This window comes from Peromyscus maniculatus, chromosome 15, assembly GCF_049852395.1.
Source record: "Peromyscus maniculatus bairdii isolate BWxNUB_F1_BW_parent chromosome 15, HU_Pman_BW_mat_3.1, whole genome shotgun sequence".
Lineage (NCBI taxonomy): Eukaryota > Metazoa > Chordata > Mammalia > Rodentia > Cricetidae > Peromyscus > Peromyscus maniculatus.
In genome coordinates, this window is record NC_134866.1 from 49,466,039 (window position 1) to 49,538,127 (window position 72,089).

Below are 72,089 nucleotides of genomic sequence, written 5' to 3' on the forward strand. Positions count from 1 at the left end.
TTTTTATTTCTTCCCTCACTCCCTTCCACCCTCCTTCCTTCCCACCCCCTTTTCTCCTTTCTTTGTATTGAGCTTCTTCATTTCCAAAACAAATTATACTTTCACACATCAGGATAAAATATTGTAAAGACAAGTGGCAAAGAAAATATTAAAATATTGAAAGAAGCCAGGCATTGTGGAACGTGCCTGTAATCACAGTTCTTAGGAACAACACAGGCTTGAAGGAGGTACCAGGGATTGGGAAGTAAGGGAACACCAGGACATGACATAGACATACAGAGGCACAGTGCCAGGGTCTGCCATACCCTAAGCAAAGGTCCAGAAGGGGCAGGGAAGGACCCTGTTTGCAGTAGAGAAGGTAGAGGAGCAGAGCCAGGGATGGCAGGTAGAGAGACAGCGCTGGAGGCCTAGGGACAGCTTGTATGGGACTCCTACTTTGAGGCAGCAAGCAGAAGGTAAGTGGGGTGGACAAGCATGGGAATAGACTCCATGCTGTCCTGGTTTGAGGACTGGTCTCAAAACAGCAGGGCACAACACTGATAAGCAACAATGGGATTGCTCACAGATGTGGATTTTTTCTTCTTTTGTGCAAAACCTTGCAGCCCTCTCTGCTTGGGAATCTACCTTGTCCATTTAATTTGCCCTACAATTTGTATAAACATTTCTGCTTTAATTCAATTTATATGTTACACGTTAGGCCATATTTCTATTTTATTTTTTACTTACATTTGTTTTATATTTAAAATGTGTTTTTAGTGCATGCGTGCACAAACACACACACACACACACACACACACACACACACACACACACACACACACAACTTGACATTAAGACATTCTGCCAGTCTGTTTTTAACTGCTGCGTTTAGACCACTTGCATTTTTAAATAATTAAAATTGTATAGAATTTTCAATATACTTGAATTATACAATTTGTTTCTAAGATTTATGTTATGGTTTTTACTGTATGTGTATAGTTTTCTTCCTCTTTTTTAAACGCTTTCTTTAGGGTTAATTGAACATTTTTTTAAAGGTTCTGTTAAATTTCTAGGACTTGGCTTAATATTTTTGAATATTTTGCTTCATTATAATTACTCTAAAAGTAGACGTTAACTGTTTATTTTTAAAAGAGCAGTCTTAAATAATAAAAAATTTAAATAAAAAGATACATTGTACATCTCAGTGTATTTATTATTGCCATACTTCATTCTTCTGTGTAGTTGAATATAACCTGTCACCCATGTATGTAAATTGTTTCCCTGTCTGCTAATTTCATCCTCTCTGTGACTCCTAGCATTATTGCTAATATTATTTTTAAGAGGAGTAACACAGGTATTAGAGTTTTTATATTTATGTTTTTCCTTTTATTTAATATGGGAGAAAGGAGGGGATGAGAGGAGTGGAGGGAGAAGAGGTAAGGTATGAAAGAAGAATAAATTTAAAAAAAAAAAGAAAATAGATTTTATCTCATGCAGTGCATCCTGATTATGGTTTCCCCATCCTCTACTCCTCCTAGTTCATCTTCCCCTCCCCTTCTATCTGATCCACCCCTTTCTGTCTTTCATTAGAAAACAAACAGGCTTCTAAGCGATAATAACAAAATAAAAATTAAATAAAAAGATAAAACAAAAACTAGCACACAGAATAGGACAAACAGAAGGAAAAGAGCCCAAGAAAAGGCATAAGAAACAGACACAGACTTATATTTCTGCACTGTAAAGAATCCCATAAAAACACTAAACTAGAAGCCATAATATATATGCAAAGGACCCATAGGGTAAAAAGAGAGAGAAAAGCTGTGTAAATAAAATAAAATAAAGTAAGACAAATCATGAAAAAGAAAAAGTTCTGACACATTGTTAGGAGACAAGAAACCTCCAAAGATGCCATTGACTTTGTTTCCTGTTGGCCATCTCCTGTTGGACAAGCAGCCTACCCGTAACAGTAGTTTGTTTCCCCAGTGAGACTTTTTGGAGGAAACTAAATTTTCATTTGCAAGTGGTTATCAATTGGAGATAGCTTCTAGGTTAGGGATAGGAACATGTGTCCACTTCTTTCAGCACTAGGACCCCATCTAGTGCAGATCATGAAGGCCTCGTGCATGCTTCCCCGATCTCCATGAGTTCATATGTGCATTGATTCTGTTGATTTAGAGGGCCTTATTTCCCTAGTATTCTCCACTCCCCCTGTCTCTTAAACTCTCCCTGCCTCCTCTTCCTCCACAGGCTTTCCTGAGTTCTTAGGGAAGGCATTTGGTGAAGACATCCCCTTTAGGGTTGGTTACTCATTTTCTGCAAAATATCTGGCTGTGGGTCTCTGTAATTGTTCCCATCTGCTGCAGGAGGAGGCTTCCCTAATGATAACCGAGCAAGGCACTGATCTGTGATTATAGCAAAATGTCATCAGTAATGTTTTATTCTCTTCCTGGGAATGATTACATATTTTTCTTTTGGGGGTTGTGTATCTAATAATTATTGATTAGGTTGCAGACATAAATATTCTGGCACCAGTGATTAGAGTGTGCTATATTCTTACTATTTTTTATTTTTTTTTTTAGTTTTTGAAGTATTATTTAACAATCTTGATTTTTTTTTTGTTTGGATGCTGGGCATTTACATGAACACTTCCAGTGTAATTCGAGCCTCGAAGTTTTATTATCTAATTGTCTATACAATATTTACCATTGTTTCTGGAAGATGTTCAACAAAGAGGTAAGACACCAACAAAATCAGAGATTGGGCTTCATTTTTTTTTTTTTTGTGCACATTGATCTTTTTCTTGGTTTCTTTCCATGGCATGGGGTCAAGGTAGAATTTTTATATCTCTAGCTCAATGAATTTTAGAAGGCTCTTCTTGCTTCCTCAGCAATTCTTCAGAGGCTCTTACAGCTGTAAGAAACAAACGAGCTATACATCTGGACTGCAGTAGGTTTTATTTGTTTTCTCTTTTGATATTTCATTCACCCACACTCTTGTTGCCATGCTAGCTGTTCATGTGCTTATACAGATGTTTATAAATTTTGCCCTAGCATTTTAGTTTCTCTCTACTGGAGGTTTAGCTTGAAAGAAGATTGTAGATTCCAGAGCATCCATTGGGATTTCGATTTTATTGTGAAGTTTTTCTTTTGCATGTAAGTATATTTGTGTGTGGTACATGAGAGTGTTACCAAGTCAGACTTTGTAGCTTTGTACACATCTTTCTGCCAAACTTTTTAAAAGAATTCATTGATGTGCCCATTTTTAGATTCTCTATGTGCTGATGTTGAAATCTGGTGCCGGGATTTACACCTTTTCTACATTCTCATTTATGATGACTTTTTTTTTTCTTTTTTGTATTTTAAAATTGTGAGCTAGTTTGAGCTTTGAGCAGTTTAATCTATGCTAATCCACTGAGTCTTATTTTGGGAAATTTCATCGTGGATATGACTACAAACTCATCTTAGCATACATTTAAGGTGAACAGTGCCTTGAGAAGACGTTATTTTCTATTTTCTTTTATCCCCTTCTGTCCATCATTAGACAACACCGGGACACAGAACTCTGTTTTTAGCATTATATTTCTGGTGTGTCATCCCTCTAGTAGCTCGACATTTACATAAGCATCTCCAGCCATTCTCATTCATGTTATCATTCATTCCCTAAGCTAGACCACAGTGGATCTCAAATGTTCCTAGGGATACCAAAAGCTCAGATTTTTCATGACCCACCATGAACTTCTAAACTGTTACAGTTTATTCTTTTTAAATTTCCCCTTTCCTACTTAAAAGGTTTTTTGCTGTACTTTATGTTTCTGTTTATTTTTATGCTCATGATAGTATTTTTTCTTCATGAATACTGAAATATTTCTAAATACATGCATTTTAGTACTGCCAAATTAATTCTCATAAATTTCAAGTTGAATTACTAGGTGTATTTCTTGAACAGGAGACGTGCTCTCATGGACAATTATCTAAAAACAGCATACTCTTCATCTTGGCAAGTAAATTGAGCATATAAAATAAAGTATGTGGGGTGTATATTTAGCTAGAGTGTATCAACATTAAGGATTGAGGGGTCGAGAGAGGTAATCCAGATTCAAATTGCTTATATAGATTAATCACAAAGGTATTTATAACACTAGCTGAAATATATACAGTGATCCAGCAGATGACAGGTGGGCACTAGAGATATAGAAGGAAGGAAATTTATTCCAAATTCTATAATAAGTAATCACTATAAATTCTCCATTCTGCTTTCGAACTTTATTTGGAGCCTCCAGATCAAACCCCCACTGTCCCTGTGATCTGGTGCTTTGTGTCTATGCCAGTTCTCCGATGGAGTGTGAATACTCAACTGACAAATGATGCAGAAAAAAAAGTAGCTCTAACAGATTTCTGTGACTTAGAAAATTGTTTGGAATAGCCCTGTAATTAATATCTTACCTAATACAAAATGAAATGAGAAAGTGGATTTTTATCCAGAAAACCTGTAAGGCAGAAATCCATCTGTCTTCAGTTTCCTTTAAATCCTCTTTTAAAGCCAGATGCTAATAAATATTAATAAAAAATCCAAGATAAAGCTGTATCCAAAGAGTGTTATGCCCATTGATAGATTTTGATACAACTAATATAATAAAGCATACATTCACAGTTAGCCCCAATACATGAACTGGACCAAAGCAATTTAAGGAAGGAAGATCTTATTTTAGCTTAGAGCTGCAGAGGATACCATTCATCATGGCTGGGGCCTGTGGCAGCGGAGCCAGCAGACTGTGGGTCACATTGTCTTCAGGGAAGAGGAGAGAGAAGAGGAACCTGTTGCTACTTTGCTCCTTCCCTCCCAGCTCACAGGATCTGTGCTGCCTGCATTTAGGGTGGCTTTTCCTACCTCAAATCCTAATCTAGAAAATCCTTCCCAGGTGTGCCCAGTGATCCCAAACTCTAGCAAGTTGATGATTGAGATTAACTATCACAAGGGGGAACAGCATGGACCTCATGGCTGTAATAAGCTGTCACCATGGCAATTGTGATAACCTCTCTAGACCCAATGTCCTTTGAAGTAAAATAGCTGCTGTAGTCCAAATCACACTTGACTTGCATGCTCTCAAATTGCTCCTTTAACAGTACTTTTAAACACAAATATAACGTTTTGAAAAAATCACATGTTTTCAGACAGGAACAGTTTTGCCATTTAGAGTATTAAGGGATATAATTAAGCTGGTTCTTTAATTGTGTTCATCTAGAAAAGTTAACAGTGCTAAGAGCCAAATAATGAGAATAAAAAAAACCCTAAAGCAGAATATATTGATATCCAAAAGTTAAAAAAAACTATGTAAAATCAGCCTGATCAGTGGCAAGTACTGCTCCTTGGTCCTCTATAGGTTATGTCAGAGTTCACCAGTCACCTTATGCACATAGGTTAATTATATGTCACATGGAAAGAGAGTTTCTAAAGGATGACATTTACTGCTGTGAGACAGACTGAACACAAATTTAAATCTCTCTTTTAGTTTAAGACGAACAGGAGCCACTCTTACAAAGACCTCTTTATGTATCAGACATGGCAGCTCTTCAAAAGGGATGATTACCCGTTTCTCTGAAAGTGACTTAAAAACCAGCAGTGCCTGTTTGGAATTGGCCTAATATGTGACCTTAATCCAACTACCCACAGCACTTGCTTCCCACTCTGTGATTTGGTGGAAATAAGTATATAGTGAAGATTTGAAATGAAAGCCTGCTCAAGGTTATGAAGAAATTAAAGAAATTCAGCCTGTGTATAAAAATCGCTCCCTCTTCTCCAATGTCTTCTGTAAAATACTGTAAAGGTTTTTTACAAAGGTTTCAGGGAAAGCCAGTGACATCCTAAGGGCAGCTCTCTAGGAACTGATGGCTTTTTTTTTTTCACAGAGAGAAAGAAAGCTCAAAAGGCTACATATCACGGTGAGCAAACTTTGCTTATGGACAGTCTGAATAATGTCCCCTCTTCATGTACAGTGATTTTTGTAGGTGAGAACTATGAAGAATGTGACCATTTCCTGGAATTATGTACACACAGAAATATTGCAACCAGCAAAATCAAGTTTTTTTTTATTTCATTTTACTTTATATGATTAGTGAAAAAAGTTATTCTAATAAAATGTTAATATGGTAATATAGAGAGGATATATAAAAATACAGTTAATTTATCATTTAGCACCGTGGAATATGTAAAGGGAACATTTTTAAATCACCTGTAGACTGAATTAAATATTTGAGATATTAAAGATGATGCCAAGGGTAAAAGTTCATCATACAGGAACCTAGCTGGATTCACATAGATAATACATAAATTCTAGTGAACAGTCCGAGAATGCATTTCCAGGTAAAACAAAAGAAGCACCTTTCCAGGGATGCATGTCGGCACCTTCTGTTCTTATCCTTAAATATTTCAAAGAGTGTATTTGAATGTTTTGGTATCATTTACTTAGTTTCATTCCTTCCATAAATTCTTTCTCAGCTTTGAAAACAAAATCACACTAGTGATTCTTTGATGTAAAAGAAAATCAGAGGATATGGAAAAAAGACAATTTCAATATTCAGATAACACGAGGAAGACAGACAAAAGGAATGGACTTGAAAGGGGCTAACAGAAATGGGGAAAGGTAATTAGCAGACTCAGTACATCACTGGTGCTCCTCACAGCAAACATAAACATCTTAGAAGAGGAAGGGAGGGAGGGAGGGATGTAGGGGGGAGGGAGGGAGGAATAAAGGGGGGAAGAAGGGAGGGGGAGAGAGGGAGGGAAAGAAAGGAGGGGGAGGGAGGGACAGAGGAAGGGGAAAAGGGAGGGGAGAGAGGGAGGGAGAAGAAAGAGGGAAGGAAGGAAAGAAAGAATGAGGCAAGCCCTGTGGAAGCTCAACACGATTACTTTAGTCAGTGTTCTATTCATCAAATCAAAGCCCTAGGCCACCTGATTAGAGATGGACTGATAAATTCTTTCTCATGGTCAGGGTTTCCACAATATGCAGTAATGGACTAGATACAGAAAAGAGCGAGGAAATGGATCACACTGTCTGGCTGAGTAATACCGATTCAATAGTGTATAATGAATTGAATCTGGGACGGGGGTCATAGGGTTACTGTCTGGATGCTTGTTCAGTTCTGATGCTATTTTGGGGGATACGGCAGCTCTAGGAGGCTATGTCTAGCTGAGGGAAGTAGGTCTTGAGGTGGGAATTTGAAAGTGAGACCTAGCCCCTGTTCCTTCCATATTCTTGCTTCCTCCTCCTCTGCTCCACCCATACTTACACACCACAATGAACTAAAACTCTCTCAAACTACGAGCTAGCACAAACCTCCATTTTGTTTCTGTCAGGTATTGTAGTCATGACAATGTGCAAGTAACAAATACAGCAGCTGTCTTTTAAAAATTACTGCTCAGTAGCTGTATGTTTTCAACTGCTCACAAGTTCAAGAGATTGTTTTGTCTCTAAAGTACCTGTCCTTTTTTTGTGTGTGTGTGTTGGGAATAACACATCTTTCTTCTTGTACAAATCCTACTCAGCTCACACTGAACATCTTGAATAGTTGGCAGTAATTATTTTGTCATTTCTGTAATTGTTTTGAGATAGTCCTGTTAACATTCTCTTACAACTGTTTCATTTTCTGCATAGATTACTCTTTGTACTGATAAATTACTTTTTGTTTTGCTCTGAAATTACAAACTTGTTTGCTTTTTGATGATCATCACTTGTTTTCCAGTTGCATATCTGTCTTCTTAGCATGGTTTATACACGAATGTGACCGCTTATTCTTCATTGTTGTTATTTTCTATTTCTTTTAATTATAAAAAAATGAGAGCTAACATTGATCAGACTAACTACTTGACTCAATAAGCTAAAATATATTATAAATATCAGTATTTTACAAAGTAATATATGTTTCTTTGTTAAGTCCTTTCCAGATGTTACTGGATTCTGATACATTGCTATGCCATATAAGAGGTAAAAATAGAAACAGCAGAAGGTGGACTTCTATACTGAGGCCTGTGGATTCTAAATAACCCCTCAGAAGTCAGCTGAGAGTCAAAGAAATGAAATGAGATTGTTCTCCGGGGGAGGAAATTGGCCACTCTTCTTCATACTTAAGAAGCCACTGCTGCAAAGCTCAGATGCTACCTCAGGTTGGCTTGAAGTTTTCTAGTTATGTACAAGTGTGAGAACATCCTCAGAAAGCAGAGTTCTCAGCACCGCAAAAGACCCATGCCAACAGACAACAGAAACAGCATGGCTGAAGAGGACTACTTCGAGAATGAAAATTTCATCACCAGATAAAATCTACATGCCACCCACAGCACACAAATGACAGATTTAAATTAGGACATTCGAAAATATACTGTGTATGGGAGACCAGTTTCTCAAACTAGACCCAGGGTAGGCTCACTATGTAAGCAAATATCAACAGTCCATTTATGATATCTTCAATTTCTAGGTCTGAGAATAGCTGTGTACATGAATGTCTTTACCATTCAAGTTGAACTCACTGTACTGAAATTTACTTCTTGCTAAGAGACTTTTAGTTGGCTTCAAAAGCACAATTATGGATTCTGAAAAAGGGATACAGATTGATTGGCATCCCAGGAAACCAAAGCCCATATTATTCTCTGTTAACCTGTCCCACTGAAAAGTCAGTGTTTCTGTGATGATCTAGTAACAATACTGGCATCTTCTGGACATACTCCCAAGACAACGTCTTTTAATGGCAAGGAAGGTTTTCACTGTGGTGAGTGGAGCTCAGTACCTCAGTCATGTTTATGAATACTTGAACTCTTGGGATCCTGAAAGTCTGATAGAAAACCACTGTAATTAAGAGCTGACTATAGTTGGAGTTTTCTAGTCCTGCCCAGCCCCAGAGACCCCACAACTGCTTATAAAATAATCATTCAGAAGCTCATATTAATTAAAATGCTCAGCCATTAGCTCAGGCCTACCACTGTCTAGCTCTTACACTTAAACTCAGTCCATTTCTGTTAATCTATATGTCACCACGTGTTCTGTGGCTTTACCTGCTGCCTTTATATGCTGCTCCCTGGATGGGAGGCTGGCATTTCCTGATTCAGCTTTCCACTTCCCAGAATCCTCTTCTGTGTTTGTCCCACCTATCCTATACTTCCTGCCTGACTACTAGCCAATCAGCATTTTATTTATCAATCAATCATAGCAACATATATTTACAGCATACAGGACATCCCACAGCACCTGACCTTCAGAAGTTAGGTAAATATATACATATCAGTGAGAGTCAGCTCAGGGCACTGTTTTTTGAAGAACACTAAGAATTATTCTAAAATGTGATTAGCATATGAAGTTTGGGAGGAATAATTTTGAACTTTAACTTTTTATAATTTCAAATTTTATGAGAAAATTTGTTTTGTTTTGTACTATATCTCAAAAGCAGATTTAATTTTTGAACTTTAATTTCTGGGAATATGATGGGGGAGAAATACATGCAGCCTCAGGACTGATATTTTGACATTTTAAAATTTGAGTTTATTGATATTGAAATTTCATCCTTTTGGTGGCTCTATTGAAAAAACATGGCTAGATATAGATTGAATGTGAAGAAAGAGTACTAGCCTCTAATTAAGAATGACTCAGGGTTGATATAACCAATGTTTTGTAACTTACAATAACAAAATATGTACTGTCAGCTAGTGGTTCTTGAAGAATATAACTAAAGGGCTATGGCAGATATTGCTGGTGTGACATCAGAAAGTGTGTGTGTGTGTGTGTGTGTGTGTGTGTGTGTGTGTGTGTGTGTGTAGATACTTAATCATTTCATGTAAAACAGATGTATCTCTGATTGAGTGAAATGTAGCACAAATTAAATTTTGAAAACCTGAGGACACAAAGTTGGGTGAGTGAGAGGTGCTGGGAGACAGTGAATATAATCACAATACATTGTATGAAATTTTCAAAGAATTAATAAAATATTTTTTGTTATCTTATTGACAATTAGTTTTTTTCATACAATATATTCTGATTACAGTTTACTTCCCTCTACCTCTTCCAAGAGGTCACCCTCATTTGAATTCACAGTCTTTCTGTCTCTGTTTAGAAAACAGACATCTAAATAATAATAATAATAATATTAAATAAGATAAAGCAAAATAAACAAATCAGAATAAGACAAACCAAAAAAGAAGAAGAAAAAGAGCCAAAGAAAACACATAAGAAATACATTTAGACATAGAGATACATATGTTTATACACACAGAAATTTCATAAAAATGCAAAACTGGAAGCCATAATATATACTCAAAGGACCTGTAAAGTAAAAATAAATGATAAATAAATAAATGCCCTTACTAAACATTATGAGACAACCTGCAAAGATGCTATTGAGTTTGTTCTGTGTTAGCCATCTACTGCTGGACATAAATATACTTTTAAGAGTTTAGTTAAATCCAACATATTATTAGAATAAAAGCTGGAGGAATGTTTTGCAGGAATTTGCCAACTAGTTCATATTTTCTCCTTCGAAGGAGAGCCCCAGTTTGTATAACACTTTGATCATTACCCTGCCACTCACTTGTGCCCTTGATTAGAGGGAGCAGAGGCATGCTGGGTAATGCTGGAAAGAAAAGAGAGAGTTGCATGGTCAGAATTCCTCCTCCTTTGGGATGCAGTGTGGTTGCAGAGAATGAGTGTTCCTCTTTTTCTCTGAACCTGGAATGTCTATGTCTTCAGAGACATTTTTTCGCCCTTTCCTTTCTGCATCCTACTTTCTGCTCTAGGTGGATGAGCTGTTGTAGGCCAACATTTGAGGCTAATGTCCAGGTGGATCTGGCCAAAGTGAGAGGCTACTCCACAGGAACTATCCAGAAAAATCTAGGAGAATGAGGTCAATGAAATTATTCTTTCAGATCAGTTCTCATTAGGCTACAATGAACCATGTGATCCTCTTGAGCAAAATCTTCACAAAGGAGCTGTCTGAGCAGGTGGCTTTCTTACCTGTGGTGCTGATCAACTACTTCCTGCCTCCTTCTGGTCCCAGGGTGATTTAGATATATTCTTCCTTGCTCCAGGTTGTGGTCTTATTTCTTGTTGGTATCCCAATATAGTAACCACACTGACAGACATCTCACAGGACCTTGTTTGATAAATTTTACTTTTTAAAATTGTGAAATTCAGAGAAAGTCTGTTTGGTTATAGTTTATGTTATTTATTCTAAATTAAGCTTTTTAAAAAGAAATCACTGTTATATTGACTTATTTACTTATACAGGTGTGAAGAGTGAAGCTAAACGTCCTAGGTTAAGAAACAAAGCATTTGGCATTGAAACTCACATTTTAGTCACTGAGAAAAGTAAGAAATATATGAGGAACATTTGGAGCATTTTCATATACACTTTACACTATTCTTTTGTGTTACCTGGATGCCCCAACCCCTTTTCATGGAAGGAGTGCAGGACAGTCTGTACTGTCCTGCTGTGAATGCTAACTGCATGCATTCATGTACTTCACAGGTGAAGATGTGAGTGCAAGGTAACACCAGCAGGTGTGTGGGTCCTTCAGGCTACTCTTTTAAGAGAAGTGTGCATTTGATGCAGTTAAAGAGTATCCCCTTTATCTTTCAGAAACATGTCCACTAATTAAAAGTGAATAATGAGACAGCGACAAACTAAAGGGGCCAACTTTAATTAGAACAAATTAACTCACTAATCATTTACTCATTTTTAATAAAATACCTAACATGTACACAAATTTAATTGTTATAGATGACTAGCTACTAACCTGTTTAAATAGGTTGTAATAATAGCCTTTGAGGACTAGAAATTTACATTTCATTTTAAAATGAGTCACATAGGTACAATACATTAAATAAGAGTAGAAACATTTATATAGTATGTTAAAAGAAAAATAACCTTAAATTTATATCAAAATACAAAAACACCTTAAACAAGAGTAGAAACATATTTACACTATAACAAAAATAATCTTAAATTTGTATCAATATACAAAAATCCATACCAATGTAAAATATTTAAGATTAGTAGCTGCTTTTTTAGTTTGAAAGTAGATTCAATAATCTACCCTTTTATCCTGTCATTCATATATCTCAAATTTTCTTTTCAGAATGAATTTCCTGAATCTAATCTCCTTTTCTTTGTTTCTTCCCTGACTATGACCAATGACATCTTGCAACCACCACCCCCTAAATGATAATAAACATCCATAATTCACAGAATAACCAAAAGCCACCCATCCCACCTCTTGGGAATGTGGGCATCATGTTCTTAAAATTACTTACTGTTGTCTGGAGATGATAGCATCTTTAAGGGACTGAGAAAAATTGAGATAATTTAGGTCATGTCCTGGGAGAGTTAGCTATTGTCTGGTCTTGGTGTGATGAGAAATTCAAGGCTTATCTGAAATCCTGGCTGGAGTAGTCATAGCTAGACCATCTCAACTAAATGCCCTGAAATTGTCCTGAGCAGTTTGAAGTCAAAAGTTGATCTTTGGGTGGTGTTTGTCAGCTTAATAGCATTACCACAATCTAGGTGGAATTGTTGTTGTAGGGCCCCATCCTTCTTTTGGAGACTTCAAAGTTACCTGTTAGAAATGGTCACAGTTCACTGCAGAAAACTTAAACATTCTAAATGTCATAGGCAGCAGATCTCAAAGGGATTAGAGGACCACAATCTATTAAATACACCTGGGATAGACAAGTTTAACTCCTAGTTAACCTGATTCAGACTCAAGCTTGAAATCATGGATAGGAAGCTAGATGAAGCCTATTTCTAGAATTAGATAGTACTTTATATAACCATTAAAATCCTATAGATATTATGACAGAATGTTAAAAAATATTTATATAATGTCATGACAGAAAGTTGAGATATATAGATATATATTAATTTATAAATTTTGAAATAATATTAATACATTAAGAAAAGTTTTAAAGAGTCAAAATAAAACAAAGGGATTATGAGATAGTGGCAATAGAATTTTCCCCTAATTTTGGTTTTTCTTCTGTCCCATAACAGGTGGTTCTTCTGACATCAGACAGAGATTTTGGATTTTTCTTTAACAAGTATGCTTGGATTTAGAGAAGGAGAGAGCCATGCTCCAACTCCAAAGTCATCTTTAATTTTTAATTGAATTGGGACTACAAAAAGACCATTTGTCTTATTTGTCTATATAGAACAGTGGAAATGAACATTTGGGAAGATTTGTAAAATTTTATCCTGTTTGAAGTGTGCTATACCATTAGGCCAATTTATTCTTGGGATATTTTCTCTTGATGATTTGTCTTTCTTCTTCAGATGTCTCATTTTTCCAGTGGTCTTCAGATTCCTTAGTTGGATGCTTTAACCCTAACTTTAGGTAGTTTCTCTTTTTGCAGCTTATATCTATCTAATCAAATGAAAGGCATTTGTTAGTCTTAAAAGTTACTTTAGATTGAATGACCATGTTGTTTGATAGACTATTGTCTCTCCTAATGAAGCGGTCTCTTTTGTTCAAACCTAATCTTTATCAATTGTGATAGTATTCATAGCTCTTCTTCTCTTATGAAAACAAAAGCAGTACCTCTACCCCAATGTAACACATATCCTGGCTTCCATTCTGAGGTCAACATATCCTTAAAGTATACATGCTGATTTAATTCAGCAGTTTTTTTCCCCTATGATCCAATGTCTGTCCACAGCTGTCATTCCTTTCTCATTAACATTTAAAAAATGTAAAGTTAATAAAGTACTCTGTAATCTGTAGCTGAAAGTTTTCTCATGCCCCATCCTGTCCTCAGCTGCTCAGACTCAAGTAAACACATAGAGGCTTACATTAATTAAAACTGCTTGGCCATTAGCTCAGGCTAACTATTGATTAGCTCTTACATTTAAACTCAGTCCATTTCTGTTAATCTATATGTTAACACATTTTCCATGGCTTTACCTTTATGCCATTACATGCTGCTCCCTGCACGGCAGGCTGGTGTCTCCTGATTCAGCCTTCCTCTTCCCAGAATTCTCCTTGTCTGCTTATTGTAGCTAGAGTTTTCCTGCCTTGCCCACAGTCAGGACAAATCTTTGTTACCCGCCAGTCTCACAGCCGCTCAGACCCAACCAAGTAAACACAGAGACTTATATTTCTTACAAACTGTATGGCCATGGTAGGCTTCTTGCTAACTGTTCTTATAGCTTAAATTAACCCATTTTTACAAATCTATACCTTGCCACATGGCTAGTGGCTTACCGGCATCTTCACATGCTGTTTGTCCTGGCGGTGGCTGGCAGTGTCTCCTTCTGCCATCCTGTTCCTTTATTTCTCCTCTCTGTTAGTCCCGCCTATACTTCCTGCCTAGCCATGGGCCAATCAGTGTTTTATTTATTGACCAATCAGAGCAACTTGACATACAGACCATCCCACATCACAGCCAAGTGCAGACCATCTCAGACACCTGCACTCAGGCCTGTGGTGCTAATCATCCTCTATGCAGACCTGCTGGGTAAAGCCACAAGGAACCCGAGAACGGGTTCCCACAGGACATAGAGAACATCCCACAGCTTGCCTATACTTCCTGCCTGGCTACTAGCCAATCAGTGTTTTATTATGCCAGTGTACAAAAGCATTATCCCACAGCAGTAATCTATTTCTGGGGCTCTTTATTACCAATTTCTATTTATTAAGCATATAATTTAAAGTGAGATTAGATCTTTCTATAACTGCTTCTCCTGTAGAATTTTGTGGTATACCTGTAATATGCTTTATGTTGTAACATACAAAAAACTGTTTCATTTTACTAGAGACATATGCTGGGGGATTGTCAGTCTTAATTTGTATAGGTTATCCCATAATGGCCATGACTTCTAATAAATATATAATTATAGAATCAGCCTTTACAGAACTTAAAACAGTTTGTCCATTGAAATCTTGAATATATATCTATGATATGGTGTACATACTTTAATTTTCCAAATCTGAAAAATGAAACACATCGATTTGCCAAATTTCATTTCTTTGTGTACCTTTTGGGTTGCTTCCTGCAGGAAATGGAATTTGGTTATATGTAGAACAAGTAAGACATTTCCTTATAATTTACTTGGCTTGTTGCCAAGTGGTAGAAAAATGTTTCTTCAAACCTTTGCTATTAACATGGAGATTTTTAAGAAATTTGGTGGCTTCTATCACATTTCTTAGCAATAGCTGATCAACTTTATCATTTCATTGTGCTAGAGGGCCTGGTAGATCCATATGGGTTCTGACATATGCTATATATAAGGGATAATTTCTATTTCTGATTATTTCTTGTAATTAAATAAACAAAAATGTTAATTCTGAATCATCTGTAATAAGTTCAGAAGTTTCAAAATGTAAAACAACTCTTTCTACATGTTGAGAGTCAGTAATTATATTAAGCTGCTTGTGAGAAATCTAAGCATACCATGAGAATAGCATATAATACTGACTTTTGATCAGAATCATAAGAACTTTGAGCCACTTTAGTTATTTTTCCTGACTTATAACCTGCCTCTCCTGATTTATTTGCATCAATATAGAATGTAGGGTCTCCAGAAATTGGTGGTCCTTGTATAATGTGAGGATGAATCCAATTAGTTCTTTTTAATAAACTGAAGTCTCTTGCTTTTGGGACATTCGTTTCTAATCTCTCCCAATAAATTACTGCAAGCTCATTGACAATGTTCATTTTCTGCCTATAATGAGGCAATTTCAGCATTAGTAAAAGGTACCATGATTTTTGTTGGGTCTATTCTGATAATTGACCAAGTCTCAATTTTCCTTTCAGAATCAGTTCAGAAAACTCTTCTGTATAGGTGTTTAATTTTTTATTCTGTTTGGGTAGTAAAGATATCCATTCTAAGATATTATCTTCTCTATGCATGAGAACTCCTGTAGTGGAATATGCAGAAGTTAGTGTGATCAGGATAGAATCAAGCTCTGGATCCAAGCAATCCACATATGCATCCTGTAATGTCTCTTCTAACAAAGCCAATTCTCTTTTCGCCTCAGCTGATAATTTTCTTGGACTATTTAAGCTTTTATCACCTTGTAAGGTTTGAAATAAATTACTTAGTTCTTGAGTTGCCAATCCAATTGTGGGCCATAGCCAGTTAACATCTCCCATCAAATTTTTAAAATCATTAAGAGTTTGTAATTGATCTCTCCTGATTTGTACTTTTTGTGTTTGAATGTTTTGTAAACCTATCTAATACCATAAGTAATTAATAGAATCCCCTCTTTGTATTTTTTTTCAGGATCAATTTGTAATCCCTCAGAAGGTAAAATTTCTTTACCTCTTCAAACATTTCTTTCTAAGTTATCTGAGTCTGAATCAGCTAGTAAGATATAATCCATATAATGGTAATTTATAGATTGAGGAGACTGTTTACAAATTATTTCCAATGGTTGTTGTACAAAATATTGACACAAGGTAGGGCTGTTTAACATCCCATATGGAAGAACTTTTCACTGATATTTTTTAACAGGCTGGGAATTATAGTTAGGTACTATGAAAGCAGTAATTCCTCTATTCTATTCTTTTAAAGATATAGTGTTTAAAAAGCAGCCTTTTATATCAATCACTATAATAGATCATACTTAGGTAATGAAGAAGGCAAGGGAATTCTAGGCTGTAAAGGGCCCATTAGCTGAGTCACCTTATTAGTAGTTCTTAGAACTGCTATCATTATCCATTTTGCAGATTTCTTTTTTAATGACAAATATAGGAGAATTCCAAGGACTGGTCAATTCTTCAATACGTTGAGCATTTAGCTGCTCCTGTATCAGCTGTTCTAATGCCTGTATTTTTTTTTTAATATCAAAGGCCATTGTTCACCCAGACAGGGTTGCCAGCTAACAATTTTAAAGAGAAGGATGTTGGTACCTTTGAAAGATCAACAGCTATTGTGCCCTGTTTATGTACAACCTGAATGGGTAGTGATTGTTAATGATAATATTTTTTTTTAATTTTTCTCATAAGCATACATAAGTTTATGGTTTGTTTCAGAGATTGGAGGAATGTTAATCTGGATTTTCTATTGTTGTAAAACATTACATCCTCAAAAATTTATTCCTGTGCTGGCCACATATGGCTTTAATTTTCCTATCTGTCATTCTGGCCCTATACACTTGACTTACCTTGTACTTGGTCTTATCTGAGATAAAGTTTCAATCCCTTGAAGCTGAATACTTACCTTCTGAAGAGGTAAATCTGGATGCCAAGATTTTGGTGAAACTATTATTATGTCCATGCTTATGTTTAGTAAACCTTCAATCACAATGCCATTTATTTGTATTTTCAGCTTTGATCTTTGATCATTTATAGAAATTTGACAAAATACTTGCTTTATGATCTTTCCTGAAAATTTTACCTACAGAAGCCATTTTATCATCCAGAGCAGTATGGTTTTTCACAATAGGCATTATATCTTTTAATTGTTCTTTGTAGTTGTTTTCCCAATGCTGACAGGAAGTGGACTGAACCAATTTGACGTGGGGGCCTTCAAGAGGCACTCTAAGGCATTTTCCAATGGCAAAGGGTTATCATGTATGTCCCATGTTTATCTATATTATTAGTCCAATGCAGGCCTTTGCCACACCTCCTGCGTATTCCAGAAGGCTGGGACCTTCTGTTTGGATTATACTCTCCAAAAAAAAAAAAAAATAGATGTTTTTAGGAATGCCTTGCCTACAATCTTTTTTCAGATGACCTGGTTTATCACTATTAAAACATCTAACTGTTTGATTTTTCTTAAATATTTTAGAAATCACTTCTATCCAAGTGTCATCATAAGTGTGAGGTCCAATATCAGCTGTATTTCTAATTCATTCATCCACAACAATTATTATCTGTTCAGGTGCTTCAAGAGGGTACTGTTTTGGAGACCACGGAGAGTCAATGCTGCTACCTGGATTATTTGTAGTGAATAACCCCAATAACCGGATACTGCTTGGGTGATGAAGAACCTGAGACTAGATAATGCAAGGACCTAGGGTAAAACCAAATAATACTGTTATTAAAAAAGTAGTGATAAAATGACTCCTAATGACATTCTACTAAACTCATAGATCAGGGTTTGCTGTGCCATCTTCAGAAGAGCTTCCTCCTATAGCAGATGGGAACAAAGACAGAGATGCCCAGTCGGATATTATGCAAAGAGTAAAGGACCTGGGAATACCCAGCCTAATCTATTTTATGTATCTCCCTATTACAGGAAGTTGAATTATAATAGTCATGTAAACTGTGATTTCTCACATAAATGATAAAACTCCCATTCTTTCAAATAATATTCTATAGTGTGTTGTGCATAGCTAATCATCACAGGCTATATATGGGCATGTAGTTAATTTATATTAATATTTTGCAGTTGTAAACAGTATTACATAATTAACTTTGTTCATGTGTTATGTATTTGGAAGTATATTTACAGGACTGATTCTAGTAACTTGTGGATTGGGATAAAATAAATGAATCTGTAATTTTATTATTAGGTATCATTAAATTTTTACGAGAGTGTACTAAATTGTCTTCCTACTAATAATATTTTAGTGTTTATTTCCCATGGTCTCAGCAAGAGAATGTGTTTCCTGTTTTTTCTAGTTTTCTAGCTTTATGACTTTTCAGTAACTAATTATATAAATTTATGTGTATGTGATGGGATATTTTTTCATATATTTTAAAGTCATATAACTCCCTAAAGAATAAACTGTCCATGTGTTTTTCCTATTGTTCTGTCAAGTTTTTCTATCAGATGTTTGGTTATTTGTTGCTTTGTTTATAAAAATTCCTTAGGTCAAAGTGATATTAATAATTACATGCCATTTTGTGCAGATATTTTCTACTATGTTGTCAAGTTTATACTTTGAAATGAAAATAATTTGTCAACATAAAAATCATACAGTTAAAAATCTATTGATCTTTTTTGGCTTTTTAAATGTACATTCTTGTTAAGAAGCCTTACATATAGTTTAAAGAGGAATTCATGTTTCCTTCTAGAAATCATATGGCTTCAAATTTTTACATTTTTATCACTAATCCATTTTGAGTACATTCTGTGAGATGTGGATCTAATTTTGCATTTTCCAGATGGTTACCGAGTTTCATGAAAATACTTATTAACAGTCCTCTGCCTTGTGGTTTGTGATGCTGCTTCTACTACACGTGAAATTTACACATGAATTTGAGTCTGCTTTTGGTTTCTATTCAGTAGGTTATCTTGTCTATTCATATGTCAGTGCAATGCTAAGTTATTTGGCTTTTTCAGTAGAATGTGCAAGTTTTGATGTGGAAATGTTTTCACAGCTATTCTTGAATATTGAATATTCACTTATGAAATTTAGAATAGCTTCTGTATTCATAACATGATTTTCTTATATTTATATTGAGATGCCATTGACTATAACTTAAGGATGTCTGATACATACATATGCTGCACTAAATTGTCCTCTATAAGAAAGAGAGAGTGTAGATGTAACCAATCGTATTATTATTTTTTTTTTTTTTTGGTTTTTCGAGACAGGGTTTCTCTGTGTAGCTTTGCGCCTTTCCTGGAACTCACTTGGTAGCCCAGGCTGGCCTCGAACTCACAGAGATCCGCCTGGCTCTGCCTCCCGAGTGCTGGGATTAAAGGCGTGCGCCACCACCACCCGGCTTCAATCGTATTATTAAAATAAGAAACACAGAGCCAATGTAAAAGAGAAAACCGAGAGGTCAGAGCTCAGAGATAAAATCTTACCTCCTGCAGTGCTCCTAGCTTCCCCGAGAGAGAGGGAGGTACTTCCTGTGTCTCTGTTTAAATAATCTTTCTGTTCTGCCTTCTCATTGGTTGTAAACCCAACCACATGACTGCCTCATCACTGCCTGTAAGTACCGCCCTCCAGGTCTTAAAGGCGTATGTCTCCAATACTGGCTGTATCCCTGAACACACAGAAATCTACCTAGCTCTTCTAACCACCACGCTCTTACTATGGCTCTAATAGCTCTGACCCCAGGGCAACTTTATTTATTAACATAAAATTAAAATCGCATTTCAGTACAAATAAAATATCACCACATTTCCCCTTTTCTATTTTAATAAAAAGAAAAAAGGCAAAAGGTTATAACTAACAAAAGAAAAACTATATACAAAAGTACAATAACTATATACAATATATACAAGTAACAAATACCTAAACGATGTCTAGTCCATTTGTATTTGACAAATCAGAGAAAATAATTCCCTTATCTATCCTATTTTAGTAAGTTCAAAATGTATCTAATTCACTTTCTATCCTAATTAATCTTCAACTATAACTAACTAATCTTCAACTCCCTCAGAGACACAAGAAGGAAATAATATTAGCTAACAAAAATAAAAACAAGAAGTGCACAAAAGCAGCTTCCAAAAATTTTTTGTGGGTTGACAGAAACAGCCAGCTGCCTGGACAGTCACCCGAGGTTTCTCCACAGTGTTGGGGCATCATCTTCAGCCTATAGACTTATGGTATCTGACAGACTCATTTGTGAAGTAGGTTGTACACAAGGTCAACAGTTCAACCTCACATTGGGTGAGAGCAGTCCATGTACCAGAAACACCTGAATTCCACTAGTGTCATGTCATGATTCAGGATTTTAAATTCTGGAAATTGTTGATGGTTTTTGAATTCAGCTGTCCATTCTTCTTGGCTGTGTATATATGGCTTCATCTCAGCATCCCCTTCTTCTCCACATCCCTCTATTAAATGCCAGTCTACTATTGAGAGGCATGAGCTTTCAGTTGCTGTTCCATTGCACAACAGAAGCCATCGGCCCACTGCCTGTTCAGCTGCCTTCTAAGAAAAGGGTACTGTACCTTTTCCAGATTGTGAAGGCGACTTCAGGGATGGTGCCATATTGTCCTGGCCTCAGAAGATGCCTTTTGATAAAGCCATAACCACACTTGTTTTGGCAGGAATCAGTAGTCCTTTGTTTCGTGTTCTGTCTGTCCATTTTGTCCTGTTGATTTGAGGATACTTTGTTGTCCAGTGGCTAACTTTTGCCACAATGAAAATTAACTCCATATGCAGTTTCTTCAATGCCCATATTTTCTCTGAAGTAGATTGGTACTGCCAGGAGCCGACATGTCTCAAAAAAGAAAAATTTCTAAGTTATTAAAACATTTTAAATGCCATATTCTGTAGATCTCTGAAGGGTTTGAAGATGACCTGTCTAAAATACATCTGCTCAATTTTTTAAAACATATCTAATATGACTACAATTTCTATTGTAATGTCTAACTACTAACTTTCATTTCCTTATATCCTAATAGTTGGTAATAATGTAAAGTATTTAAAATTAGTAACTGTCTTTTTCTTTTCTTTTCTTTCTTTCTTTCTTTTTCTTTTTTTTTTTAAAAAAACAAGAACCTTAAATCTAATCTCCTTTGCTTAGCCTTTTTCCTAACCCTTGACAACTTGTAACCTACCCCCCTAAATAATGAAAATTATCCCAGACCCAAAACCCAGTAAAAGAACCAAAAAAAAAACCACCCGCCCCACACCACCTCTTTGGGAATGTGGGCGTCATTCTTAAAATTGCTTCCTGCTGGGTATGGGTGAAGTTATCTTTATCCTGAAAGAAAAATTTAGGTTAATTGTCAAATTCTAGGAAAGGTAACTATATCCTTCATTATTATCCAGTCTGTGTATAAAGCCAAAGTTCAGGGTTTATCTCAAGTCCTTATTCAAGTAGTCTTTGAGACTGGATCATCTCAGCTAGTCATCTCAAAATTGCTCTGAGCACCTTGTAGTTCAAAGCTGATCTGTAGATGATGTTTGTCAGCTTAGTTATATTATTATTGTCCACGTGGAATTGTTGTTGTTGTTGTTGTTGTGGGGCCCCATCTTCTTTCCGGAGACTTCAGTTGATGTTAGGCCTGGCCGTGATTTCCTGCAGAAAACTGATAAGAGACTCGAACACAAAGACATATATATGCAGCTAATTGAAGCCTTTTTTCTAGAATTAGTTAGTACTCTATATGACCATTCATATCTTAACAAAGTTTAAAATGTATATATATATATATATATATATATATATATATATATATCTTGAAAATTTTGATATAAAATTTATACTTTAAGAAAAGTTTAAAGAATCAGAATAGAATCAAAGAGTTGAGATTAGTAATAGAATAGTCCCTTAATTAATTTGGCTTTTGTCCTGTCCCATAACAGAAAATGGCTCTTTTATTCTGTCATGATACAGGGAGTTTGCATTTTCCTTTTAACAACATGCTTGAGTTTAAAGAAGGAGAGAGCCATTCTCCAACTCCAAAGTCAGCTTTAAATTTTAATTGAACTGGGACTATTAGAAAACCAATAGTGTTAAATCTTTAGAGAAAAGCAGAAACAAACATTTAAGAAGACATAAAATTTTTTAGATAATATATACCCATATGCCATATACTCCCATATACTCTGTTTCCTGGGATAGATGATTTGTCCCTTTTCTTCAGTTGTCTCATTTGTCTTGTGTCCTTCAGATTCCTTAACCTTCATTCTCCTAAAAGACAAAAACAAAAACCTTCCCCCAAGACTAATTTTGGGGATGTTCCTTTTTGGCAAGTTATTATCTGATTAAATGAAAAGACATGTGTTATAGGTACAAGTTAGTTTAAATTGGATGTTCATGCTGGTTGATGAACTATCACCTCCTCTAATTAAGAGGTTTCTCTTGTTCAAATCGAACCTTTATCAATTTTGATGGTACCCACAGCTTATCTTCTCCTGTAGAAACAAAAGCAAAACCTCGTCCCCAACGTAATACATACCCTGGCTTCCATTCTGAGGTCAGCACATCCTTAAAGTATATAGGTTGATTTAATTCTGTAGTTTTTTCTATTACCCAATGTCTCTCTGCAGCTGTTGTTCCTTTCTCATTGGCATGCAGAAAATTCAAAGTTAATAGAGCATTATGCAGTCTATTTCTGGGGGTTTTTGTTACTCCTTTCTGTTTATTTAGCATATCCTTTAGAGTTCTGTTTGATCTTTCTATAACTGCTTGACCTGTAGGATTATGTGGTATACCTGTAATATGCTTTATATTGTAATAAGCAAAAAAACTGTTTCATTTTAACAGAGACATATGATGGAGCATTGTCAGTTTTGATTTGTGCAGGTATACCCATGATGGCCATAACTTCTAGCAAATGAGTGATTACAGAATCAGCTTTTTCAGAACTCAAAGCAGTTGCCCATTGAAATCCTGAATAAGTATCAATGGTGTGGTGTACATATTTCAATTTTCCAAATTCTGCAAAGTGAAACACATCCATCTGCCAAATTTCATTCCTCTGAGTACCCTTTGGGTTACATCCTGCTGGTAATGGCGTTTGATTATAGAAGGAACAAGTAGGACATTTCTTTACTATTTCTTTGGCTTGTTGCCAGGTTATGGAAAAATCTTTTTTTAAACCTTTACTATTGACATGATGTTTTTTATGAAAGTCTGAGGCCTCCAGCACATTTCCTATCAATAATTTATCAATCTCATCATTGCCTTTTGCTAAAGGGCCTGGCAGACCAGTATGAGATCGGATGTGAGTTATATATAAAGGATGACTCCTTTTCCTGATTGTATCTTGTAACTGAATAAATAGTGAAGTTAATTCTGAAGCATCAGGGATAAATTCTGCAGTCTCAATATGTAATACCACTCTTTCAGCATACTGAGAGTCAGTTACTATGTTGAGAGGTTCTGAAAAATCCATTAATACCAACAGAATAGCATACAATTCTGATTTTTGCACTGAATTATAAGGACTTTGTACCACTTTACTTAAATTTTCTGATTTGTAACCTGCCTTTCCTTGTTTGTTGGCATCTGTATAAAATGTACAAACTCCAGATATGGGTTTTTGCCGTACAATTCGAGGCAAGATCCAATCAGCTCTCTTTATAAAATCAATTCTGTTGCTTTTGGGATATTTGCTGTTAATTTCTCCCAAAAAATTACTGCAAGCTCTTTGCCAAGGTTCACTTTCTGTCCATAATTTTTCAATGTCCTCCTTAGTTAAAGGTACGACAATTTCTGTTGGGTCTATTCCTGCTAATTGACGAAGTCTCAATTTTCCTTTCCAAATCAAGTCAGAGATTTTTTCCCCATAAGTTTTTAATTTTTTATTTGGTTTATTTGGTAAAAATATCCATTCCAATATAATATCTTCCCTTTGCATTAATATTCCAGTAGGAGAATGCCTAGAAGGTTAAATAACCAAAATGCAATCCAGCTTTGGATCAATACGATCCACGTGCCCTTCATGTACTTTCTTTTCTACCAAGGCCAATTCTTTCTCAGCTTCAGGTGATAATTCTCTTGGACTATTTAAGTCCTTGTCACCTTCTAAGGTTTTGAACAAATTAGTCAGTTCATCATTTTTTACCCCAAAGATAGATCGTAGATGAGAAATATCTCCAAATAATCTTTGAAAGTCATTAAGAGTCTGTAGTCTATCTCTCCTAATTTGCACCTTTTGGGGTCTAATTTTTTGTAGCTCTATTTTATATCCTAAATAATTAATAGAATCTCCTCTTTGTATTTTTTCAGGAGCAATTTGTAATCCCCAGCAAGGCAAAATTTTCTTTACTTCTTCAAACATTCTTTCTAAAGTATCTGCATTTGAGTCAGCTAGTAAAATATCATCCATATAATGATAAATTATAGATTTAGGAAATTTTTTACGTATCACTTCCAATGGCTGTTGTACAAAATATTGACACAGAGTTGGGCTATTTAACATTCCCTGTGGGAGGACCCTCCATTGAAATCTTTTAACCGGTTGAGAATTATTATAAGTAGGCACTGTGAAAGCAAATCTTTCTTTGTCTTTTTCTTGTAAGGGTATTGAAAAGAAACAGTCTTTTAAATCAATAACTATGAGAGGCCATCCTTTTGGTAACAGAGTAGGCAAAGGAATTCCAGATTGTAGAGAGCCCATCGGCTGAATTACTTTGTTAATTGCTCTAAGGTCTGTTACCATTCTCCATTTACCAGATTTCTTTTTAATAACAAATACAGGAGAATTCCAAGGGCTGGTTGACTGTTCAATATGCTGAGCATTTAGCTGTTCTTCTACCAGCTCTTCTAAAGCCTGGAGTTTCTCTGTTGTTAAAGGCCATTGCTGAACCCATACAGGCTTGTCTGTTAACCATTTTAAAGGTAGAGCTGTTGGTATTTTTGGAGGATTATCAGTTGTTGTGCCCTGTTCCTGTATAATATGGATGGCTGGTGACCACTCAAAATAATGCCTTCTAATATTTCTCTCAGAAACATGTGCTAGTTTATGATTTGTTTCTGAGATTGGAGGGATTTTAATCTGAGTATTCCATTGTTGCAACAAGTCTCGACCCCACAGGTTCATAGCTATGTTAGCGACATATGGTTTTAATTTTCCTCTCTGTCCTTCTGGACCTATACATTCCAGCCATCTTGCACTCTGTTTCACCTGAGATAATGTCCCAATTCCTAACAGTTGAACGTTTACCTCCTGAAGAGACCAAGCTGGATGCCAAAATTCTGGTGCAATTATGGTAATGTCCGCACCTGTGTCTACCAGACCAGACAACAAATCACCATTTATTTTTATCGTTAATTTTGGTCTCTGTTCATTAATAGAAGTTTGCCAAAAAATTTTCTTTATGTTTTCTCCTGAATTTTCTATTCTCTCTTTTTCATCATCCTGACCAGCATGATTTATTCCAATAGTCATTTGGTTATTTAATCGCTCAGAGCAGGGATTTCCTCTACAGCTGCAGGAAAGGTTTGAACTGGTTTTGCTATGGGGGCCTGCATGAGGCCCCTCCGGGAGTTTCCTGAAAACTGAGGCAAAGGATTACCCTGTCTGTCCTTTGTTGATCTACATTCGTTGGTCCAGTGTTTTCCCTTACCACACCTTCTGCATACTCCAGAAGGAAGGGGCATTCTGTTGCCATTGTTCCTTTAAGAAACATTGCTTCTAGGAATGACCTGTTTACAGTCCCTTTTAAAATGTCCTTGCTTTCCACACCCAAAACATCTAACACTCCTCAAACCTTTTGAAATTACTTCTCCTACCCATGTATCATCATGCTCATCAACCTCAACATTGTTTCTCTAATCCAATCTTCCAAAGGTGCAGATCTTGCCCTTAACGGCCTGATTATTCTTTTACATGCTGCATTCGCATTCTCAAATGCCAAAGCTTCAATTATTGCCTTACTAGCTTCTGATCCTGAGACCATTCTGTTTACTGCTGAAGCCAGTCTTTCTAAAAAATCTGTGAAAGATTCTTTTGGGCCTTGCATAACCTTTGTGAATGACTCAGGTTTTTTTCCTGGTTCATCAACTCTGTCCCATGCATTCAAGGCTGCCATTCGACATAAAATTACAGTTTGAACATCATATAAACATTGTGTTTGTATTGAAGCATATTGGCCTTCTCCAATAAGCTGATCCTGACAAACTTGTATTCCTTTATCCCTCCATTGTGTTTCTACGTTTCTAGCTTCCTCCTTAAACCACGTTAGAAATTGAATTCTCTGGCTGGGTTCCAGAACAGCTTGTGCAAGGTCCCGCCAGTCCTGTGGTATAATCCTATTATATGTTGACCAAGAGTTTAACATTTGCTTTACATATGGGGAATGCATGCCATAAGATACTATTGCCTCCTTAGACCTTTTAAAATCCATCAGTTCAATTGGAGCCCAGATATTTTGTGTAGCCATTTGATCAGGCATCTGCTGTACGGTTACAGGATAAATTAAGGATGACTGTGTGAAAACAGGCTTTCTTTCTGTAACCTTATGATCCAAACTTGAACCAACTTCACTGTTAAAATTAACAGGTTTTTCTAAAGCTGTTATCCTGGCACTTAAATCGACTATCTTTTTAAATAGTAAAATGAGAATAAGCATGGTGATAAACTGCATAATTCCCATAATACTAATCTTTTCATATAGTTGTTCCATTGTCAGACTGCCTAAAATTTCAAAAACCCAATTTTCTTCCAATGTACACAGAAAACCCATTTTTTCCTTTATGACTTACCAAATCTGCGTAGAACAGTAGAAATCCGAGCAAATTTCAAAAGAGCCACCTAGTGTCCTAGGTGTGAATCCAGAGAGAGAGAGGGAGAGAGAGAGACAGAAACAGAGAGACAGAGAGAAAGCAAGAGAGAAAGCAAAAGCGAAAGCGAAAGTGAAAGTGAAAGTGAAAGTGAAAGCGAAGGGGTAGCCGGCTAAAGCTTAAAGCCAGCCACTTGTTCCCTCTTGAGCCGAGTCAAGGCTTGGCTTTACAGGCAGGGGCCCTGTTTAGCAGGGCAGGCCTGAGCTGTTTGTAGCACTGGCTTTAAGCAAGCAGCTCACAGTCCAGCCTGAGCCCAAGCAGACCTGGGCCGGGGCTAGGGAGCCGGTTGCTCCGGCTAGGGAGCCGGCCCCAAGCAGTTTTTAATGGATTCACCCCACGTTGGGCGCCAGATGTAGATGTAACCAATCGTATTATTAAAATAAGAAACACAGAGCCAATGTAAAAGAGAAAACCGAGAGGTCAGAGCTCAGAGATAAAATCTTACCTCCTGCAGTGCTCCTAGCTTCCCCGAGAGAGAGGGAGGTACTTCCTGTGTCTCTGTTTAAATAATCTTTCTGTTCTGCCTTCTCATTGGTTGTAAACCCAACCACATGACTGCCTCATCACTGCCTGTAAGTACCGCCCTCCAGGTCTTAAAGGCGTATGTCTCCAATACTGGCTGTATCCCTGAACACACAGAAATCTACCTAGCTCTTCTAACCACCACGCTCTTACTATGGCTCTAATAGCTCTGACCCCAGGGCAACTTTATTTATTAACATAAAATTAAAATCGCATTTCAGTACAAATAAAATATCACCACAAGAGAGTGTCCTTTAGTTTGTGTAAGTCTATCATTTCCCTTATACCGATATTGCAATTAACTTTTCTTGTCAAGTTTACTGCTATGCACATTATCTCCAGTGTAGTTTTAAGAGAGGTTTACAAAGGCAAATGCCTATTGTCTATGTGAGTGTGACGATTTTCATATGTAGAATTTTTAGTGAGCAATTATTTTATTGTTGGATGTCTTAGGGTTTCTGTCGCTGTGATAAAACACCAAGATCAACATTAGGAGGAAAGGGTTTGTTTCATCTTACAGATTGTAGTCCATTATCTAGGGAAGTCAGGTCAGGAACTCAATGCAGGTACCTGGAGGTAGGAACTGATGCAGAGGCCATGTAAGAGTGCTGCTTATTGGCTTTCTTCTCATGGATTTCTCAGCCTGCTTTCTTATATCATCCAAGGCCACCTACCCAGGGATAGTACTGTCCTCAGTGAGCTGGGCCCACCTATATCAATCAATAATAAATAAAATGCTCTATAGACTTCCCTACGAGCAAATGTCATGGAAACATTTTCTCAATAAGAGTCCCTCTTCCCAAATGACTCTGGCTTATGTCAGTTATACAAAACTAGCCAGCAAATTAACATTCATTTGTTATCAACTTTTTTTTTTGAAAATTCTAGCTAGACTAACATACTGTCCTTAAACACAGATAACTATACTAATTTCTTGTTACCTAATTTTTATTCTGTTGAGCTGTTTGAAATAAATTATCTTTTATAATTGTAAAACTAGAAATACCCGGTGTTACTGAATGTCTATAGCAAAAGCATTTTTAGTTCTGCAGCTGTGAATGTAAGTTGATTTATAATATTTTAGGAGATAATATTTCTTAAAACAATATGTACTTGGAAACATATATGCAATAGACAAGGAGAAGCCAAATAAGTAGTGTTTTTACAATTATTCTAAGTTATTTAAATTAGAACAAGAATCTAAAATAACACATTGGAGAGAGAGGGGTTGTTATAGATAATACTTAAGAACTAGATATGGAGCTCCCTGTGGTACTTTGAATGAGACTGGCCCCCATATGGTTATTTGTTTTAATTTTGGTCTCCAGTTGATGGAGCTGTTTGGGAAAATTTGGAAGGTTTGACCTTGTCAAAAGAGGTGGGTGTGTCATAGGGGGTAGTTTTTGAGATTGCAAAAGTCTACTCCATTCCAAGTTAGTTCTGCCTCTCTCTGGCATGTTGTTGTTATCTTAGCATGTAAGTTCTCAGCCACTATCCCATTGCCATCCCTACCTGTTTTCATGGTTCCCACCATGATTGTCGTGGACTTTCCCTCTAAAACTGTAGGTCCAATAAACACACCTTTCTTGAAGTTGCCTTGTTCAGGCATCTTCACACAGCAATAAAAATGTATCTAAGACATTTCCTATCAATATTGAGTTTCTGTATTAGTTATTTCTGTATGTTTGGCTTTGAATGCAGAAAAGACATGTAAGTAAGTCCCAATAGAAGTACTGCCTGATAGAAGGGCAGCCTGAAGAGATTCAGAGAGCTATTTGTAGAATTTATAGGATTTTATTTCATGCCAAAACTCTTAGAACAAGGGACATTCAAAAAGAGAGTGAGTTCAAAAGAAAATATGGCGGTCCTATGGTGGTAGTACTCTTTAAGGACTTGTAAAAATTATATAAATGTGGATTATTTGGTTAGATTTTGGTATCAGCTTGGTCAAAGGATTATTATTATTTTTTCTCACAGAATCCATGTGTCCAAGGTACAAAGTAAAATTTTGTTAATACCCTTGTATCTGCCACAACACAATCAATCATAAGTTGTCATGAAGCCCTGACTCATTTTCTTGCCTTAAATTTGGACTCTCTGATCTCTACCCTGTCAAGGTCATCCATCCATTCTTTTGTCTTAAGGACACTTTCTCCTGGGTTCCTTTCAGATCATTGTTTCTATTATGTTGTGGTATTTCTAGCTTGATTGTTCATTGACCACAAACCTTACAGATTATATAGCTCCCTGTTCAGTCAAGTTGTATTCCTTAGGACTATCTACTCTTGTTATCTTAAGTTAAAAGAGGAAGCTGATCAGTGGATGCAATTAATCTGGTGGAAATAAGAAAGTAACACTCATTTTAGGGATAAGAGAGTCCAAGGATTTCCAGTGGTTAGAGCTCTCTCTCTTACCTCCACTTGTCAGTTTTGTTTTCATCTTCTGTATAGGAGATTACATTGTGTGGTAAAGGGCATTATGCTTGTTCCCTCCTGCATAGTCATGTTCACTAGTGTAATCTCTAGCAAGGAAGAGCCTATGTCCTGCCCATTCTAATTAGAAAATATTTAACTGATGTGCTTTTGTCAAGAGACATTCTCTGAGGAAAGAGTCGTGGTCAGAGGGATGGAATACTAGATTTAGGGCTTGTATTATAACTACTTTAGTTATTAAAATTTAAGAAGTATACTATTGAGACATACAACAGCAACAGATGCTTACTTCTCTATCTAATCTTCAAATAATATCCTTTAAACATATTCTCAGCCGTCCACTCCCTTTATGCAGTCTGACTTGTCTCTCCCAGAACTCACATTTGTTGCCAATGGTTATGTCCAATGTCTTCTCTCGCCACTACCAATTGGTTAATTTGGGGGTTCAAGTCAGGCTTTCCAATTTATTAACTAGGAGGTAATCTTAGTCACCTTATTGTCTGTAACTTTCAATTGTCATCCACAAACTTGGGATACTAATTAGAATAAAATAAATCCAGACAAAATGTAAGAAGCACAACATAGGACTTCTTGAAGCACAAACTTAGTTACAGTGGAAAGGTAATGGACATAAGAGAGTTATAGACTAGCTAAAACAAATTTCTAACTCTCAATTGTTGTGTTTCCTTGGGTAAGTCTGCCCAGGGGGAGGTCTCATTCTCTTGACATTCCATGTCAACAAGTTTCAAGATTTGGCTAAATTGTGTTTATCAGACAGTGATTCTAAATTTTATTGCTTTGTTTTGTTTTTATTTTCTAAACATCTTAGTGGAAGACTTTTATTTCATGTAAGCAAAAATGATATAACAATATTGGTTACATTTCATTGTTTATGACAAAAAGCTGGGCAGGTAGGGTATGGGGTGGTCTGGGAGGCACTGGAAGAAGAAGTCCAATATGATCAAAATGTGTTGTTTAAAGTCTTAAATAATTGTAAAAATAATTTTAAGTTAAAAATAATAAAATAATGATGCTTCTTTTAAGGTCAAGGATAAGATTTAGGACTTACATTTATTTCCACATTTGAGTTTGCATTTTATTGTTTTCTAGTATATTATTTATAGCCTGAAAATTTCATGTTGTGTTCAAAACACAAATTGGGTAGCTCAACCTGATATTGTCCTTCTTGAAGAGTGTAAATAAGAGAAGGCAACAAACAGACAAATGAAAAACAAAACAAGCACATCAAAACAAGCAAATAAACTGATAAGCTCTTTAACAGAAGTTTTAGAAAACATTCATTTTCTCTGTCTTCATAGTTGGTCAGAAAGCAACCAGTTTGCTTTTCTTGATGTAATAGACTCTGGATACTCAAAAATATCAGATCTGTAGCTCAAAAATTGTTAGAAATTTCCTAATGTATTCCATAGGATTTTTAGCGACATTCTAACTTTTTAGGTAGAGTATTCAAAATTTTCATAAAAAATACTTCTCTATTAAAGTTAAATTAAGGGTCATTTAGGTTGATCCAGTTAGATTGCTATGTATAGCCAGTTACAACCCAGGGACCTCTTGTTTCTGATTAACAATCAAATACGAGTTGGACATGGTGGACTCCATAGCTTAGAGTTAGACCAGAGGTCCATAATGATGGTAGTTACATGAGTAGAGAGTGCAGTTGAGGAGTGGGTAGTTCAGAGTTCTTGACCAGGATTCAAAACTATAAATGTTATATTGTAGCTAGAGTTTTCCTGCCTTGCCCAGTCAGGACAAATCTTTGTCACCCGCCAGTCCCACAGTCACTCAGACCCAACCAAGTAAACACAGAGACTTATATTGGTTACAAACTGTATGGCCATGGCAGGCTTCTTGCTAACTGTTCTTATAACTTAAATTAATCCATTTCCATAAATCTATACCCTGCCACGCGGCCCGTGGCTTACCGGCATCTTTTCATGCTGCTTGTCCTGGCGGGTGGCTGGCAGTGACTCCTTCTGCCTTTCTGTTCTTTTATTTCCCTTCTCTGTTAGTCCCGCCTATACTTCCTGCCTAGCCACGGCCAATCAGGTTTTATTGATTGACCAATCAGAGCAACACATTTGCCATACAGACCATTCCCCAGCACAGCCAAGTGCAGACCATCTCAGACACCTGCACTCAGGCCCATGGTCCTAATCATCCTCTATGTGGACCTGCTGGGTAAAGCCACGAGGAACCCAAGAACGGGCTCCCACAGGACATACAGAACATCCCACGTATCATTTCAGAGAATTTTCTTCAACTAGTGTACTGTTCAAGTTCCATTAGCCTGTTTGGGGAAAGTCGGGAAATAGTGACTTGAGTCCTAAAATAGCCAGGATAGAAGACTGAAGGAGGCAGAGGGCGTTAGGGAAACATTACATGAATCTGACTTGATCTTTTGTCCCTTGCGGTTTTTCTTCATGAATGTATTTGAAATGCCTCTCTTTCCCTCTCTTCTGGCAGCTTTGGCCCCTGGCATTTTCCACATTAGGTTTTATAGTCTCATATTTCAAGTTTGTCTCATTTACATGTGTGATAGGCATAATTCTTAGATTACCTCCAGCATTCTTGTTTCTGGGCAATCTTGCTCAGCATAATTTCAGAGCCTTTGATGTGGACAGGTCCTTTTAAATAGCTGAAAAACCCCATGTGGCCAAGGTGTTGGTGCAATTGCTAAGATAACATTGTTGTATTAGATTTCTTAGGAGGCATGAGTCTCTTTGACAGCTTTGAGGAATATTGCTTTCATGTTGCTAGAGGACCCTTTGTCTAGATCCTTAGGGAAGCCACTTGCTCCTGATTGAAGCCTCCAAGCCTCCCATCCCCAAGACAGCACAGAATAGAGACCATAGTTCCTTAACTACCAAATTCTGTCACAACCTGAATGAGTTAGAGAGGAATCTGAGTTCTCACTGATCATGAAACCCAGGAAAACTTTGATTTCAGCTTTATAGACCCTGAGCATAGAACTGTTTATGCTAGATAGACCAAGACACTCAGTCACAAAAACTATGACATAAACATCTTTGTTTTTCTAAGCTAATTTTGTGGTAATTTGTTATGCAACATTAAAAACTAAGACTTTTTTTCCTAGATATTAATTTAGACTTAGATTGTTTGCTTGATTTCTTTATACTTGTCAGGACACATAATTTAGTATCTTGAACAAAGCAAACACATAATTAAGAATTTTTTGGTACATTAATTTGCTGATCAATATAATTATTTTGAAAATGTTCTCTCAGTATTTCTTTTCACCAGCTAAAATCTTTAATTTTTTTCCCTGCCTTATATTTTTTGTTTACTTTCTTGAAGATCCATTCACTTATTAGCTTGACAATCACATTCATGCTGGCTAAAACAAATAAGCAATCAACACATGTCTAAAATTACTTTAATGAGGGGAGGATGGATTATGATATAATGGTGGAATTGGATTATGTCACCATAATCAAAATTTTCTTTGCTTATAAGTGTTAAATCATGTAACTATGCCATATGGAGTTGTTAAGAATGAGCTAGAACTCTAAATGATTTTACCTACTGTTTTCCAATTACATTAGTGTACACAGAATAAAAAAATGATAATAATAGTAACTAATCCTTATTAGTCACTTGGTATGAATCTGGCAGTTTTTCAAGAGTTTAGTAATTTGTTCAGGATTAAATGGATAAGAAATTATTAAATTTTTAAATGGAAAAGATCAATAATAATCATGAATTCCTGTCAAGCCCTTTTAAACAATTTTATGAATTAAATATTGTTTCTTTGTTTCTTTCATATTAGAAAAAAGAGAAGAGAGACACACAAAGTAAGTCCTTTTAGAGTACATTTATTCTCTAAATGCTTGTTTTTTATTTCTTTAAATGCTTTCTATTTTAAGTGACATATTAATTGTACTCATAGGGTTTACATATTTTTGGTTTTTATTGCAAACAAATTATTCTCTCATACAATACTTCCAGACCACATTTTCCTCTCTCTCCACTCCTCCCACCTCCCCCTTCCTCTCCTCTCCTCCAGATCCACTCCCCATCTGTGTCCCTTCCAAGACGAGCGGGCCTCCAAGAGACAGCAACCAAACATGAGAAAGCAAGATATAATAAGACAAGGAAAAATCCTTGTATTGACACTGGACAAGCCAACCCAATGGGGAAGCGTCCTAAGTGCTAGAAAAAGATTCAGAAACACACCTGCTCCCACTGTTAGGAGTCCCACAAAAACACCATGCTAACTGCATAACACATGTGTGCGTGTGCGTGTGCATGTGCGTGTGCGTGTGCGTGTGTTTACCAATCATGTTTGGTTCCCTAGGTCTCTGGGCTATCCATTTGCAAGTTCCTGTCCATACAGGCAGTTCAGGACATGGGCTTCCTTTCATGATGTGGGCCTCAAGTTAAAACAGACATTGAGCTGGGCGGTGGTGGCACACGCCTTTAATCCCAGCACTCGGGAGGCAGAGGCAGGCGGATCTTTGTGAGTTCGAGGCCAGCCTGGTCTACAGAGCGAGATCCAGGAAAGGTGCAAAGCTACACAGAGAAACCCTGTCTTGAAAAACCAAAAAAAAAAAAAAAAAAAAAAAAGACATTGGCTGGCCACTCCCACAAGTTCTGTACCACTTTGCTCCAGCCCATCTTGTAGGCAGGATGGATTGTAGGTTGACAGTTTTGTAGCTGGGTTGGTATCCAGGCTTCTTTTTTCATACCCTTACCTTCCTCAAGTAATTTCTATTTTAAATAATGTATTAATTGTATTCATGGGGTTTACAGATGTTTCTGTACATGCAGACACTGTGTGCCAATCTTCTCCATCTATTCTAAGTATTTTACTGTTATAAGATAATTAACCAAGTTTAAAAGTTTTGATTTACATAATGAGGCATTATTATCTCAAAAATTGTTTTCATGAATTCAAATCAGCTCATTGCTGCCAATTTAATCTTCCTTGAGGTACTTGCTGACTGAGCATGTTAGCCATTCACTAGAAAATGTTCAATGACTCATCTTGCTCACCAGAGAAGTTCCAAATTATGATGTCCATTTCAGGGCTACCAAGACTTCATTCTAAACAGTATTTTTGGTCTTATAAGGCCACTAGATTCAGGCAAATTAGTGTAGGTAATGCTCACTCTACTTAGGTGTTCATGGGTCTGTGTTTTTCTGATTTAATCCTGGCCCTGAAGGTCCTCCTCCACCTGCATTTGTCAGAATAACATTTCTCCTTCAATTTCATATGCCATTTTCCCCAGGAGACTTTCTTTAGTTCTGCAATTACATGTGTTGTTTAGTAAACTTTGCAAATATTTTATAGACCATATCACATTTAAATTTATATTATAGTCTCCCCCCAACCCCTGCCACACACACTTCTATTGACTCTCTTGCTTCCTAGGACAAAACATTACTCATGTGGAAATTACAGATATGTAAATATTTGTTACATATGTCAATTTGGTATAAATTTCTTTGGAACTTCAAATTTCTTTTTGAAATTATTTGATGAAAATGAGTGAATAGAGTTGCTATTTATTTTTTTAGATTTGAGCATCCTTTTCTCCATTTCTCTTAGCTGTCCAGGAGAATGATGGTATGCATATTGATGATAGAACTAAAGCTTTGTAAATAAATTACTCATCACATTTCTGTTGGAATAAGGCAATTACTATTATTGAATCTTTCTAAGTGATAGGTGAAATCCTCTACCCCATAGAATTTATATTTCAGTTGAAAGAAATTGGCAGCAAACACAGTAAGTTTATCATGTATAGGCAATGGATGATAAGTGCTATGAATACATATATCATTATATCATATTTAGGAGTGGCTATGATGATAAATGATATCAATATGTAGATTAAATACAGGACAGAGCTATGATGAGTGACATGAATACACAAATCATATCATACATAGGACAGGGCTATGCTAATTGCGATTATGAAGACATAGGAGGCAGAGTTTATTAAAAATACAGTATTTAAGTAGGAATTGCTGTCCTAAAAGGTTTCTCCATTCCTTGAATGTCATTTACACAATCTGAAGAACAAGATAATTTCTCTATGAGTAATGAAGCAACCTTTTTTTAAACTTTAGTTTAATTGGGCATACTAACAAATTATTTGACACATTTGACATTCCTAGTCACTAGAATAGATATAGAATTAGATCTTGTATACTCTTTGAAATGTTAATACAGATGCATGATTATTATGGACTAAATCGTGTCTCCCTGAAATTCATATATTGAAATCCTAACTCCTAGTAACTATATTTTGAAAGAAAACATTTAAAAGGTAAGTGAGATTAACTGAGCATTGGGATATATGCTCTATGGAAATATGACATATCCTTATGAGGGGATGAGGACATTGACCACATAAAGTTCAAAGAACTATCATATAAGGACACAGCAAGAAGACAGAATGAAAAAGCCAAACTTGCCAACTAGTCCTATACTGTAAACCTCAATAAAATAAATTTTTACTATTCCTGCCATTTAGCATATGGCATTTGGTTGTTGAACAGACTAAAACATGATTATCTACAAGCTGGAAAAAAGTCATAACAATCTTACAGAGATAAAATAAGCAATCAAGATCAATTATGAGGTTTAGCTTGTGCTTTCATAAACGCCAGGAAGCTGACAAAGACTTTGTGCTGTCCTTCAAGCTGAACACCAGTGGTGCATTGTTGTTGTTACTCGGTTTTTACATAGTTTTTAATTATTTGAGTAATAGGCTCTAGGATGTACCTAACTAGGTCTATGGAGAAGTCTACATTGAAGACCCCTCCAACAGTCAGCACCATCTTACCTGCCACGCAGATGAACTATGTTGGCAATAAGAACTCTAACTCCATTCAAGCTTTCAGATGGTGCAGATCTGAATAGTATGTTGACCTGAAACTCACCAGGAATACCTAGCCAGAGCTCTCAGGTTTATATTTACTCTTAAATATCTGACCCATATTTATTAATGCTTCAATTTACCAATATCTGCCTAGAGGGTGTATATGTTTAATGCTAGGTATCAGTCATGAGGATATACACATGTCATGTGGGTGCTCTACAATTAAACTATATCCAAAACTCTTAATTTACATTCTTTGAGGTAATTTGTTGTACAGCAGCAGACAGCTGTTAGAAACCTTGTGATCTTTTTCTCCTGAAGAGGAACTTCTTATGAATTAATTTCTTTATTTACCTGTAAATATCTTTATACATGTACTAGCCATTGATAGTAATCCTCTATTCTCACATATATACCTAAACGGTCCTTTATATATACGTGTATATGCTGTATTGCTAAATGGCATTATAAATACGTATATAACCCTCTCATTGTCTGACTGCCTTGCTTCTCTGATGGAAACTTGAAAAATGCAGTTATTTCCTAAAAACAAACACATTTTCCTAAGATTGTACAAATTGTAATTTGAGCAGATGAGCTAATCACATTTCATCAATTACAATACATTTCCTAATAGCTAATTTGTTATGTATCTATACATCAGCCAATAGTTTAATAACATTAATGAGTAAATAAACTAACTAAATCAACTAACATTAATGAGTAATAAATTTCCATCATGTTAAACACTCTGACATGGAAGGATTCTATCAAGACTTAAAATGTTTTTCTCAAAAAGAATGCATTTCAATCCAAAAGACTAGCATTTGTCTTCTTTAAAAATAAATAATTTCTTTATTCAACACCTTCCTCTCTCACCAATAAGTTTATATACTCCAAACTTCTTCAAACATCATCTTGTATCTCTCCCTCTTTCCAGCTCTTCATTATAACTTTCTCATGTCTTATCCATTCCTCGATCACTAATACTCAGGTTCCATTCTACCAGTCGTACCAGAATGATACCAGAATTCTGCCATCACTCAGAGTTGTGCATAGCAATCACAATGTTCTCCAGCTCCTTCCCAACTCATAGGCTTTTGACAGTATGTTAGCTTCTTCAGCCCAAGGTTTTAAGGTTTCCATCTTCTCTGTTATACAATACTACTGCCTGTAAGTGGCTTCAGAGTCCAGCAGGAGATCAGTGACTCTCAAATGTGGATCATTGTTTGTGGTTTCATTTTTCAACCATTCCTTCAAAATATCTCTGCAGCTGCGTAGGAAAGACTTCTAAGGCAGAGTTTGAAATAACCATGAATTTCTCCCTCAAACCTTCCATCCTCCTATACTCCCCACATTAGCAAGGAATGTAATTATGCACTTGCATAAAAGCTCTAAGAATACTTTTAAAATATCTATTTGCTTCACAATCTTATATTCTGCAGCAACTCAAAGCACCACAAGAAGAGAGGAAAAGTAGTCTATCTTCGCCTTGTGTGACTCATAGTTACAGCTATGGTTTACATAATTGTCAGGCAGCTTTTAAAGAGATCTATATTTCAAGTTTATTTTTCTTCAAATGAATATCTGATGAAAGTCAGTCAATAACTGCTAATTAACTTACACTTTAAAATGCCATCTTGCATATATTTCTGCTCTCTGTTGTTCAGGAATTTTAAAATGTTGTTCCAATAAGCAAAAGATAAGGACTAGCAGTTACTAGTCATGCATAAGAAAAATCTCTTTGGATCAACAGGATTTGAAATTAAATGAAAAAATATCCCTGTCTATATTTTTTCCTAGTTTCCTAAAATTTGAGACAGGAAATTTTGTCTTATTTTACATATATATACATACATATATTTGGATTATTATATATTCATATTTGGATTAATTTTTAGAAATTCTATATATTTATTTATATTGTATCATTCTTTCATAATATCAAAATAGTATGAGCATATTCTAAACCTGAGCTTTTACATCATTTTAACTTTATTGTGATTCCAAGCACAGGAGCTCAATAATCTTTACTTTATCTCACTACATCTTTTCTCTGTCTCTTAAAACTGTGTCTTAGGTAACCTGATGGCACCTTGCTTACTTCACATGTGAGCCTTATTTTTAAACTCTTGAGAATTATAGTTTTATATGTTTCATTACAGTAAAATTCTGGCAGGGACTGTGGTTATTTTCATAGGATCAGGCCATATGCCATAGGCAGAATTCTCTCTCTGTCTCTGTCTGTCTGTCTAGTTCTGTGTGTGTGTGTGTGTGTGTGTGTGTGTGTGTGTGTGTGTGTGTGTGTGTGAGAGAGAGAGAGAGAGAGAGAGAGAGAGAGAGAGAGAGAGAGAGAGAGAGAGAGAGAGAGAGAGAGAACAGTAAGAGACCAAAGTATACAGTCTCTGGCATGGGAAGAAGCTGGCTGCGGGATGTCTTTTTAGATGACTTGCATGGTAGGAGTCAGGAAGGAAAACAAGAACCTTATGGAAATATAAATTTGACATATAGATTCAGAACTGTCTTTTTATGGCTTATAACACCAGTTTCCAGCTCTGAGAGCCCATAAACAAGAAGGCTTGCATCCCACCAGGATGCTGACTTTTAGTGCCAGGAAGCTCACTGCATTGCTGATAGCTGTAGCCATGACTTTGTAAAAACAGGTGCATGCAAGAAATTAACAAATTTCTTACTGGAGAGATGTTGGGTGAAGAGGATAGAAAAGGTTGGCATTAAGGCCTATCATTGATGAACAGAAATTTATGCAAAGACTGAAAGAAATGATAAAGAAAGTATTTCATCGATTCTAAAAGAGCTGCAGTCCCCTTTACTACAGTGACACACGTGCTGAGGGAGGGAACTGATATCACCAATTCAGTCATTATACAGCAATAGGGGATCTCAGCAATTACTACAGTTTGCCTGAGATTCTCCTGATAATCATAATGTACTGAAAAAATATTCTAGGTTTATTCACAAATATCATTTTTTTATTTCCTGATTCTATTCTTGATTTTTATTTAATTTTATATATGTTTTGATCATATTCTCTCCCTTCTCCCAACTCCTTTCAGATCTCCCCTACTTTCTTCCCCACTCAACTTCATATTATTTCTCTTTTTCTCTCTCAAAAAGGAAAATAAATAACTTGGTAAGCAATAACAAAAACAAAATAAAAATAAAACAAATAAAAAATGAACAAAATAGAAAATCAATATGATGAAAAAATACCAGAAGAAGACAAAAACCAACCCCAAATAACGTGGAGTTCATTTTATGTTGGCTAACTTCTGGGCATAGGGCCTGCCCTGGAGTGAGGTAGATGTAACCTATAACACTCCATTGGAAAAAGCTGATTTTCCCTTTCCTAGCAGATATCAATTTCTTAAAGCTTTTTGGTTAGGAGTGGGACTTTGTGTCCACTTCCCCTCCTCAGTGCAGGAATTCTGTCTCCTTTGTACCTACATAGGTCTTGTTTGTGCTGTCATAGCCTCTATGAGTTCTTATGTGTATCAATCAGTCCTTTTGTATCTGGAAGATAGTGTTTCCTTGGAGTCATCCATCACCTCTGGCACTTACAATCTTTCTGCCTCTTCTTTGCCAGATGAAGACATTCCATTTAGGACTGAGTGCTCCACAGTCGCTCACTCTGCACCTTGTCCAGTTGTGGGTCTGTTTGTTAATTTCCATCTTTGCTAGAGGATCCTCTGAGGAGGAGGGTTGAGTGAACAACTGATCTATGGGTATAGTAATCTGTCATCAGGAGTCCTTTTATTGTTATGTTCCTTTAACAGGATAATTAGTAGCTTTTCCCCTAGGCTCATGACCTATCTTGTCTCAGGTTCTTGGTCACTTTTGTAGTGGCATGTATGTGCTCCATCTCATAGAGTAAGCCTTAAATCAAATCATAAAGTGGTTGGTTATTCCCATAACATTTGTGCCACATGACACAAATGTTATTACTGTTTACCCACAATCATTCTCATTCAGGCTTTCACTTTTTCCCTGTTATATAATAATTCCATGTAATATACGATAAACTTCCCCTGTCCGCAGCTAATATTTTCTTTATTCCTTTCCAGGAAGAACAGGAACTGGATTGCTATATGTTAACCAATAGATTAAAAGAACAAATAAGGCATTGATATTAAAGGTGTCACCTTTTTTAGTAATTCAATGGAATGAGTCTCATATATTAATTAAAGTAATTTAACAATTAAATAAAAATGAAACTAAATATGCAGGCACACGACTGCTCATTGATTGTGTTATGAAATGATCACATTGATTGTTGATCACTAGCTGTATCAGTATGTGTTGATTTAAATGATATGAAATTCAAAGTCTGACTTCTGATGCTGATCAAATCAGAATCACAGTATCTTTGAATCGAGACCAGCATGTCAGCACTCATTTCAGTATCCTTGACCAAATACTAAAGAAACTTTATCTTTACATTTTCTAGTTCATTCAGTGTATCAAAGCATTTTTGTTTGCCTTATGCCACACTCTGCTCTTGCAGAACATGGGTGTTTATTATAGTTTCTGCAGGAATGTGAGAATCAGAAGTCCTGGAAAGAATGACTAAGCCAAGAGAAAAACTGACAGCATGGAATCACCTCTAGCAAGAGAAAGATGAGTTGGCTGGGTGAATAGATTGAAATTCATTGAATTCAATGAGTTTCTCACCGACTTCCTATCTTTTTTGATGTTTTCAGTGCACTTGCTTTATTTTCGCTCTGGTAGAATGGTCTTTGAGTAAATATTGAACTGAACTTTTCCATTCTACTCTCATGAGGCAAGGCTGTGAGTGTTAGGCATGTGCATATACATAGAAATGTCTCTGGTCAGGAAATGGTCTAATGTAAGGGAACTACAGCAAACTTCTGAGTTCACTTCTGAGGCACAGATTATGGCTAGCACCTGTTTTTTTTTTTTCCTCACCTGGGAGAATGTGTACCATCATTGTAAATTTAGCTGCTTATGACTTCTTTCTTTATACTTCAGTAATTACATCAGTACTGCTTTTTTTTGTAACCTAGTACTGGGTACATAGTGGGAGTTGTTATACATGTAAGACAGGATTACTGATCTAGAAGATTGTCTAAGATATAAACAGCTATGAAGCAATTCAAAAAATGTGAAGTACTAGGAGAAGAGGGAAATAAAGTGCCAAATTCACTTCATGCTAGTTTTTTTTAAATAACAACTAGCACAGCTATAAACAAATCTCCATTTCATCCTACATGTACATAGTTTGTGTTCATTAAAGCTGGTGTGTTGGAGAATGTTATCTTAAGATGATGTTGTGTGTATTGTCGAGGGTATTTTTGTATAAGACATCATTTGAAAGCTGTTAAGTTGCATGTAAGGAGACCACTTATTCTGCACAGCATATCCTACCAGCATCTACCACCGCAACTGACCAATTATTCTCTCATCAAAATATGTTTAAGCCAGAGACTATACTGGAGTGAATCAGTTCATTCCTTGTCATAATTGTTTCCACTCTGTGGAATGTCAGATATCTGTCTGAAACAATTATGACAAGGAATGCATCTCAAAAACAATTGTATATAGATGTGTATCTTTTTTGGGTCATCTTTGAATTACAGGATATTTTTGTTGAGATGTTACAACTGTAGGAAATGAAGAAATTCTCACTGAATTCTTCAATTTTCAAGTGAAGTGAAACAAAATGAAAACTCCCCCTCAAAAAATATAAGCATGGTGATGTCAAAAGGCTATCCTTTCCTCCTGGAATTGTTTATATGGTGGATACTATCTAGTTAATACCACAGGCAAGAAGACAATTACAGAGGAGAATGTTTTCACTGTTATTTCCATGCTCCTGATAAGATCTAGACATAATTAAGAAGACAGAAAGAAATAGTTCTTCTAAGAGGTTATTTCAAAGAGATAATGATGATTTGATTGAGTAATGTATCCATAGAAATGGCATAAATCACACAACTGTAGCACTGGCATCTGACTCTGTTTCTCATATTGACTTGTATTTTGAAAATCACTTTTTTGTTGCCCCTGCTCCAATATTTCTGAAAGGTGGAATGATTCTCCCCCTTGCAAATACTTTGGGTAGATAAGTGTACTAACCCCAGCTGTGCCAATGAAAGCAGTTAGCTTTGTTTTGCCTCACTGAACATCAAGGACATCAAGTATTGTACCTGGGAAGGCAAAGGGAATGGGAACAGTGTGCTCACCACTCAAAGAGGATCTCTAAGATTCTCACAGGTCTCCAGATCAGAACTGGGTCACAAACCGAGCCCCATTACAGAGGGAGGATTAACATAGAACAGCGAAAAAGAAATTGCCCAAATTAAAAATATCTATTTTATTTTGCAGTTATGGCTACTATAAATTATAATATAATATAATATAATATAATATAATATAATATAATATAATACATATAATATAATAGACTAGAATAGTATAGTATAGAATAGTATAGAATTTTGATAACTGGTTATAAGCTGAGAGCTTTCACGAAGGTTTGAGCTTCCTCAGTTAGTGTACTGCCCTTCCCATATTCTTATTCTCTTGAATACATCATGTAAGTATCGTGACAGACACAAGCCACCATGGGGATCAGTGAAAGAACCTCTTTGGGTTTTTTGTTTGTTTGTTTTGTTTTTTTCAAGACAAGGTTTCTCTGTGTAGCTTTGGAGCTTGTCCTGGAACTCACTGTGTAGACCAGGGTGGCCTTGAACTCACAGAGATCTGCCTGCCTCTGCCTTCCGAGTGCTGGGATTAAAGGCATACACCACCACCACCCGGCTCTCTCTTGTTTTTTGATGGTAACAGTGAACTATTATAATCAGCTCCGAGCCACTCACCTTTGGACATGAATGTATTACCACCTAGTTTAGTCATCATTACTTAGGTTTTCTGTTACATGGAACTCATTTCTAACTTTTACCTGCTCTGGAACAATTTTCTTGATTTGCATCTGTTGTAAGCAGAACAGTAACTTCTTTGCCTGCAAACATCTTATTAAAATTCTTTTATGCTAAATAGCACTGGTACATAAGCATATTTTTCTAGGACAATGGCTTTTTCCTTTTCCTTTCAGCTGCTCAATACAACAAGTTAACATTTCTTTTTCGAACACAATTTCAATATATCCATTGTCCATTATGAAAGATTCACATTTCGTAAACTTGGGGTTCTTTTTCTTTGACAAAACTCACTGTGTGTGTACAGGAATTGCCTGGATCTATTTATATTCTTCTGTAGGGATTAAGATTGGGAAACACGATGAAAATGTTAATACCTTGACAACCAATACTGATGTGAACAAAAACGACTTTGTTTCATACCTGAGAGTCCCATGTCTTTACGCAAGGACTTTATCTCACAGTGGCTTTGATTCCCTGCACAAAGACCTGCACAAAATGGGGCCCTCAACATTCCAACTTGGATGGGCAAGGGGCTCATGAGGCCCCACCCCTACCTGAGGAACCATTGGCATTAGTGGTTGCTAGGGAAGGGATAATCATTTTTTTCCAGTGGTGTAGTCCCTGGTAAAATGACTATGCTCCAGTAAATCAGCATCATACAACCAACCCTACTTCAACTCAGTTGGTCACAAAAAAGAAAAAATAGAAAGAAAGTAGAAGAGGTACTTATTGAGAATAAATTGATTCAACAGGGACTGATGGTAGGTAAGAGAAGATAATAGGGGTGGATATGATAGAATTTTCTTATTATGAAGTTGTCAAGGAATTCATTTTAAAGTTTTGAAAATATATCTAGACTGTGGCCTGCACACAGTATGCAAGGAGAGGCCTCGATCAGAGAAGGGATATAAGTAGAATACCAAGTAGGTACCAAAACAAACAAACAAACAAACAAACAAACAAAAAACCAAATAATTGATGTCTCAGAATGAACAAAAAGGTTGTTCAAAGTTGACAGTGATCATAAAAGATTGAAATAGAAGCCTTTGATATTGTCTTTGGATTTCTATTGCTGTGACCACAGCAACTCATAAAGGAAAATTTATTTAGTTGAGGCTAGCTTACAGTTTCAAAGATTTAATCTGTTATCTTCATGGTGCTGTGAAGGGAGACAGTGCTGGAGAAGGAGCTGTGAGTTCTACATCTTGATCTACAGGCAGCAGAAGCAACTGTGACACTGGGCATTGTAGCTAGAGTTTTCCTGCCTGGACCACAGTCAGGACAAATCTTTGTCACCTGCCAGTCCCACAGCTGCTCAGACCCAACCAAGTAAACACAGAGACTTATATTGCTTACAAACTGTATGGCCGTGACAGGCTTCTTACTAACTGTTCTTATAGCTTAAATTAATCCATTTCCATAAATCTATACCTTGCCATGTGGCTCATGGCTTACTGGCATCTTTTCATGCTGCTTGTCCTGGCGGGTGGCTGGCAGTGACTCCTGCCTTCCTGTTCTTTCTTTTCTCCTCTCTGTTAGTCCCACCTATACTTCCTTCCTAGCCACTGGCCAATCAGTGTTTTATTTATTGACCAATCAGAGCAACACATTTGCCATACAGAACATCCCACAGCAGGGCATAGCTTGAGCATATGAGACCTCAAAGCCTACCCCTCCCCCCAGTGACACACTTCCTCAAGCAAGCCCACACCTATTCCAACAAGGCCACACTTCCTGATAGTGTCACTCCCTATGGGGGCCATTTTCTTTCAAACCACCACAAATATGAATGTCAAAATGATCAATGAATTGTAAGGAGAAAAAAAAATAAAAGATTGAACAATCAGTATTACCTGAAAATTTCCTGGAGATTAAAAGCTAATAGCCACACAAAATCTAAGAAAAAAATTGTTTTCCATTTGGAAAAAGAAATTAGGTCCCATTCTATGATTTCACCTATATAGAATTTTGGATCTAGCAAAACCATGGAGATTCAAAAAAGTCTGTGGGGGTTGTGGTTTAGGAGAGAGGGGATGCACAGGGAGAATGGGGAAGATGTTGAGAGCTGTGAGCCTGTTCTTAATGACACTATAATAGTGGATACATGCCACCACACGTCTGTTAGGGCTGCAGAGGGTACAATCTTAGCAGGGACTTCTGTTGAACACTGTGGACTGGGGTGATTATGATGAGCTGCTGGAGGGCCACCCACTGTGAAATGTACTGCTCAGGCAAAGGATGTTGGAGATGTGGGAAGTTCTGCATGTGTCCAGGTGAGCTGTGAATGGAAATTCTCTATTTCAATTTTGCTGTGAATCTAAAACTGTCCTAAATACAGCATCCTTAAAAAAAAATCAGACTATTTTTAGCTGTTTTTCTCACAATATTGAATGTCAGAATATTATGGAGGGGAAATCCTTAATTGTTCATGACTAGAGATTTAGAATAATAAATTATTTTATATTAGATGGATAAAATACTTTTTCTCTTTTAAAGCAATAAATAACACTAGTATAATGATATAGACAGCTCTTAGAAATACTAAAGAATTAATTCAGACGAAAATGAAAAGTTACAAATGGTTTCACTATGTATATAATTTGTGCATTTTTCAGGTCTAACTTCTGTTTTTCTTCTGATTCTTTTTTTATCTCTTTTTTTTGTTTGTTTTTGTTTTTCCTAGACAGGATTTCTCTGTATAGCTCTGATTATCCTGGAATTTACTTTGTAGACCAGGCTGGCCTTGAACTCACAGAGAGTTCCACATGCCTCTGCTTCTCAAGTGCTGGGATTCTAGGTATGCACCGCCATCGCTGGCTTCTTGTGATACTTATTTCAGTTGATGCCTAACCTAGTATTTGCTTTACCTATTAAAATTCTGATTTTGGACCTGTAAGATATCTCAATGGGTAGAGGTGCCTACTGCCAAGTCCAAGAACCTGATTTCTATTCTTGGACCTTACATAATGGGAGGAGAGACACAATTCTTTTTGTTTTTTTGGGTTTTTGTTTTTGTTTTTGTTTTGTTTTGTTTTGTTTTGTTTCAAGACAGAGTTTCTCTACATAGTTTTGGTTCCTGCCTGGATCTCGCTCTTAGACCAGGCTGGCCTCGAACTCACAGAGATCTGCCTGGCTCTTCCTCCCGAGTGCTGGGATTAAAGGAGTGCGCCACCGCCACCTGGCAGAGAGATGCAATTCTTAAAAGTTTTCCTCTGACCTCAATACTTACGCCATGGCACATTCATATATATGTGTTCACATGCAAAATAAGTAAGTTCAAATGTAAAAATTCAAATAAAATTATAAAACAGATACACTTTTATACTTTGTATTATTTGAATTATTCAAGTATGGTACTTCTGACTAGACGCTCTCGTTTGCTGTTTTGTTTGTAAACAGTATAGTGCAGGCATACAACAGTGGACAAACAAAAGAGATTCACAAAATTAGAACATAAGGGAAAGTATGAAGCCTTAAAAACATTTAGAATAGTTTAGTCATGAAGTATCCTTTCTATTCTATTAATCCATCATTAAAACCATTCCGTTTGATGACTTTTGAGGCTATAGATATATACATTTTTCTTCTTAACCAATATTATATAGTTAATTTAGTGGCAGAGATTACATTAGGAACATTATTCCCAGCTATGTTTAAATTCTCTCATGGCAAGTTCCAGACCTGTAACTTCAGCAACAACATTTGGATCATATTAATTATTTAATCTCAGTGTTCTGGGAAGTAAATATAACACTACCGGAAAGTAAACACAATAATATAGGGAAGTAGTGGGTTAGTGTCATTTAAATTTGACCTATTTAACTCATATAGTTCTCAAATTCTGTTAATTAAATATATATATATCATTTATTTACACCACCTTGGGAAAATTAAGAAGGGATATATGTATGTATGTGTCTCCAATGATGACTAGATATCTCTAAATTCATACTTTCCTTTTGTGTTTAACATCTTCACTGATCCATGAACTCTTTATAATGGAGAGTATATTAATTATGATAACACATTTAAACACTTGCTGCTTCTTTTCTGAGATGTATGATGTTGGATTGTTTTTAAAAGTAATTCTTGGATAATTTCATCCATGCATACAGTATATTTTAATCACATTCATTCTCTAATTCCTCTGAGATCCATTTTTTTTCTAATAATCCACAGTCCAATTTATTTTATTCCTCCCTGACCCGAGACTCTTACAGTCTTTCTGCCCTGTATACCATGATGGTCCCTGAGCCTTAGACAGAGGGGGTTAGACACAGTGTTCCATTTATGGCTGAACACTCCACAGACACTTGTTCTCTGCAGTTTGATAACTTAGGAGCATCTGTGTTAACAACCGTCCACTGTAGAAAATAATATCTCTGAAAAGGTCTGAGAACAGTGCTCCTGTATAGGTAGAGAGATTGAAATTTAGAACATTGTTTGGCATTAATAAACTAATAATAGTAGAGTCATCGCTAGGACCCAGAAGCTCACTAGTCATAGGTTCCTCGTCAGATTGATAGTACTAGGCACGAATTTCCTCCTGGAGAGAGGACCAGAAAGCTGATAAGGAAGTGGTTTGTTGCTCCCATGACACTATTGTACTCCTGGACATATTTTGCTACACCATTTGTTATTATATCTCACAGGGCTCACAGTTGGTTAAAACTTTTAGTGACAACCTAGATCTACCTTCCAGTACTATGAAAGCTAGCCAGCAAGAAGAAGCTTCTGGGTCAATACCAATTTGATAACTTCATGTACTGCGACCAGAATGTTTGGAGTCTTCAACAAGAGAGGGTTTCCCTTAAGTTCTGGTAAAGAACCTGAAACAATGACAATAGCCTATAGTGCTTTGTAGGGTCTCTGGGAAAACCTCTGACCACCACTTAAGAAGTTATCCCACACCTGGCTCTGGGCTTTTTATGTGGCAACTAAGGGTTCTGGGGAGGAGCATTATTACTTGTGTAACTCCTACTAAATTGTTTTATATGAATATAGTTATGAAGCTTACAAAATCAGATTCCATATGGCTTTCACCAACATCCTTAGTGTTAGTTTTCCTTGCCCACTCTGACCTACCTGTGAAACTCTCTCCCTACTTAAACCTTGCTCCCCATTATTTTCCCCTTTTCCTCTATATCATCTGTGTTCTACCCATCATTAATATCTTTCTTGGCCCTCTCCCCAGTGGCCCCTTCCTAGTTTCCTGGCTTCTATAGGCTCTCCACAGTTTGATACACATAAGAGGGGAACATGTGATTATTGTCTTTCTGGATCCATGTTAGCTCACTCAGCATAATGTTTTTCACTTCCATCCATTTACCTGCAAATTTCATAATTCCAGTTTTCTTTGCAGCTGGATATAATTCTATTGTTCTTAACTACCACATTTTCAGAACCACTGCTGAGCTGTTTTCCAACTTGCCAAGAAGATGCTGCATTAAAATGTTTCCATGAATTTACAGCAAAGAAAGATACTTTTGTATTCTATATTGTATCATTGGCAAGCATGTTAAAATGATACAGTTATACATAGTCACAGCATAGAGGACAGGAAAGCCATTCAATCAGAAAAAGTAAAATGACTCATTGATACACATTTTTTAAAACTACTAAAACTTTTAATAATATGCATAACATGATATCCATTTCCTTTTCTAAGAGACAGTAAATATTTCAAAAGTGTTGCTTAAATGATTTATTTCTTAAAGTCTTGAACAAAAACAGATGTCACTATTCATTACTTACCATTCATAGTGAAGTAGATACCAGTAATATGTTTTCCTTATGATCACAGAATGTTTGGGTAAAGTCTCGGATAGTATATAGATACTAATTAATATATTCATTAATTCTGATTAAGATTAATTTCATGGCATTGAGTTTATGGTAATTATTATGATGTGTTCAGTCTCAGCTAGGAAAAACATCCTGTTTAGTTATTGGTATGTGTCTAGTGTAAAGAACAGAAGGACTTCATCTGTGGCTGAAATATTTCACTTGGGGTTAGTCAAAGACATTCCTGTTTATTTCATGCATGGACCAGTTCCTCACTTTCAGAAGAAAATTCTTTCAATAGCTTTGGGCTCAAATAGATCTTTTTGCCTTTTTGAGATTATAATTACAACATTTCCCCCTTCCCTCCTCTCCTTCAAATTCAAGGTTTTATTTTTTTTCAGTAATTGTTATTGCATGCATATGTATAAACATATACATTCCTAAATATAACCTGTTCACTCTATATAATGTTACTTGTATATATGTTTTTCAGGACTGACTATTTGACAACCATACTGGACAACCAATTGGTATGCTATTCCCTGGGAAAGAGCACCTCTCCCACTCCCAGCTTTCTTCAATTGCCTAGCTTCTCTCTGTGACTACTTTTTTTATTCATTCCCTCTCACTGAATTATTCAAATCTGTGTAAAGATTAGCTTCCATACCTCTTGTGGTGAAGTAAAAAAAAAAAGTAGTCTTAGGAATATTCAGAAAAAGAAAGATGTGGGGCAGATGCTTAGCTCACCAATGCTCAAAATTTCCTGCCATTCAGTAGGATCAGGATCCATCCCTGGTGCATGAGTTGGTGTTTTGGAGTCCATTACCTACTGAGGGACACCTTGCACAGCCTTGAGGCAGCGGGAGGGGCTTGGACCTGCCTCAACAGGATGTATCAGGCTCTGCATGGGAGGCCTTACTTATAGGAGGGATTGGGGGATGGGTTGGGGGGGCTGGAGGGGTGGGAGGAAGGAAGAGGGGGATCTGTGATTGGTACGTAAAATGAAAAAAATTTCCTTATTAAAAATAATCAATGAAAAAAATTTCCTGCCACCTTGGCATTATAAATTCATAAAAAAAACCTAAAAAAACTAAAAAACAAGTAAAAGCTTAAGAATCAGTCCTTAGTGTTTGCTAGGATCCTTAGTGGCTCAGAGAAATAACATCTGATTATTCAGATTATATTTATTCAAGTCCAATAGACATTTTATTGTAAATTAACTAGCCATGCATGTGACTTCATGGACCATAATTTTACTCTTTTTATTATAATTCAGTTAGGAATAGGACATTTCACATGAGTGCTTCACAGCGTTTTAGAGTTTATTGAGATTTAAAATTGCATAATTTAATCCATGCCATATTTACATCTGCTGAGGATAGTCACATGCTATATTTTTTTAATTACTCTATTTTTTCAGTGCTTACTCCAATGCTGGAAATGCAGGAAGGACCCAAGAAAGAACAAATAAGGCCAGTCTTTAATGAATGGACCAGCAAGGCTTTTAGTCATCTACCACTGTACTTCAAATATGAAAATACATCCCCATTTACACAGAAGAGGAAAACATGGTGCTGTGGCCTCCATTGTCGCTCATCTTTCTCCTTTTATAGTCAGTTACTGACTGGATTGAAAACTGTCTCTTCTTTCTGAGTGCAATGAAGAGACAGTTTCTTCTTGAGATCTTCCTTAATAAGTCTGAGGTGTAATGGGCTGCCCCTACAATCTGTTAACAATTTCTCTTGTCCTCTACCCCATCATGGCTCTATAACCCAGAGGCATGTGTTTATAAACTCCCACTTTAAGTATTAAATTAATTGAAAGCAAGGATTATTATTCATTTTCATTTTTTTAGAGAAATAGTGAGAATGTGTTATTTGTCAGTAAAGGAGGAGACACAAAGCAGAGCTGTGATCCAATCAGGACCAGCTTAATTTAGAGACTGAGAAAACACGAGAGCAGGAGATGAAGTGTCTGCAATGGGCACCTGTGGCAAATCGTTTTACTCTCATGGATTTTGAAGCAGCCTCATTCAAACCTTAGCAACAAAATAAAAGAAGAAAGCCAATGCACTCAACATCTTGTTCAGTTTCCCTTCTGGAAAGAAAGTATGGATTGTTCTTATGACTGACCTAATAATAAAAAAGAGATACCGTCTGAACTTTAAATTGTATACTGATACTCAGAATGATTAAATACTAGTTCCAACGGTAAGCATAGAGAGTGACTGGATATTAAAGTTAAAATGGACCCCGGAGACCATCTACGTCAATTGAGTGATTTTTATAAGTGGAAAACAATGTCCTTAAGGTTTAAACGTTTGCCTGGAAAGAGAAGTTAATATCAATCCATTTATAGGAAGCAGACTTACACACTCTTGGGAAGTTTCTTAAGTTATATGTTCTTAGAAATGACGGACAAGTTTAACTTTTCTTAAGAGGAAAAAAAATATGTTCAAAAATATCTAAATAATTTAAATACACAGGTGCAAACACTCAGGAATGAATTAAAACGTGTTTTGAAAATACTGACTTGGCTTGCAAATGAGAAGCAAAGCTTTGCCCCAGGAGAAGGGAACCATTGTGATGTGACTCCAAGGGAGAGGGTGGGTTGCAGAGGGCAATGCAGTGTCCACCTTGATGTCTTTGGGGCAGGGAGGCTCCTTCAGGATAGGTGAGCACAGACTAACGTTAAAACGTGAACTTTAGTGTTTCCTAAATACTCATTGGCTCCTGATTTTATTGTTTCCTTTGCCTTTACGTCACAGCAGCTATAAAGAAGTGCTGAAGCATACATTTCAATCTCTATTACATACATAATTTTAATTACATGTCTTTAAAAATATTTAATATGCTTTTAAATGAAATAGAATTACTTCACTTTACTCTCTCCAGGCTCTCCCAGCTATTCTCCATCATACCCCTCCCATCTTCCCACTCTCAAGTTGATAGACTCTTTTTCATTTATTGTTGCTGCTACTAACATGTATATATATACATATATATGTATATATATATAATTTATATATGTATACTCACATGCTATTAACATGTGAGTATACATGCACAAATCTCTATCTATCTATCTATCTATCTATCTATCTATCTATCTATCTATCTATCTATCTATCTATCTACAACCTGCTGAGACCATTTCTCTTGGTGGTGTGTATATAATTTCAAAGCTGACCCCTCTGCACTGGACAACCAAACCATACAGGGATTCATCTCTGGGAGTGGCTAGTTCTCCTCATAGCAGTCATTAGTTGCCTGTAGTTGTTGCTAATTTAAAAAGTGAGAGAAACAATTGCCCAAGATTTTTTTTCCTTAAGCATCTTTAAGTTACATTTCTTTTAACTTTAATATATGCCTATTTTTGTCCTTCTGTGTGTCAGAGCACTGGCAGCTGAAATTCTTCAAAGGTTTTTTAAAATAGAACAGCAATATGATTAATTGCAGTTTGTTTATGATTCCTGTAAAACCTAACATCCAGTTTTGTTTCATTTATTGGGGCCCTATGATAAATTGCCCAAAGGGACAGAAACTTAGGAGTTAGAAATGTTGCAGAGATGATCTGGTTCTGAGCTCACAGAATGTGGTGGTCTTCCTTTGCGATTGAAGCTTCGACCACAAATTGTTAGCTTGAGGAGTGCGGTGTATTGGATTCCTTCTAAAGGACTTTAGAAAAACATGAACAACCTCAATAAAAGGCTTCGTCACTTGTAACAAGCTCCTTGGCTTGATTTCACTCTATTCTCACAGCTTTGTGCTATCTTCTTCAGGGACCGAATGTTAAGGGAAGTGTGAAAATTGTCACTTGCTACTCTTTTTAATTCTATTATATATCACAGGGAAATAGTTCCACAGTGAATCTGTGTTTTCACCCTGTGAGTTGAAAGATGGGTTTGAGAATCTTCCCTAGTTGAATTTTAACTGTCAGTTAAATATTTTTCTAAGCTAAATAATGCAAGAGTCAGATTATCTTCTGCCTTAAATATAGCTTATTGCAGGGTTGTATTCCCCGCCAATGCTCATTGCTCAAGCTGTAATTGCATTTCTTGTGAAAGTTATGAGTTTGAATCATGGCCATATATAAAATTATTTACAGGGAAAATGAAGATGAAGGCAGAGTGTTTAATCATCTGAACAGAGAGACCAGTAATTAGCCCACGGGAAAGCTTGAATTATTTGTAGAAGAATAAGAACTCAAAAAACTATTTATCTTTAAGTTTTCACTTGTTTTAAAAAGAAAGAAGAAACAGTACAACCAAGAACCTCAACTCTTCATAGATATATGCTGTTCTTATAACTTATTTTACAAAGCCCTAATAATGTCTGTAGAAGGCACTGGTTGTATTATTAAAATTGAATTATTCTGTATAATTAATGATAAAGAAAAATCTCCTATTAGGCTTTAGAGTCAGCAATGGGGAGTGAAATAAAAGAGATAATACTGTATTTTTATAAGGCACAATATATCTCTTCTGTGAACCATTGTCCATACTGAGACTTAATACAAAAACCACAATTCTCTGGAGATTAGGTGATGCTGAAAAGCAGTTAAGTAATTAATGGAATCTCTATTGTTTCCATAGTACAAAATAGACAAAGAGCAAGTGCTTTTAGGTTCGACATTGACCATTTGGATAACACAATGGAAAACTGTCCGTGCTAATAAAATAATAAGCAACCTAGAGAAATTTGGTAGTGATAGATGAAGTCATCAATAATTGAAATTGGTCCTTAAGTAGGAGGATTTGATAACCAGATTTCCAAGGTATGAATAATGCAGAGACATTGGACCCATAAGAGAGATAATTTTTCTTCTTTATCTGTGGCCTAATGATATCCTTGAGTAGGAGGCATCTGGGGAGATGAGCTACACAAAGCTCTCTATTTCCATAATTCTTTCTTAATTTACCCTAACCACATTAATATGGACCCTTGTTTTGAAAGAAACCTAATGTTGGCAGTGCTCAGTTGTTTCTCCCTTTATGTTACCTCCTCTATTTTGCAGTTTTGATCATTTGTCTGTTTAATGCCTGAATCTTCCATGGACTATAAGTTAACCATGTACTTGCTGCCGGATGGTACTGTATTAGTGGAGCGAATATATAGCATGATGCCATGTGAAACAAGATAGTTTTGGCTAAGAAGAGAATGAAGGGTATAGGGGAGTCTGACATTCCAGACTATGAAGTCATTACTGCCTACAGCAGGTCACTGCTGAAGAAAGGCAGAACAATCCAACAAGGTAGGAGTGCGAGAGAAGGCCTCAGGTACAACCCTATAAAAAAGAAAGTGAGTATTAGCAGTGATGGGAAGCTGCCTCCTTGCATGCTGGAACACATTTAAAGCATGCCAAGAGGGAAAGAAGCCTCTGGGAGCTTATTCTTGATAGGGTCTGTTGGGGTGTGATTTTAAGTGAAGAAAAAGCCCAATTGAGCAGCTGCATTCTACATTCCCGAATAACTTATTAAAGAAGCCATTTATTCATTGTCAAATTACAACTTAAAATTATTAACTTGAAAAAAATTAGAACTGTAGTTATAGGTTAACTTTTTCCAGGTTTATACCAAAAGATTATACAGTAAATAAAAAATACATTTTGATATATGTATCAAAAATAAATATATAAGACTAATGGTTCCCCATTCCTTCTACCTATCATCCATCCATCTATCTATCTATCTATCTATCTATCTATCTATCTATCTATCTATCTATCTATCTATCTATCTATCTATTATCTTTCCATCTATCTCTATCATGCAGCTATCTACCTACCTATCTACTTTGCATTGATTTGTCTTAAAGAATTAGCACACTCAATTATGAGAGCTATGTTTAATGATATGAAGTCAACAATCCAGAGACCTAGGAACAACATGGCATTCTTTCAAGTTGAATTGGAAAGTAGGGAAAGGCTCAATCTCAGGAAAAGGAAAAATGAATACTCCTTTTATATTGTTTTTATCCAGCCTTTCAGTGGAACAAGTGAGGCCTATTCATACCCATTAGGGAAATATACTTACTGAGTCTACCAATTCAATTATGTTAGGGGAAATAAGCTAAACAGAAAGACTCATATGTAGACCCCAAACTAGGTGATCTCATAGATGTGGAGACTAGAGTGGAGGTTACTAGATACTTGAGAGAGTACATGGGAAGAAGGACCTGGAAAGTTTTATCATTAAGTACCAGGTTAGACAGAATCACAAAGTTCTAATGTGCCATTGTAAGTAGGTTCATCATAGATATTAACAATGTTTCATATATGTCAGAAACCTAGAAGAATGATTTGGGAAGATTTCACCAGGAAGAACTGAGATATGTTTGAGAAGACTGATAGGTTTAATCTGATTTAAACACTAAATACTATTCACATTCGTCAAATCCTATTGCTTAATTTATTTGGAAAAATTTGCCCGAATCAGTTAAAATTAATTTAAGAATGTTACTCTTGTCTAAGAATGCTTTCACTGATATACAAAAATAATATTTTAAAAAATGTCTGAACACCCTTGGTTTAGACATATGGACAGACACATAAATGTAAGCATTTTTTTCCTAGAAAAAATATATTCAGTCTTCCCTATGTCTTTCTTCCATGGGAAAAAAAAAAAAAAACTCTTACCTCGTGGTTCTGATAGGTCAAAGATTGATGCTGTTATGATACTTCTGCCAATGATGTGGAGACCTGGTGTGGCTAACTGGGTATAGACTGGTCCCTGTCATTTTTAACAGATTCCAAAGCTACTTGGTCTGCACTCAGTCAGATTTGATTTATCCTTTCAGAACTCTGATTCCATTTGACAGCCAGGCTTTGCTTCAGCTTCTTTCTCAGTTCAATATAAAAAATTTACAGGTCCCCCTCTCCTAGGGTTACTACTAGGTATTGACATAATTTACCTATACAGATAGGTATGCCTCATTTACAAACTTCATGGTACAGGATAGACTGGTTTCAGATATAACTTCAGAGGTTCAAAGTTTTAATATTGATAAATGCAGCTTTGATAAACTGATAGAACATTGACTACAAAGAGTTCTTAAATTCCTATGGATTTTTAACCCTTTTGGTATGATGTAAATCTATTCCAGCTGTCTTACAGGTTCCTGTGAACGGTTCTGCTACTGTATCAAGAAATCTGGTCTGATAAAAACTAACAATCTCCGGAGCCCATTTCTGACCCCACCTATATTTTGAGCATATTTTACAGATTCACTGTTCCCACCTGACCTCCAGAGAAATAGCAGGTGCCATGGCTTCTACATTCCTGATTTGGCATACCATTTCCCCGCAAGCTCCTGGAACATCACTGCTGCAACCTTTCTCCTCAGTTCCCTCAAGGAACATACCTGCCTGAGATCTCCTGCCATGCAGTCCCTACCTCCCAACTTTGCCCCGTGTCAGCTTGAATTAAACTTGAGAATTCTGCGCCCTTGTTCCCCCACTTGCTTTCATAACTCACCTCTTTTTATAATAATCAAAACGGAGGAATGTTAATATTCCGACCCGCCCCTTGGCACTGCCTTACATCCTGACCAAAAACCTCATTTTAAGGGAAACTCCTCCCCTTCTCTCTCTTCTGCTTTTCCTCCCACGAGGTGTGCACCCCTCAGACCCTTTCTCTCTCTTCCTCTCTCTCCTTTCTGTCTATCTTTCTAATAATCTCTTTCTGCCTGGATGCAGCATCTGGGTTGTGAATTACAGGCTGCTGACGCTGCCCCCATACCCACATGGTGTGCATCTGCCCAGCCTGCCACTGCATCTGCTCAGCATGACATCAAGTTTTTTCTCATGCATGGGATACCCTGGCCTGGGCAGCTGGAGGTACCCCATGTGTGTGCATAATTTATACCACCAGACACCAGCTAAGTAAAGTGTGGTAATCTAGCCAATTAACATTTTATAGCTGTGGCCTCTAGAAAAGGTGGTATTTCATAATGTAGCCAGCCTGCAAGAAATAAGAAAGATTTAAACTTATAAATGATTGTATTGAATGTTTTTAGATCATTTGTTGATATAGGCCAGTAGTTTATAATTTTTGTGGAGTTTATGCATCATTGACAGGAAAAAAATTGGCTTTATTATTCCAAAGAATTGAGACTTTAAAAAAAAGTTTTATAACTTAGTTACATAGTTACATTCAGACAATGTGTTCCCATTCAAAGCAATACTTTTGGAGAAAAAGTTCCCAACTGAACAATGCAATGCTGGTATTGTTCCTAGGATGTGAACAAATTATACAAGAAAATATTTCTATTTAATATTTTTTTCTCATTTCTAAGACAAGCAAAATTTCTTTGTATAATTTCTTTTGCTTGTCTTGATTAGTAACTTTTGGATGTTACCTGGTCTAAAATTCATGGACAAAAATGACATGCCTTTCTTTATATGACATGAAAATAATGGACCAGGGCTTTAAAAACAATGCAAACTAAGAGCCTGAAGACATTATTGGAGCATCAGCACCCGTGGAACAGATTCTGGCCCTTTAACACATCCCTGGCAGCAGGAAGTTGGAGGAAACACTGCCTGGAGATCTGAAAATGTTCTTGTCAATTGTGCCACCAGTTTCCTGGCAGCGTGGATGGCAACCTCCAAACCCCTGCCACATACAGACCTTTCTTATTCAATAGTTTGGCACTATTGTGGTTTAAGTTGAATTAACTTACTTCTAGCTCTAAGAAATACTCAAACTATTTAGATAGTTCCAACTTCTCTTGTCAGGCAATATCACTTATAGGATTGATAACATGACTGTATAGTCAAGGAGTGCGTAAACAATTTTGGGCACTTCAGTCTACCTAACTCAAAGAGGAATAGTTCCTTCAAACCTGGGGAAAGATGTCCTCCATCATGACTTTACCCTACTTCAAATTTGAATAAGGAAATGCAGTTGCCACACAGAGGCTGGGTACTTAGTAGAAAGTGAAAAAAAAAAAAGAAATGCAAATGGCTAGCAATTTCTATCATGGAAAATAATCTCATTTCACTATGGTGGGAATGGCTTTTGTCAAGAAAATAAACAGTGGAAAGTACTGGCAAGTGTGTGAGGAAAGGAGACCATCATACGTATGTTCTCTCTCATATGGGAGAGCTCAAGCTTGATGCTATATATCAAATTAGAGAGTCAGTAGTAGGCAGTGAGCAAGAAAAAAAATCCATGAGAGTTGAAGGGATGAGGTAAACAAAAATTGAAGGGAACATTGGATAGTAAACATACGCTATGTGGAAGTAGGGGAGAGGAGTACAGGAAAGGGAAGGTCTGGAGAGGCATGCATGTAGGAGATATGGGAAAGGTAAATGTGTGAGGTAAGTCGATCTAAACAACAGGGAAAGAAACATCCACATAGGAACCTTTGCTTTTTAAGCTAACAAAAATATAATTTTAAATAAAGGAGCTTGAATTGAAGTGCTCTGCATGTATGGTTAGCATTGCTCCCCAAAGTTGTAGGTTTTCAAACAAAAAAAACCTAGTCAAAGGTGTGGGATACCTAAAGAGCCCCCAAAGGCTTCTGGAACGATACATGCATTGCTATTGCCCTTGGAAGTTCACCAGAACCGGGCAGTGAGAACCTATTGTTAGAGATACCACACACCCTGAGTACAGGACATGTAGAAACCAAGCAGATACAGGGTTAGAGTTGTCTTCCCTCCTGGCTAGCATTCACAGTACTAGAATGGACTGAGTGTAACACTATCAAGCCATTTTGCCAGATAGGCTCAGTGGTACAATAGTGACGTGAATCTTCATGGGTAACCAACTGTTTTAATGATGGATTTGAGGTCTGGTCCACAGGAAGCAGCAATACATGCCTAGCACTGCAGAAGTGGCTAAAGGTTTGTGGTTAGGGAGGTCCTAGGCCCTGTGGGCTCTCTACTACTGATGTTATATCAAATGGTTAGGTAGTTGAGCTGCCATCTGGATATACATGTTTATAACTATACATTAGTACAAACAGCTCTCAGCCCTGGTGAGAGAAGTAGTTTTCAACAGTAGAATATGGTTAAAGCTGGGATCCATAATGGGTCAAAGCGCTGAGAATATAAGACTGGGGACATAGATATCATGTTCTCCAAACGTGATATCTATGTCACCCACTCTGAAGTCCATCATGGAGGAAGGTGAGAAAGGACTGTGGAACCTGAGTGACAGGGAACACTACCTTCTGGATATGGCATGGTATTGTAATCATGAACACAATCCAGATGTGATTGACTTCATGGGCTTCTGAAAAATAAATGAATGTAAAGAGATACAATAGAGTATGGAAAGAGCTAGCTGGGAAGAAGGAAGAGCTCAGCATGACCGGAAGCTGGGGTGAGAGAGTGCAGCTTGGGAATGTCATCACAGTGCATCATGCGTAGTTCTGTTGTGGCAAAATTAATAAAAAGAAAATAAATACTTAAGGTAATTAACTTCCAAAGAGAAAATGCTTATTTTGTCTCAAAAAGTTTGAGATTTTTTTCTGCTGATTTATTGTCCCCATTGCTTTGGGTGATGAGCAAGGCAGCACAGAACAGTGGGAGTATGGAAGAGCAACATTCCTTTGCCAGGAAGCAAAAGGAAGGGGCAGACATTAAGCACACGGGCAGATGCTCATATAATTGTAGTGTGAAACGGGAACTGCAAATTGAAAGCCAGCAAGTATAGTTAATTGTTTCCTTTTGAACTCCCAAGAGTCTCTCGAAGAGGGTAAAAGTTTAAGAAGTAACTCAGATGAAATGTTATCTGGGTTTGCTGCAGATAGTGTAATTTCAGTTTGCTGGAACTTAAAAGCAAGCTTTGAACAGAGCAGGCATGGTGAGATAATAAAGCATGTCACCGTGCTGTAAACAGAACTCTGTTGCTTACTTACTGTTTTAAGAATAGATTTCCAGGTTTGAGCACAGCTGTAAGTTAATTATAATTTTGTTGTATGTAAGCCATCATGATTTATACTCAACACTTCTAGATAATAGAACAGAAATATGGGGTTTTGCCTTTTGGTTAACCTCAGGGGTGTGATTTTTATTAACTACATGTAATGGCAATAATGAACTTTAATGTCTTCATATCTGCAATTGTTTTAGGATTTAGAAGAAGGAGATTAATACCTGCCAGTTGGGTATTAGTAGATATCCATTGGAAAGAAAATAGCTGAATTCACTGTTGAAGAATGTTTAGGACTTGAATGGGCAATGATACAGATGTGTGACTCATCAATCAAGAGTAGGCAAATGTTACACAAGCAGGTGGACATGCTAATGAATCTGAAGTTATCATTATTAAAAGCTCACAGTACGACTCCCTTGTATGAATGTTAACTTTAATATTTTCATTTTAAAATTATAATAATCATGCATTATTCCTATAAGCAGAGAATGAGTATCAATGACAATATTCTTTATACCAGGTACAACCTTCAGCAATATCTGAGAACAAGTTAGAAACAAAAAAATTTAATCCTACTGAATCAGACTCTGAGCATGGATGCTAATATTTGTGTTTTAAAATTTTGATACAACCCATGCATTATATGAGAAACTTTATTTATTTATTTATTTATTTATTTATTTATTTATTTATTTATTTATTTATTTATTTTTGGTTTTTCAAGACAGGGTTTCTCTGTTTAGCTTTGTGCCTTTCCTGGAACTCGCTTTGGAGACCAGGCTGGTCTCGAACTCACAGAGATCCGCCTGCCTCTGCCTCCTGAGTGCTGGGATTAAAGGTGTGCGCCACCACTAGTGGGAAGTTTCATTTTGAGAATGAAGTAAATTCAAGTTAGACCATTCTTTTTTTTTTTTTTTTCTTTTTTTAATGTGGAAACCAAAAGAACAAGATATTTCATTCTGGCAAGATTTTGTTTGTTTTTCCGAGACAGAGTTTCTCTGTGAAACAGCCCAGGCTGCCCTCAGTTCTGGCAAGATTTTATATGTGAATAAAATATTGATCCTTCTGTTCCACCTCCCAAATGCTGGGATCACATATTGAGCTGGCCAAAGACCAAGAACTCAAACCAAGTTGTATCTGGGGAAATAACACTAGAGTGAACTATTATGATGCCACAGGTATCACCAAACGCTTAGCTTAAAACTTTATTGGAAGGAAGAATCTAGATGTGGTTCTAAAACTGGTGTGCAAAGCTGCAAAAGTCCTATAAAGAATCATCTTCTAGTGGCAAAAAAATTCAAATCAAGTCTCCTAGAACAGATAGAAAACTAAACATGTGAAGTTACTTTCAATTATAAAACATGAAAAAAATGTATATATCAAGTATTTAAAATATTTCACTTTTGGATTTAATGTCATTATTGTAATATTTCTCAAAATATATTGCCAAATATTTTCACATCATCACACATATTATATTTAGACAATTTTTAGTTGCAACAAAGACCTTTTCTATATCAAATTCACACAGTGCTTTGCTGCTGTCTCTCATTACCCCAGTCATGAATTAGCATGCCAGAATGTCTTACTCATATGTAACACTAAGTTATATCTCACACATTGTGGTAATGTCTCTTCTTTGCATAGTCATCATTTTCAAACCTCATACTTTAGGCTAATTAACTGAAGGAGTGGGAGGCTGGCTGTATTGGGCGCTGAGATATTGCTTGAGGGTTTTCACTCCCCAGGCTTTGTGGAAACTACGATATTTTTCACAAACTTCTCTTTTGTATTTAACATAGATTCTTTACTGAATCCTTGGGAATTTCACATCATGTACCCCAATTCTGCTCACCTCTCAGTCCCCCAATATCCTCCTCTCACCCTTGTAGCACCTCCCAAAAGAAAATTTTAATTAAACCAAAATATAACAAGCAAGCAAACAAACAAAAACAAAAAGAAAAACAAAACAAACAGGCTCTCCATTCCTCCATCTTTCCCACCTCTCCAACACCTCTTCATTCTTCCTGGTGGCATTGGGAGCCCCGGTTTGTCCAGTCATCTTTACTTGCAAATGCTCATTGCAAATAATCATTGGTCTTGTTCAAGTCCTCTGATTTCTGGTACCATCATCACTGGATCCTCACCAAAACTCCATATCCTTCCACCACCCTAGTCATGGAGGGCACAAGGATTCCAGAGGACCAGTCACTTCATGAGCTCCAACAGGTTGTAGAGGGGGTCGATGTTAGGGTGGGCCAATACCAGGTCTGGCTGCTAGTTGGGTGGGTCTAGGTCCTAGTTGATCTGGTCAGTCCAGGTCACTGGGGCTGCCCCCTTAGGTAAGGGATGGAGCCAGCTCCCCTATGCCCATGCCATCAGGGTCAGTGTTCCCTCACCATCTCTCCTGAGTGCAGGGCTGGTAGTGGTGGGGGTATTGGGGTAGGTGAGGGTGTAGGGGAGCAGCTCTCCCATAAGGGTCAGGGCCAGCTCCCTTGCTGCAGTGTTTAACTATCCCCGGGCCAGTGAAGGGTGGGACTGGCTCAGCACAGCCCTCTGATTTTTTATCATGAATGGTTACTATGGTTCCCTGAGGTGACATGGGCCACAAACATCAACATAGACCCCAGCTGCAGCAGGATCACAGACCCAGCACAGGCCACTCATATCAAGATGGCTCTGGTGGTGGCAGGGCCCTGGACACAAACAAGGCCTTGATTGGGGCCCCAGCCCTGGGCTTCCTTGTAACCTTAGGTGGCAGCATGAGCCTTGGACTTCAACACAAATCTCAGCTATAATAGGACCACAGACCCAGACATGGTCCTGGGCAGCAGCTAAGTCTGGATGTCACAATGGCCCCAGGTGCTGGCTAGAGCCACCCAGACCAGCATGGGTCTACCAACAAGGCAGCCTTTGGACACCAACATGGACCCAAGTACAGGTCCAAACTCTGGGAATCGCATCGATATCAGTACAGACCCTGGCTGCAGTAGGATTATGGGCCCAGAGATGGCCCCCTGTTGTAACCCTGGCAAAGATGTCACCATGGCACCTGAGAGCAGTACGTGCTACTTAGATCTTTATGATCCCAGCTGCAGTATGGCTCTTTGGGCACCCACATGGTCCCAGGTGGCCCACCAGACCCTGGGCAACCACAAGGCTCTCAGTTGCAATAGAAACCACAGTTGTCTTAGACCCTGGCTGCTGTAGGGCCACAGACCCAGACATGACCCTTGGCAGCAGCTCGGGCCTGGATGACACTATGGCCCCTGGTAACAGCACAGGCCACCCAGAGTGGCTCCAGCTGTGGCATGCCTCTTGTATACCTACATGGCCACCGCTGGCAACCCAGACACTAGGCAACCTTGTGGCCTTTGGTAGCAACATGGGCCATAATGGTCACATAACCCCTGGCTGTGGTAGGACCATAGACCCAGACTTGGCCCTTCGCAGCAGCATGGGACTGAATGTCACTGTGGCCCTGGGTGTCAAAAAGGCCTCCCACATCAGCCTACTCCTCACTGCCTTTACTTCTTCCATTCTGCCTTTGCCACTCCATTTCTTTCTCTCCCATTTCCCCACCACATAGTTATAATGGGACTCACCCAGTGGGCTGTGGCTGTCTTCCTGCCATTCCTGGCCTTGAGAACCCAGGGTGGCCTATGGGTGGCAATGAATGATTGAGACCACAGTGACCTATACAATAGTCATGGCTCCTTTACTTATTTTAATATAGATATCAGCCACCAATAACAAAAGCCATTTTTATTTGCTTTGTCTTTGATTCTGTAAATGTCACCTGGTATAGATGTGGTATGAGAATCCTTTATGACTTCAACTGTGGAATACTGTTCCATGCAGGCAGGTAGAAGTCAACTTCAAAGGAAAGGTCAAAAGACATGGTAAATTTAAATAGCAGGAATGGGCAACACTGTATTCTACATAGCCTCTGTTAAAGTTTTCTCTACATTTGAACCTAAGTTTTATTATTGCAATGCACATTCTTCTGTGTAGAGGCTGGGAATGTAAATGTTCTCATCTCTGCTGATTTTTTTTTCAATTTAATGTTAAATCAAAACATCTCAACAACTTCAGTGGATAGCAGTTGCTTTCTCTAAACACAAGTGATCCTTATAAAACATCATTGTTAGGAAGTCTATAAAAATTTTTGTTTAAAGCTTATATTCCTTAAAGAAAGAAATGTTTTCCCTCCCTCCCTCTGTCTTGATTTTTTTTTAAAGAAAAAGAAATAACAAAAGTAACTTCAACTATTTACATCAAGTGTCTTTTACAAAATAAAAACATAATGCTGTGTAAACTTAGCAGTCACATAAAGTATCAGCAGTATTTATGAAATGCAATGCTAACATTTTACAATGACTATTGTTATCGATGGGTGATATCTATATTAAAATAAGTCAGGAAAAGTAACTAAGTATTGTATATGGTCCTAATCACTAATTGTTTCATGATGAAGACTCAAGTCTACATCTTCAGCAAAAATTTTTCTCAGTTTTCATGGCTTTCTCTTAACAAATTTTAGGAAGAAAAGGAGATGACTGTTTTCAAATAGTTTTGGATATTTTTTGTGTACTACAGTACTGTTTTTTTTCTCAGCTAGATCATCCACACATAAAAGGCATTACAGAATGTGTACGTATTTCTTTTCATGGTTAGTACCTGTGCCATCTGCAAAGGAATTTTATAGAATCCTTATTTTCCATGGAATATAGATATAAGCATGCTTTATATTCATGTTACACAATTTGAGGATACATAATATTAAACAATATTTGACTTATATTGTAAAACCAAGAGTACAATAGTTATATTTCCTTTCTACTTTATAGCTAGTGGCTTGGACAGACTTTACTGATTTTTATGTCATGTCAATCCAGGAATTCATGGTTGTTTTTAGCATTATTTTTTTGATGTTGAAATCCAAGTATAGAAGAATTTAATTTGAAGAATAGTCCCATTATATGAACAATCAGTACCTTTTGAAGTAAAATTTATTTCCAATTTCCAATAGACTGATGGAAGTCTTTGAAAGGACAACAAACAACAAAGTCTCCCAGAAACTAGGAAAATTGTCCTTGGTTACATTCTCTGATCACATCTTTTATGTTGGGAATTCCAGCATCTTGCACAAAGGTGGTCAAGGTGGTGTGATGTATAATCCTAGCTGTCAACTGTACTATATCTGGAACCAACTAAAACCCAAACAACTGAGCATTCCAGTGAGAGATTTTCTTAAATGATCATTTGGTGGTGGTGGTGGGGGAGACTAACCAGAAATCTGAGGCACACCTTCTGGTGGCAGCCCACATAATTTAGAAAGATATATTAATATACACATATGTGTACCAAAAACTAATGAAAAATAGGTCATGAGTTTGAAAGAGAGCAAGGAGGGGTATACAGGAGAATTTAGAGAGAGGAGGGGAAATTAATGTAATTATATTATAATCTCAAAAAAGAAAAAATAAATAAGAGAAACTTAATAAAACCAATCTTGAGCAATGAAAAAGGGGTTGATAAGAAAGAAGATAGAAAAAAAGAAAGAAAGAAAGAAGATAGAAGAAAGAAGCTTTCCTCTTTGTCCTGCTTGTCCTTGCTCTCTCTGGCAAGTTTATCTCTCTGTTGCTGATACTGTTGCCATCCTTTGCCAGTATTAGAACCTACTTCCTCAAGATTCCAATGTATGTTGAAGAACAGCAACTCTCCAGAATTATCTGGGACTCTATCACCAGACTGGCACTATTAATGCATCCAGTCTGTGGATTGAACAACTACTGGCATTTCTACTGGGGGACAACCACCGTTGTACTGTCTGGACCTGAGCCTGTAATCCACTCTAATCCCATATATATGGGATATGTAAAAGGTATATATGTATATATAAAATTCTGTCTGTTCTGTTCCTTCAGAGAGTGACTAATACAGTAGGACTGGAAATGTGTCTTCTAAATGTAGTAATCCACTTGGACTTTACCAGACCTGCTTTAACATAACGTGATAATATCTGGTAATCAGCCAAAGTAACGTTGTAATCTCTGTTCCAATAACGGGTTCCACTGTGATGACTTTAATTATTAACTGGAACTACATACAATGCCATGAAAATTACTGTGCACTGTCTCTACTTGTCCCCCTTGTGTTAGTTCAGTGTACCATTTTGTTGGTTGTTTTCCATAAACAAATAAAATGAGATTAATGAGGTTGAAACTCCATGTTTTCCTATACACGAGTTACTCGGCCCATTCCCTTTAAACAGCTATCATTACCTTTAGAACATTGTTTGTACAAGTCCTAATGTTTCATATTGAAATGTAGTGTTAATTTATACTTCTTCGTCTTCCACTGGAACATCACATTCTCAAGAAACTCCAGAAGTTATGAAGTTGGTGAGGGAAATGTGCATATGCCACAATATCCATTGCCGTACACAGCAGGAAACAGGATTCCTAAACAAAGGTGAGCATTTACAGACATAACTGCCTACATTTATGGCTTAAAAATAACAAGAATCAGAAAAACAATCTTAAAACAAGTGAAAAAATATGGCTTTACAAAGGAAGAAAATATTATTCACATGTACATATCTATGAAAAATATTAAATTATTGACTCTTATTTTAATGTGTTAATATTTTATTTTGTACATAAATCCAAATAGATTCCTTTGTCTAGTCAGCATCACATTTTAAAATTACTCAGTAAATCATTTTTTAAGCTGGTGATTCTTCTTTTTTTTCAGAAAATATTTTTTCTATTACATATAATAGAAAATAACTTATATTTATATTTATATAAATATTTATATTATATTTTAAAATATTATATATGTATGTATGTGTGAATGTGTGTGTGTGTGTATGTGTGTGCCCATATGTCTTTATATTATGACACAGTTGAAATCTCTGCTCTTTTACTGCTAGGTATTTGAATTGTTTTCATTTTTCTGTTATAATCAATACTAGTGGATGCTCCTATAGAAATATTTTTACACACTTCTGTGAGATATTCTGCATGTGTGAGTATGCTTGATAATGGAGCTGCTGAACTGTAAAACATGTTTATAAACAGGTTTACAGGTTTCTCTCCAAAGCTGTCGTACTGATTCACATTCTTGCCTTCAATGTGTGAGTTATACATTCTCATACCCTCTTAGCATTTTATAGTCATAACATTTACAAGTCATAACTTGTATGCTTTGTAATGACTTCTCATTTTATTTTGATTTTTTTAATTTACACATCAGAAACATATTGTTTCTTATTTCTTTTTTTTAAATTTAATTTAATTTTATTTTATAATACAATTCAGTTCTACATATCAGCCACGGATTCCCTTGTTCTTCCCCGTCCTGCCCTCTCCCCTTCCCCTCAGCTCCACCCCCCATTCCCACCTCCTCCAGGGCAAAGCCTCCCCTGAGGACTGAGATCAACCTGGTAGATTCAGTCCAGGCAGGTCCAGTTCCCTCCTCCCAGGCCGAGCCTAGCGACCCTGCATAAGCCCCAGGTTTCAAATTGCCAACTCATGCAATGAGCACAGGACCCGGTCCCACTGCCTGGATGCCTCCCAAACAGATCAAGCCAATTAACTGTCTCACCCATTTAGAGGGCCTGATCCAGATGGGGGCCCCTCAGCCTTTGGTTCATAGTTCATGTGTTTCCATTCGTTTGGTTATTTGTCCCTGTACTTTATCCAACCTTGGTCTCAACAATTCTCGCTCATATAAACCCTCCTCTTTCTCGCTAATTAGACTCCTGGAGCTCCACTGGGGCCTAGCCATGGATCTCTGCATCCAGATCCCTCAGTCATTGGATGGGGTTTCTAGCATGACAATTAAGAAATGGGCTATAGAACTAAACAGAGAATTTTCAACAAATGAAACTCAAATGGCTGAAAGACATTTAAGCAATTGCTCAACATCCCTAATTATCAGGGAAATGCAAATCAAAACAACTCTGAGATACCACCTTACACCTGTCAGAATGGCTAAGATCAAAAACACTGAAGACACCTTATGCTGGAGAGGATGTGGAGCTAGGGGAACTCTCCTCTACTGCTGGTGGGAATACAAGCTTGTACAACCACTTTGGAAATCAATATGGTGCTTTCTTAGAAAATTGGGAATCAATCTCCCCCAAGATCCAGCTATACCACTCTTGGGCATATACAAGGAATGCTCAATCATACCACAAGAGGACTTGCTCAGCTATGTTCCTATCAGCATTGTTTGTAATAGCCAAAACCTGGAAACAACCTAGATGCCCTTCAACTGAGGAATAGATAAATAAAATGTGGCACATATACACAATGGAATACTCCTCAGCAGAGAAAAACAATGACATCATGAGGTTTGCAGGCAAATGGATGGATCTAGAAAAAAACCATCCTGAGTGAGGCAACCCAGATTCAGAAAGACAAACATGGTATGTACTCACTCATAGGAGGATACTAGATGTGGAACATGGAAGACTGAACTGCTACTCACATCACCAGGGAGGCTACCTGGAAAACAGGACCCCAAGAAAGACACGGGGATCGCCCAATGACGGAGAAATGGATGAGATCTACATGAACAGCCTGGACATGAGTGGGGTTAATGAAGGGCGAGGGTCAAGGGAAAGAGAGCTTAGGGGAGCAGGAGATCCCAGCTGGATCAAGAACAGAGAGGGAGAACAAGGAATAGGAGACCATGATTTTATTTACTAACTAATCTTGTTTTGATTCTTATTTGCCAAATTGTTACATCCTTCTTGAATTACCAACCCACAATCTTTGCCCAGTTTCTATTGGAGAGTTTATGCTCATTGACCGATAATATGTTTGAAAGTTTTGCTATGTCCTATAATATTTGTTGACTTTATTTTCCAGTTTTCCTTTATCTAAATAGTCCCCTTTAAATATGTAGAAGTTAAATGCTATTTTGGAGTTACTAATTCTTACCATATTGTTTTTTCTTCAAGAAAAATTATTCTTTCACAAGTTATAATAATAATATTAATTTAAAATTAGTTTTAAAGCTTTTCTTTGTTCATGCTAAGTCTATGTTATAGGCATAGTAATCCTCTGTATGCTTTTAGTAATGAAAATGTATTACCCCAGTGTCATTTATCATTTAACCATACTTTCACATTCATTTTGTTTGTTATTTAATGTTTATGTGTGTAGTGTATATGTGAGAGCATGCTTGTTTCTGTGTGCTCATGTGCACATATTAGTGGGCATGCATATATTTGCACATGTGTGTAAAGGCCAGAGGACAATGTCCTCTCTTACTCACCACTTTGATTTTTGAAGACTGTTGCTTGCTGAATGGCTAGACTGATCTTCCTCTGTCCTGGTGCTATAGTCTACATGTCAATGCAGCTGCGTTTATAGGGGTTTGAGGATCTGAACTCAGGTGTTCATGCTTGCACAGCAGACACCTTATACACTGAGGCATCTCCCCAGATTTCAGTGTCTTCTGTAATGTGTACGAAGATCAGAGAAAGTATTTATTTTCTACTTGAATGGTCAATTTTACCCTGTTGGTGCATTTTTCCCTCATCCAATGTCATGCATTTTATTACTATGACATTATAGCTTGTCTTGAATATTAAAATTGTTTGAGAATTTGAAAGATGCCTTCATTATAATTTTATTGTTCTGTGATTAATTTGATAGGAATTTAGATTCTTTTTTTTAAGAAGAGGAAGAATTTATTTTGAATTATGGCTTTTGAGGTGTCAGTCCATCTTGGTGGGGTGAGTGTAGGGGGGAGAGCAAAGCAGTTCAGTAAAGAAGTTCAAAGCATGCATCAAGGAAACAGATGAGTGCCTGACCTGAGAATTGGAAAATAAAATAATTTTCCTTATCCATATTGACATGTCAATTGGTAGAACCATTTTTATGTCTTGTTTAGGCAATAGTATTGTTGAGATATTCTAGGCACAGCTTCCCCTCCCCATATATACATATATTCATATATCTGACATTATCATATATTACACACACACACACACACACACACACACACACACACACACACACACACCACATTATCAGGCAGCAGACATACTGTTGTTGCTTTCTGGCTCTTACAATCTTTCTACCTTCTCTTCCACATTGGCCTCTGAGCCTTGGGTGTAGTGGCTGTGTTGCAGGTATTTCAGTTGGTGCTGAGCACCTCACAGTCAATTGTTCTCTGTATTTTGATCAATTGTGGCATTATACAATGGTTTATATCTGTTGCAGATAGAAGTTTCTTTGGGGAGATGTGAAACTAAATATAGTTCTATTTATCTAATCATTTTACACATACTTTAATACTTTCTAGTTTTAAACTCGGGTTTATAAAATTATAATCTATGTGGAATGAAATGTACTTCTTATAGATGTACTGAATAATAGCTTAGACAAACATCAAGTCATGCAACCAGTAACCAGCTGTAGAATATATAATATGTCTCATATATTTTACACTGTTCTGTCCCTCTTAAATTCACATGTTGATGTCCTCATCTTAAAGGTGAAGTTATTAAGGAGATGAGGACGGTGGTGAAAGTTTGAGATCAGTGCAGCCACAGACTGACTTGTCTAAAGAGGTCCCTTTTCCTGTCTATGAAGAGCAGAAGATCTCCTTGGGATTCTGTCTGTAGACATAATTTCCACCCACGAGAGTAGAGTTGATCTCAAACTGTCCAGTCTCTAGATATGTGAGAATTAAATTGTCCATAAACAGTTCACTGTATTTTAGCTGTAGCAGTCAGGACAGACTAAGATGATCCCAAAGTTCCCTTGACCTTCTGTGTAGTCAAACTACTTTGCTACATCAGCCCTAGGAAGCTCACCTATGATTCTGTCCCTACAGATCTGTCTTTCTCAGCATATCTTATCAGCACAACTATGTGTGTATCTGACTTCCTCCACTTCCCACCATGTTTTTAGAATGCCCTGTGGTGTTTAAGTAAGGGTAATTTGTGTTTTTCTAATTGTGAGAAGTCTTTATTAAATAGACATTCATTGATTTGTCCACTCATCTGTAGAATCTTTGACTTGTTTCCAGGTTTAGTGATTACAAATAAAACTGTCAGAAGCATTCGTTCATTAACAAGTTGTTGCAGACATGCCTTTTCTTTCTCCTGGATAAACACCTAGAAACTGCATTGATGGTAAGAGTTTTTACTTTTTATCATCTGTTTCTCCAAATTCCCGTGTTCTTGGCAGCCTAGCAGTGTGAGCATTGATTGCAGCTGCTATGAACTGTTGCTTGGAGTTACTGCCGTCACTTTAGCAAGTATAATCTAAACTATTGCAATATGTGGTCACTGTAGATGTAACCAACCATCTTACTAAATAAGAAACACAGAAACAATGTAAAAGAGAAAGCCAAGAGGTCAGAACTCTGTAGATGTAACCAATCGTCTTTTTAAAATAAGAAACACAGAGCCAATGTAAAAAAGAAAGCCGAGAGGTCAGAGCTCAGAGATAAAATCTTACCTCCTGCAGTGCTCCTAGCTTCCCCGAGAGAGAGAGGTACTTCCTGTGTCTCTGTTTAAATAATCTTTCTGTTCTGCCTTCTCATTGG